General features: G+C 38.2%; 4 protein-coding genes and 1 long non-coding RNA gene across 6 annotated transcripts in view; 3 read left to right on the forward strand and 2 right to left on the reverse strand.

The window, feature by feature from the left end:
• Nucleotides 1-336: 336 nt before the first annotated feature.
• On the reverse strand, nucleotides 337-26,271 carry si:ch1073-358c10.1 (peptide methionine sulfoxide reductase MsrA). Of its 2 annotated transcripts, none has more exons than XM_043263171.1 (6): nucleotides 26,028-26,271; nucleotides 18,705-18,773; nucleotides 17,017-17,136; nucleotides 15,651-15,755; nucleotides 6,467-6,573; nucleotides 337-694 (listed from the first exon to the last, which is right to left on the reverse strand). In XM_043263171.1, exons 1-6 carry the CDS (start codon nucleotides 26,254-26,256, stop codon nucleotides 521-523), a joined length of 804 nt encoding a protein of 267 aa, XP_043119106.1. In that variant the 5' UTR covers nucleotides 26,257-26,271; the 3' UTR covers nucleotides 337-520. The 2 variants fall into 2 exon arrangements, with proteins under 2 accessions (XP_043119106.1, XP_043119107.1); XM_043263172.1 differs by lacking the exon at nucleotides 337-694 and adding an exon at nucleotides 3,691-5,575 and having other exon boundaries at nucleotides 26,028-26,239.
• A 9,476-nt stretch (nucleotides 26,272-35,747) lies between these two features.
• Nucleotides 35,748-40,834, forward strand: LOC122361750. The gene is made up of 2 exons (XR_006253019.1): nucleotides 35,748-37,050; nucleotides 39,681-40,834. It is a non-coding gene; the product is annotated as an uncharacterized LOC122361750 (long non-coding RNA).
• A 1,369-nt stretch (nucleotides 40,835-42,203) lies between these two features.
• ythdf2 (YTH N(6)-methyladenosine RNA binding protein 2) lies at nucleotides 42,204-52,729 on the reverse strand. Its single transcript, XM_043262687.1, has 6 exons — nucleotides 52,524-52,729; nucleotides 52,334-52,358; nucleotides 50,731-50,810; nucleotides 47,849-49,471; nucleotides 45,326-45,388; nucleotides 42,204-43,495 (listed from the first exon to the last, which is right to left on the reverse strand). Exons 1-6 carry the CDS (start codon nucleotides 52,548-52,550, stop codon nucleotides 43,472-43,474), a joined length of 1,842 nt encoding a protein of 613 aa, XP_043118622.1. The 5' UTR covers nucleotides 52,551-52,729; the 3' UTR covers nucleotides 42,204-43,471.
• A 6,975-nt stretch (nucleotides 52,730-59,704) lies between these two features.
• On the forward strand, nucleotides 59,705-66,781 carry vgll2b (vestigial-like family member 2b). The gene is made up of 4 exons (XM_043262156.1): nucleotides 59,705-60,015; nucleotides 60,962-61,289; nucleotides 64,396-64,815; nucleotides 65,927-66,781. Exons 1-4 carry the CDS (start codon nucleotides 59,929-59,931, stop codon nucleotides 65,968-65,970), a joined length of 879 nt encoding a protein of 292 aa, XP_043118091.1. The 5' UTR covers nucleotides 59,705-59,928; the 3' UTR covers nucleotides 65,971-66,781.
• A 2,822-nt stretch (nucleotides 66,782-69,603) lies between these two features.
• ctsl.1 (cathepsin L.1) overlaps nucleotides 69,604-72,089 on the forward strand; it is a 7,142-nt gene continuing 4,656 nt past the window's right edge. The window contains exons 1-8 of the mRNA XM_043263226.1: nucleotides 69,604-69,759; nucleotides 69,922-70,022; nucleotides 70,453-70,595; nucleotides 70,689-70,886; nucleotides 71,002-71,193; nucleotides 71,291-71,456; nucleotides 71,566-71,671; nucleotides 71,759-71,856. Coding sequence (XP_043119161.1) covers nucleotides 69,923-70,022; nucleotides 70,453-70,595; nucleotides 70,689-70,886; nucleotides 71,002-71,193; nucleotides 71,291-71,456; nucleotides 71,566-71,671; nucleotides 71,759-71,856 — 1,003 coding nt within the window. The 5' untranslated portion in view covers nucleotides 69,604-69,759; nucleotide 69,922. The remainder of the gene's footprint in view (nucleotides 69,760-69,921; nucleotides 70,023-70,452; nucleotides 70,596-70,688; nucleotides 70,887-71,001; nucleotides 71,194-71,290; nucleotides 71,457-71,565; nucleotides 71,672-71,758; nucleotides 71,857-72,089) is intronic.

A 72,089-nucleotide genomic window follows, 5' to 3' on the forward strand; every position in this document is an offset into this window, starting at 1 on the left:
TCAAGCTAAACTATGTTGCCTAGCCGAAAAAATACTACCTGAAATAAGAACAGTTCAAGTTAAATAAGTTAAAGTTTTTTTAGTTGTAAATTAGTGCTGTTAAACTAATAATCTAAAATAAGTTTGTTTACATGTGCATAGTATATATTTATTATGTATTTAATAAAACACACACACATGCATGTATATATTTAAGAAAAATATGTTGATTTTATATATATATATAATTATAAATTAGATGAATATAAATACATGCAAACATTTTCTAAATATGTACATTCATGTGTATTTATACAATAAATATACACAGTACACACATATAACAAAACTTCTAGATGCGATTAACTGTCTTTATTCATTTGACAAAACTAAATTTAAAGAAATAAAAACTGCTTTACTGTGGAATTCATTTTAGTTCATGCAGAAGAATATTAGAAAGACATAAATCAGTGATCACATAATACTCATTTTTGGGTGAAGTACTCCTTTATAGTAGCAGGCAATGTCCGTGCGCCTTGGGTCAGAGTTCATCTTTCTCCTCTCCAACAGAGCATGTGACACCGGTGCCCTTTAACCCACAGTATCCTTTAGGCACTTTGTGCAGGTATTGCTGGTGATAGTCTTCAGCGTAGTAAAATTCAGTGTGCTCTCGGATCTCGGTGGTGATCTCACCCAGGCCTTTCTTAGTCAGAGCCTATCAGAAAAACAAAACGGAAACGGACTCAGAGAAAGAGATGGCAAATGACAGCACATTGTGATATGAAGAGGATAAATGTGATCACCGTCTAGGGAGAAGCAACTCATTTTGAACTGAAACTCTTTCTTGTGCATGTGATGTTAAAGCCAGACAGAGCGCCCAAAACTGTTTCAAAGGGACACGAATGAAGTTCTGTCTCCCCCTAGGGGCCGCATCCGTAAACTCCAGCAGAAAAGACTTTAGATGCTACTATTACGAACAGAGAGAACAAAACACCTTTGAACATCAATCGCAGTATTTCTAAAAGCTCGCATGTAGACCCGAGGGAGGTGTCTCTGCAACAGAAGGAAAGAAAGGAGAGCATTTATGCGTAGCCTCTGAGCAATCGCAACTGTCCTTTTTGAAACGCATGTAGTTTCAGGTCTCGGCCACTAGGTGGTGACAGAAGTCTGCTTCAGCCGCGTGTGATTTCACGTCTAACAAAAGAGGCTGCTCGCGCATCACAGCACCAGGAGATGCATGCATGCAGCATGGACAGCAGAAAAAACAGATACCTATACAACAACAACATGAAGCCAACGTTTCGCATTTGTTTTTGTTTTTTTGTTATGCCCCTGTTATCAGTATATTTAAAAAGCAAAAAAGACGAGAATTACCTTATAGGGTTATTACATGGTTAAACAATCTACACTGAACAGGAAGACGAACACACAAAGAACATTTAGCCAGGTGTGCATAAAAAGAGAACCTGATAAGCAGAGCATACAAAAACAAACAACAATGCAAATTATGATTACATTATACATATTATATTATACGCATTATAATACATTATTACATTATATAATTTTGTAATAAGCACACAAATAGTTACTATTACAAAATATTATAAATAAGACTCTGAAACCTTTTTACATTAAAAATCTATATATACATATAAAGAGATTTTTTTCAGAGCACGTAGGTTTTCTTAAACGCAAATAAAAACAACCCTTTAATTTTCTTTTCTAATTTTAAATGTTCATTGTTTTTGCCATGTCTGTATTGGAAGGTCAAGCGCAAGTCTAAACTATTGGCTTGAAGGGGTGAGCAGAAATGAAACTCCATATAGCTGAGCCATGTTTGTCATCCTTTAAACTTGTTTTAAATAGTGTGCATTAAAAGGGGAGGAAGTACGATTTTGTGAAAAATTTTGATGTGTGTGTGGAGAAAGCTGGAGCTGTCAAAGCTCAGTGGTCTGTGTCTTTCTGGTGGAGGAGAACATTTCTGTGGACAGTCAAGCAAAGAGAGACAGAAAGAGAGAGAGAGACAGAGAAACAAGGCAAAGAGAGAGAGATATTACATAAGCATTTGCATATCTGAATATGCTTCATGTGACTCTGATGACTCAACTAATGTCACTAAGTGTTCCTGCATCTGCAAAGACACACACACACACACACACACACACACACACACACACACACGTATGTTATCATTAGTCTAACCATATTGTTGTATGTTGTGATACAAGAATTCCTTTTTCTATCAGATGTAATTCCATTTATATTTCCCTGTAAGCACACTCACCTTATATATTAGACTATTTATACACACACTGTGTACATTTTAACTGCAACAGCTTGGCCTACTTTTAACATAACAGCATAAATAATAAATATTAATGCAGTTCTTTCTATGAACTAAAAAGCAATACTTCAAAATACCTAAAACGGTGATACAGTTTTAGCTTAGCTACAGCATCAAAATCTCAACTAAAAGCTACAGCATCTTCCACATATTAGAAGCTGTATAGTTCTGCTGCACCAACAGAAAAGCATGTGTAGGTGTGTGTGTGTGTATATATATATATATATATATATATATATATATATATATATATATGTGTGTGTGTGTGTGTGTGTGTGTGTGTGAGTGAGTGTGTGCGAGATTGACTTTAGTCCAAACATACAAGAAGGCGGCATAAAAAATAAGGTGCATACGCCAAGGCTGATCTTTGCACGTTCTGTGCATTTATTGCTCATTTCCACACATACTTAGTTTGCATGTAAGCACAAGTGTACGTGCATAAGATATAGTCAGGAATCCATTTTGTCATCCTTGGCTGTTCCTGCATTTTGTGAGAGGGAATAAGGCAGCAGAGGGTCATGTGACCTGTGAGAGGAGACAGATCAAAGTGTGAGAGCATGAGCGTCTATGTGTGTGAGATTACATGACGTGGAACAGAGAGAGACTTCGTTTTCAGACGGAGCGCTTTTGGAAACCGGAGCTATAGGCAACATTCGCAAATAACATTTTGCATTGAGGCCCGTTAATGATTAGATGGTCATGATGAGAATCAGCTAACATGCTTAAAATGATCAAAATCCACATTCTCTTCTGTGGCTCTACAGCACATTGGGTTTCTGTTTTCCTTTTATTAGTCTGTCAAACGCAATTATAAAAACTACCACAAAATGACATCTCAGAATGATACAGGATATTAGCAGATTTTAGCAGAATGAAATTAGAAACTATTAGAAAATCTATTAGAACTATTAGAAGAAGATAACATTACAATAAGTCATTTTAAAACAAGACTTGTGAATACTACATCTAAATAGTCTATTCTCTTTTAAATACTGCTTTTCATGTAAATTTGTTACATTTTACAAAATGTCGTAGATATTGGAAATAATATAGAAGCATTTAATTGAACACAAGATGAAAAATATAAAAACGTCAACACATTTTGACATTCACATCACATTTGTGTATTAACTTTTTCTAAAAAAAAAAAAAAAAGTAATCTCTCAACATTATTTAATCTGGGTCACGAAGAGATGAATCTCAACCTCCCAAAACATAACCACAAAAAATGAATAAATAAAATTTTGATGTCTGCAGCATAACACAGTAGATAAACAAAGAAAATTCATAAACTTCCATTCAAATCCCCAAAATAACTCCTGGGAGAAAGTGCTTCACTGCAGCAGAATTGTACCTCTACTCTATCTTCCTGCGCCTCGCTCCCTTTCACTACTGAATAAAAACTCTTTGATGTTCTGCAAATTCCTACATTTTATTACAGCACCCCTCCCCTCCTCAGCCACAGCGCTTAAAAGAGCGTTTCTTCCTCTCCCACTCCCGCGTTTCCTTCTCCCTGACTGCCCTCACTGATGGCAGAGTTTTGGGAGACTCTGTTGGAGTGCAACTCTCAGTGGGTGCTAATAATTCATTTCCCGTCTGCGTGTGATGTCGGTGTCTGATTCATCACCTGAATTTGACCCGATGGAAGTGTCCTCAAAAAGGCCTCATCAATCTCTTCGCGCTCATCACGTTTGTCTTTCATTTCAGTGTCCCTCTTCAAATTCTCACTCTCCGCTGCCAGACAATCAGCTGTGCTTTTCCCTAGTATGACACGCATCCGCTCCTCTGTATTTTAACAAGACTCCGGACTAACATGTCTAATCTCATCACGCCTGCTTATGTAACCAAGCCGTTCTTCGAAACCACTTCAGATTCGCTCTGCCCTCAGAGAGGCTATGAAGGCTATGAAGTCTGGGAGATGTGATGGCCTTTTAATAAACATATTTCAAATAGATTTCATGCGATCGGGAGCAATTCGTACTATGTAAAAAAAAAACCCCATAAAAACACTCCAGATAAAATTTATGCTAACCCTTTACAATTAGGCTCATTAGATAACATGGATTAGTTAACTAAAAATGCACAATACAGCATTTATTAAACTAATTTCAGCATTTACTAATGATTTATTAAATATTAGAATTTGTGCTTGCTAACATCAGTTAATGCACTGCGAGCTATCATGAAATAACAACGAATGATTGTATTTTTATTAACTAACACTGACAAAGATTAATACAATAATAAATGTATTGTTCATTGTTTGTTTGTGTTTGTGTTAGTAACAAATGGCACCTTATTGTTACCAAATCACCAGTATTAGTTCTCAAATCAATAAATCAATCATTTAAAGCAGTAAGAATGGATTAAATTGATCTTAAGTGACAGTAAATACATTCATAATGTTACAAAAGATTTCTATTTTGAATAACCACAGTTGTTTTGAACTTTCTATTCATTGAGGAAATCAGCAGCACAGGTCCATATAAAAATTCAATATAATTGAAATAATTAGATTGGTTATTTAACCACCAGAATGATTACATGCGACACTGAAGGCTGCTGAAAATTCAGCTTTGCTATCACAGGCATGCGTTCCATTATAATTTATTAATTTATATTTATTAATTTTTATTTTGCTGTTCATACTGAATGCTGATTTTTTTTAAATCAAATACATGGATCAACTTTTATTTATTTTAAAAATGTGATTTCTTTTATTTTATATAAAATGTATTAATTTTTTTTCCTTAATAGTGCTCCCGGCCCAGTTTAACCCCTGCTGACATGCAGTCTGTGGGGTGCAACCCCTTCTGCCTCACTATATCTGTGTGTGTAGATTTCAGCTCGTGGGGTCATTGGGGCCATCAACAGCACGTCCGTTTCGGTCCCCTGATCTGATTGCGTCCCTTTAACCACAGCTGCCTCCCGCAAGCTTGACCTTTCACCTTAATGCGCACAAGGCCAAGGCCAATAGGGGTCACCTAACCTCCCTGCCCACGCCTCATTCACCTCACTCCCAAATCACATCTGAGCCCTAGAAGCAAGACCGATGACATGAAGAGCAAAGGGTTACCGCAGTCATGGTTACCCAAGCTTCTGCATCTCACAAAACAAAGCATCATCACGCTAGTTTGACAGTCCAGCCATCCAGATGAGCTGCGTTCATGAGCATCCACAAGCGCATCTCTCTGACAAGTGTGGGCGGTCAGCGTTGACAGTGGACAGTAATAACGGAAAAGAGAGCTTCTGGAAATGGGATGGGGCAAAAAGAAAATCAGTGGATTGCAACCATGGTTACATTTTCTGAACTAAATGGAATTACTCATTTATGTTCATTACTGCTCAAAATGTTGGGGTCTGTATGTTTGTTGAAAGAACTTCACAAAGGCTGCATTTATTTGATCGAAAATACAATAAAAATACTTCAGTGCGTTGGTACAATCTGTATTGTTAAAAGCCCTATATAAATAAAGTGATTGACTGTAAAACAACTATTTAAAATGTTTATTTTAGTAGATTTAGTTTATTCAAGTGATGGCAAAGCTGAATTATCAGGAGGTATTACTTCAGTCTTCAGACATCATTCTAACATGTAGATTGTGTGCTTAATATCATCAGTGCTAAAAACTGTACTGAAAATAGCGTTTTTTCAAAAATAGAAAGATTATAAATGTCTTTACTATAACTTTTGATCAGTTTAACGCAATCTAGATAAATATACATATTAATTTTAATTTACTGGCCCTAAACTTTTGAATTGCAGTGTATCCTTATTTCCCTCTAACACATTTGACTTACATATACATATATACATATATATACATATATACATATATATACACACACACACACACACATATATATACATATATACATATATACACACACACACACACACATATATATATATATATATATATATATATATATATATATATATATATATATATATATATATATATATATATATATATATATATATATATATATATATATATATATAGCCTAAAAATACAAAAACGCCTTGTAAACGAATTATTTTGAACTAAAAACACTAAAGTATATATATATTTCCTCATTTAGATTAGCTAAATAACATTTTATCAATCATAAGTAATATGTGTTTAGATACTGTACCTCCTGGTACTTTTGCCTGCTTCTCATGGCCAGCTCTTGCTGTTCTGGGCTGTAGGTGTAGATGGCAGAACGATACTGTGTGCCATGATCATTCCCTTGTGCCATTCCTAAAAAACACACAGACATATATAAAAATGCATTAGAGTCCTTTAAAAAAACTCACACCCCAGAAATTTGCAGCCCTGTCACTGTATACATCAATCTTTTTAATGATGTTTCTATTATTAGCGAGCAACATCCCATTCTGTTCTGATATTGCTGCAAAAATGGATAGAAAATATAAACAAAATGGCAGTCTTTAAATAATTTGCTCCTTGTTAACATATGGAGGCATGTTTTCCAGTGTTCCCTTGTTATTTTCCTCCACAGTGAATTTACTGTCTCTCTTCTATCTGTCTGCAGGACTGGATGTCGGCCATCTTGCCATGAGCTCTCCACCGCGCAGTGCCTTCTGTAGCCCTCTCTTCAAAGGCCAAAATACTGCATTCTGATTGGCTGATCCTACAAAGTGCCAAAGAGACAGTCACTGACCTTCCCTGTGACCCTGAGGCCTGAGTGTCATCACAGCCACCAAACACATCACACAGCCAAGTTATACTGGAAAATGTTTCTAGAAAGAAATTTGGATTTGGACACTTAACGGTTGCCACCGCACAGGCAGAATACCAAACATTTACTATCTGCAAGCACACGATGCAGGAACTTTTTTTTACACTAGTGGATCAAAGTCAGTTAACACAGCTATACTATTAACTAACTATAGACATGACCTACCTACGTTCAGCAATCAGTGTCCATATATTTTTAGTTTACATTTTAAAAAAGTATATATTATTATTCAAAAATGTGGAATTTGTAAATTATTTTAATTATTTTGAAATTTATTATAGACACAGCAAAAATATTAATATTGTGAATTTGAATACATGTGATGACAAAGCTGAATTTCCAATGTCGTATTACTCCTGAGAAAATGCTGATTTGGTGCTCAATAAACATTTCTTAATATTATGGATGTTAAAACTACTGTGCTGCTTACTATTTTTGTAAAAAAAACTAAAAAAAAAAACATGACACGTTTTGATTCTTTAACGAATAAATAGAAAGTTGAACATTTATATGACACTGAAATTATTTAAAACATTATGGATGCATTTACTGACACCTCTGATGAAATTATTTGCTGAATAATATTTATATAATTTATATAATTACAACTAATGCATTTAGTTTCTGTAAGCTAATATATTTAAAACAAAACAAAAAGTACTATTTGTTTAAAAAACAATCAAACAAAAAAATTGAAAAATGATAACCTTCTTAGTTAAGATATTTTATTACATTTAGTAATGCCATTAAGACATATTCGGATGTGGATTAAGTGGCCAAATACTTTTTAGGGTAACTGTATATCAAAACTCTTAAAATCTATCAGGTCTCATATGAGTAAAAAAAAAAAAAAAAAAAAAAAAAAAAAAAACGATGAGCACTCAGTGTACTCCACCCGAGATAGAGGAGCACTTCTTTTTTCAGCCTCCATCACGGTTCTTAGTTATTATTGATGATCCTCCCTGTTCGAGCTGAATAATACACAGAATCGCTCCTCTCAACACACAAACGGCGCACATGAAGCGAGAGTGGAGAACGCTGCAGATGTGTCGTCAGCACACAAACAGGGCGAGAGCACAGAGCCGGGCAGAAGCTGACTCCAGAAATGTCACACACAGTCTCTCTCTCACTCTCTCTCTCTCTCTCCATAACATGGCTCTCCCGCAGGAAACTATTTCTGTTAATGCAGAGGTCAAGAAGAGTCACTCTTTGCTTTAGATGGAGGGAAGAAAGGAAAGATTTACTATGTCTATCTGTGAGTGAATAAGCTGTACACGTACGTGAAAGCACACACACAGCATCATCCAGACAGATACCAATCCTATAAGGCTGCTTTGACCGATCCAGAAATTTCAAATATCAGCACTTATGTGGCTTTCATGGTGGGTTGAGGAAGGAGGAGGAAAAAAAAAAAAAAAAAAAAAGACTGGAAGGGTGAATGAAATGGATAAGATGAAAATCACATTTATTAGTGTTCAGGTTTTTACTTTTTTACTCAACCTTACTTTCTACTTTGTAGAACACAAATAAATTGATGAAAGGTCACCAAAACTGTGTTGTTATAAATAATAAAATCCTTAAATACAAAATCTGTCACTTTTTATGTTCAATACTGGCTAATACTGCATATCTAATCAATCTTTGTTGTCTTGTAAAGGCATTTTTTAAAACACTATAATTTAATAGCAAATATAAATATAACCGTCAGCAAATCTTTAAAACAGCATCAACTTTTTTATACCAAATATTATTTTGTTAGATTTTTGATTACTTTAAGCATGTAAAATGGTGGATTTAACTTATTATTTTAACATTTTAATATTGGCCATTCAGCAGTTACCATCAGTACATGAATCAAACTTATTGGTGCTCTTTTTTTTTTTGAGTTGTATCCAACCTGTGGTTTCTACAAACTATCGTATAGAAAATATTTTACAACAATTCTTGTAAAAGAAAAAAAGTATACAACATTCACAGAAAAAAAAAAAAAAAAAAAAAAAAGAGACATACCTTTTCAAAAGGTACACATTTATATCCAAAAGGTGCATATTCGTACCTTAAAGATATATTTGTAACTAAAAGGTACAAAAAAAAAAAATAGCTGGTACTGCCCTGGTGACAGCTTTTTTCCCTGCAGAGTGAACAAAACAGGTTTGAAACAACATGAGAGTGAGGAAATCATGACGTTTATTTTAAGGTAAAATATCCCTTTAAATTTAAATAAATAAGATAAAACAGAGCTCTCTCAGTGTATTTCAAAAGCTACATTTTCATGTGACACACTGATTTCATGTGACACTCCAATTCTTAGCCTGTTTGGTTTATTGCTTTGCTCACAAACTCCGTGGCTTGCGCTTCTGTGACTGTAGTTCCTCTCAGTGTCAGTGGACAAAAACAACTTCTAAACACTGAAGAGGCTAAAATGTATGCCGACAAGAAGACACACAAATTGACTTGCCTGTAAGGTATTTGTATTTGATAAAGGAAGTTCAGCTATTGTTTTGGGGTCTAAGTTGATGGAGTGTGTCCACCTTTTATGTTTGTGAAGGTGCACGTGCGATGCTTTAGTGAGCTTGTGTATGTTTGTGAATTTGAGTGTGTATGATGCAGGGAGTGTACGTGTGTGAGGGGTTGTTCAGAGCACTGTTGTGTGTGCCCTGTGGGTACGGTGAAGCAGTGTGCGTGCGAGAGCAGCCAACTAAGAGGAATGGTGCAGAGCTGGGTCTATTTTTACACCTCTTATGTAACACACATACACACACACAAGCTCACAACCTCATTCTTTTGCGCGCGCACGCACACACAAATTCTTACACTCACCTTACAAATAAAAACAATGTTTAAATTTGCTGTAAATGTAATATGGTTTGTATACGTGTGTTTATTTTTAGTATGTATCAGCTAGCATTTCACGGATGGAAAAGGATAATTTAACAGTTTTATACTATGAATAGTGCTTGTTCACTCTCATTTTTCTCGCAGAAGAGACATAATATAAATGACTGTAAAACTAGATCACTAATCTGTGTACACGATCATAAATCGTTGCTCTTGGTATTCAGGCCTGATGGCAACAATTTTTAAAACAAAACTAGTGTTGAAACCATGGCACAATGGGTAATGCAAATGCTTATGACAGTAAGAGACATTGTGCGGGCAAGGATGCGGATTTGAATCCAGATCTCAGTCCTGTTCTCCCTCCATACATTTTCTGTCCCGCCATTCATTGTACTATAACTTTAAAGCATACAGATTATATTTAAGATGGCACATCGATGGTACATCTTTGTAGCTTATTAACCCTTAAAGGGTTCATACGAATGTAATGATATATTTTAATATCTGTTAGTACCTTTTGAAGAGGAACCTGTACTTTTTATGAAAAATACAGTAATATTACAATGGTTATATTTTAAAAATGAATGCAATTTAAAATAAGTTTTCTATTTCTAGTTATATATTTAAAGACGTAATTTATTCCTTTGATGGCAAAGCTGAATTTTAAGCAGCCATTACTCCAGTCTTCAGTGTCACACGATCATTCAGACGTCATTCTAATATGCTGATTTGATGGTAAATTTATTATCATCAATACTGGAAGCTCTTGCGCTGCATAATATTTTGCACATTTTGTTCAGTATTCTCTGATGAACAGATTCCTTCTGATCAGTGTATTAAATCCTTGCTGAATAAACGTTTTTTTTTATTTCAAAATAAAAAAATAAAATTTAAAAAAGAGAAATAAATGACAAAGCTCTGGCTTTAAGTTTTTAGTATACGTAAAATAAAAAATAATGGCCTGGTTACAGACAGAGCTTAGACTAAGCCAGGATTAGTCCATAGTTCAATTAGGACATTTAAGTAATTTTTATAAACATACTTACAGAAAAACAACTGAGGTGCATCGAGATAAAACAAAGGCATTTAAAATCAGTTTAAAGATCAGTCAACGCAAGTTTATTTCAGTTTAAATAAAGACTTCCATTTTAATCTAGGACTACGCTTAAGCATCATCTGTAAAACAAGGGTTAAAATACAGAGTGCACCTTCAACAAAGCATTTAAATTCGTGCTTTGCTGGAAAAATAAGCTCAGTTTCTTTATTTCCTCAACAAACCAAATGTTTTTCACCAGCATATCCACCCCCTTTTCATCAAAAAGAAGCATTTCTTTAACCGTTTCGCATCTAGTCTCCATAAATGACCTCTGTCGGCCCCTCCCCCTACAGCTGATTGACAAACTGTAATGAGCCCCCCTCATTCGAGAGGGACAGGGGTCAAGGTCACCCCCCGAGAGGCACGTGCCCATTGCAGACTGAACCCCAAAAAGACAAGGGGGGGATCTTAATTTAGAAGCAGCCTTTTCTTTTTGTCCCATTTGGTGGCTTGTGCACAAAATGGTGTTCGTGAACCCAATAACCTTTGTTTTTCAACGACAAATCAAGAGTGTTGCCGAGCAATTATGGAGATCCCCCAAACAGTTTGGGTACTTAATTAGCTTGTGCATCGATGTTTAGCTTTTCAAGGCCGAATATACACAGCAAAGGTGTCAGTCAAACCGAAAGCAGGTGGAAAACTGGATTTAACGTTTACGGGCCTAGGAGATTCAGGATCAACCGCTACGTTTGAAATACTCGACGAGCGTCTGCGTCAGCCATCTTGTCTCTCCCCCATGAAGCCTGCGTTAATGCATCTCTCTGACGCAGCAGCTACATAAATACTGCAAATCAAGAAAAAAACATGACACGATAAAAGATGAAAGTGGCAAGACAGAAAAATGAGGACAAAGGAGGAGAGAAACCCGCCCTCTTGCCTTTCATTGTTAGTGGAACGAGGGAGCGCGGGATGGCGGAACGAAGAAAGTGACTAAGAGATAAAAGCGGAGGGTAAGAATGAGGAGTCACTGCGGAAATGCTGATGGGATGATGGTGAGGGGGAGCGAGGGATGAAGGAGAGAAGGAGCCAGGGATGGGGGAGGAGAGGAGAGGAGAACAGAGAAGATAAGATGTTGTTATCCTGTAGACAGACTGAGAGCCCTGGGGTCCGCTGGGAATGGGGAGGGAAGGAGGGGGGTCTTTCTTAAACAAGGAAGTAACAAACTGCTGAGGCGATCAAGCGTACGTGTGCGCGTTTTTCTCGTGTGTGTGCCCTGCTCTGCACTTCTCCACTCTACGGTTTGCCACAGGCGATAGAATTGTTACACTAGCTTCAGTCATTTCCTGTTCGTCAAATCCATCCAGGAACCCAATTTTCTCCACTCGTCTCTCACCACCCTCGGCTTCCTGTACTATCTTTGTCAGCACAGCCAAAGATGAAGCATGACGGCAAGAAATACACCCTATATTTTTAGAAAACGAGCGTAGGGTATAGGGAAGCTACAGCACGTTTGCAATACCATGACCTGAAGACTCTGCCAGAGCAAGTGTTGCTGGGTATGAGACGGGGGTACGAAGAATAGCGTGCTGGGAGCGTTTGATTGGCTGTGGATGTTGCTATCCCAACCGTGATTGGACGATTCGGAAATCATGCTGCTGAAAGCAGAACCCTTTGAACTGTGAGACAGCAGCTGAATACACAGGTCTCTGTGCACGACGGAAACAAGTGTGCACGTATGTAGCCTATGGAGCCTTACACACTTGCGGTTTCATACTGTACTTACCCGTGATTCAAAGCAATGACGAACACACACGTGCACAGACTCAAAGCTGATTCGGCGTGAGCGTTCGGGTACGGACAAATGGAGTGTGCGTTAAACATGCATGGATGAACAGCCTACAGAGACGTTCCCGATTCTCGGTAGCCAATCGCAGCGCAGCGGCCTGCGCCAAAAAACACAATCTGACGCTTCTGTCACGCACATGGGCCATGCTCTTCCTCATGCTTCTCTACCCAAACTCCTGCAGGGTCATGAAACACAACCTAAAAATGCCAAACGGGACAAAGAGGAACAAGTTTTGCTTTAGTAAATGCTGAAATGTTGCTTAAATCTTACTTAATGTACATTTAAAATATCAGTACAGGTGAGAAAGCTTCATACATTCAGAACAAATGTACGTGTGTGAGATGGGGCCCACTTAGGATATATGGGGGAATTTCAAAAGTGTGAATTTTTTTTTTAGTGGAATCAAATCCTAAAAAGTCTTTTCAATTTTTTTTATTATTTTAGTCATGACAAGCTCAAATATTATAATATATAAAATATTTTATTGGGTAAATGTTGCTCCCACATCAGAACTGATACTTTTCAAAGAACCACCGTTTCAACAACACATTTACAGACAATTACAGTCAGACTTCAGATTGTCTGTTCTGATCATTAAGTCTGTTCTGGCTCTCTTATCATACATTATTTGTTTATATTTTTTAGCATGTATGTTTGTTTCTCAGTGATAATTTATTATAATATAAAATTCTTGCTTGCAATCTATACTCTATGTGTAAAACACTTTTTTTAAATTAAGTGTCAGTTAAAAAATACCTCAGCTTTTAAAAACGTGTCTAGAGACCGCTGCTTTGTGTTCCATTGTATTGCACCCTGTCTACCCGTTTTCTAACGCAAGAATAAATCTTATGCAAACACCCCCTAAGAAACACATCAGATCAGGTTGGGTAGACATCATCCTAAGTCAGTCTAATTATACAAAACATAAAATGTTTACCTAAAAGATTCACAGTATCATTATTTATTTGATCCAAATCCATATTTTGTATTCTGTGAAACACAAAAGAAAATATTTTGACAAAATGACAGTCAATATTGTTTGAACTCCCCAACATCCTTCAAAATATCTTCTTTTGTGTTCTGCAGAGTAAATGATGACAGACTTTATGATCAGCTAGTCAATCAGTTGTTTAGACAACCCACAGACAAGTCAATTTTCAAAATATATATCTGCACATACCTTACATTCTTATAGGTAAAAGAAAACCAAGCAAGTTAAATGTTTAATCACATTTGAAGGCCATTTATGACAACTAACCCTGGCTCCTATGAGTAATTTTCTGCTCTTTACTTTCTGGGGCATTCTGGCTGACAGGGTGATGGTGTCCCGGGCGACTTTTTAAAGTTCAGACACCTCCAGAACATGATGTGAATTAGAGAGCTGGGACAGAACCAAACACGCAGGTTAATCATGTCAGCTCAAACCAATGATTTGAAAGATTCAAAGAAAACCACTCTGCAATCCTTAAACCATGCTCTGAATCAGGTTTTAGGGGCGTGTTGTCAACTGGCAGATATACAGACATGCATTACTGATCCCCAAAGGGAATTTGCACACATTCCAAGAGGAAAACATACGAACAAGATTACTGAACGAACCATAGACGTCATATAAAGTATTAAAGCAGAGACTGTAGTACCACAGTCCAGCTGACGAAGGAGAGCTGAAGAGTTTTGTTTGTGCGCTTCAGGTCCTCAGGGTCAGGCTTTATGAATGTTTCAGAGGAGTGTCTCTTCCTCTCTTCTCTCTCTGTTTCAGGGTGACTGAACACAGAGAGCCAAACAACAGCTTCATGCTGTAGCCACACTGTTACATCAGACCGATATACAGACAGACGGATGGACTGAAGACAGTCAGAATGATGAACAGAGACAGACAGACAGACAGGCAGACAGACAGACAGACAGAAGGATAGATAGACAGATAGACATAGATAGACAGATAGATAGATAGATAGATAGATAGATAGATAGATAGATAGATAGATAGATAGATAGATAGATAGATAGATAGATGAACGGAGACAGAAGGATACATAGATAGAATGGTAGATAGATAGCTAGATAGATGAACAGAGACAGATAGAAAAATTACAGAAACAGAAGGATAGACAGAAGGACAGATAGACAGATAGATAGATAGCTAGATAGATAGACAGATAAATAGATAGCTAGATAGATAGACAGATGGACAGAAACAGAAGGATAGATAGATAGACAGATAGACAGACAGACAGACAGACAGATGAACAGAGAGAGATGGGCAGTTGGAATGACAAAATAAAAACAGATAATACAGATAAACACAGATAAACAGCAAATAACAAGCAGAAGAATAGTAATACTGACTAGACAGACTGACTAACTGATAGACAGTTGGAATGAGAGACAGACAGACATATTAAATTTTTCTGTCATTTTTCTTCTGAGTTTCTTATGCTTAGTGCTGGAGACAGCAAGGTTGATTTATTCTCAGATGAGGACCTGGAGGACAGCACCAATGGCAAATATCAGCTGTGTGTTCAGTATTGGTTCTGTTTCTAGTGGACTGGAGGAATAGGTGACGCTTACACTAATGCACACACATACGCGATGTCTCTTTTTCTCTCATGGCTGAATTGGTCTCAGACACATTAACATAGCCTGTCTGAGGCTGTTCCAATTCCCGCGAGATCATCCTGACCATCCAGCACACACACACGCACAGGGCAGCGTGAACACACAGATGCAGCCGTGTTCTAACCTCATGAGGCTGTTTGCTTTTGGGCCATTGCATCTCGCACCCAGGGGTCTTTCTATGGACATCTGTGTGAGTGCATGTGTGTAGATGTGAGGAAATAGGTGTGTTTGTTTACCTTGAGTAGGGTCATGGCTTTCCCAGAAGACTTTGAGAAGTTTCTCTAAGCTGATGTCCTTAGGAGAGAAGACCACTCGCACTACTTCCGTGTGTCCTGTTAAACCTAGAGAGAACAGCATAAAATTGTTCAAAATATGTAAATATAGTTAAACAACAACAACAACAACAATAATAATAATAATAATTAGTATTATATATATGACTAATTTCATAAATATAGCAATATCAAAAAAATGCTGTTCCTTTAAACATTCTATTCATGAAAGAATACAAAAAAATGCTTTTTGATTTCTGAAGGATTGTATCACACTGAAGATTTGTTGTTGCTTTCACATGAATAAAGTACATTTTAAAATATAAATCACAATTTTTTTAATTATAATAGTATTTTACAGCATTACTGTTTTACTGTATTTTTGATCAACTAAATGCAAGTCTTCAAGAATGACTCCTTACAACAAATTAAAAACCTACTAATTGTAGTTGAAGTGTATGTGTTTGTCTGTTTGACGTGGTTGAAGATGAAGATAAATTGAACTTTATGAGATGCATCCTGGGATGTTAGAACTTATACAGGAGTAGAGCCCACAAAGGCCTAAACATGTGAAATGGTTTTATAAAGAAATTCTGGAACAATTTCAGTCACAAAACACAGGCACAATTTAAAATTATATACAAAACTACCTTTAAGCATAAACTTTAAGATGGTTGTCAGATCATAAGAACCATTCAGTCAAATCTGTCCAAACTTTTAACTGGTTCTCAAATACGAAATCTTTCGTCTCTAAAATTGTATCTGCATATGCGTTTGCTACTCTTACAAATAACAAAGCCTGTCTAGATATTAACCCCAACACCCTATGCAATTCTGACAGCCGCAAGTCTTCTCCACACTACACACTTAAAAGAGCCTCTGTGTTTGTGTGTTTGGAGAGAGCAAACCCTCTGCAGAGCTGCAGTCAGAACCTTCTCACTGGGACCAGTTCAGAAACTGCAACATCACAGCTGCATCCCTCCCTCCATCTCATCTCTTCTGAACTGTCTGGCTACAAGTAGGTCATACAGAGGAAGGGGGAAGGGCTGCGGATCTGGGAGAGAGCAGTGCACTCTGGGTAGTTCACTGCAGATGAAGGGAATGTTTTGGTGAAGGCTGCAGCGAAGCACTAATCTGGGTAACAGTGAAGCTGCTCTAGTGTTTGTGACTTGTGACGGTTGGGAAAAGTGCCATCGGATACCTCTTTGATATGGGAGGTGAACAAGGATGTAGCGGCGAAAAGGAAGTGGGGAAAATTTGGGCATTTGTCTACATGCATGCATACCTGGTATTTTGCTGCATTGGCTGTGTTTGTGTTGCTGGGACTAACCTGAACACACTTCATGGTAGGCAGGGTTAGGTGAGAAGCCCCCAGCATAGCCCACTTGTGTAGAAAACACACCAGAAATCTTCCAAAAGCGCCTCTCTGCTCCCCAAAAACAGCCCATTCCTGAACAGAGAGATAAATCAATCGACACAGACAGAAATTTTAACAGAATTTCCTTTTTGCTTCTTCCATAAAGCCCTTCCTAACTATGTCAGCCTGATTAATGTATTTTTACATATTACAAAAATTAAATTTAGACACTGTTGATACTTTGTGACCCTCTCGATACAAAATCTCTAAGCAAATCTACACAAAACAAGACATACCCATAATTTGAAAAGTAATCAATATAAATAATATATTTGCAATCTCATTATTTTTTAATTTCATCTAACTGCATACAGTATCCATCTAGATATTTTTTGTGCATGTTAGTCTACTACATATCAATCTCAACTGGAATCAACAGTAAGCTCTTGATGCTTTGTGTGAAACGGCCTTCATGTTTGGGATCTTTTGAGAAATTTGTGGCCTGCGTGGAGCAAAAAAGTTAGAAAGTTTGTTTTGAAAGAAAAAAACAACCTTGTATTCAAGCAAGGATACATTAACAAAAAATTCATGTCAAATAAATGTTAAACTTTCCATCTGAAAGAATTCTGAAAAAATATGTAGCATGGTTTACACAAAACACAACTGATATAACACAAAATTTTTATTAAGATATGTTTCCTTAAACACCAAAACCATTTAAAAATATCACTATTTTAATTGATTTTTGATCAAATGCATCCTTGGTGAGCAATTTCAGTTAGGCTACTAGGTAGTTGTCTAGACAGCTCACTAGGTCTTGGAACAGAACTACTATTTAGACTGGATAACAATATTCAGATTTTAACACAATTAAGACAGTACTCTGATTAACATGAATTAAGATTAAGATAATTAACTGATTAATTATTTTTGATTACCCTTCTTCAGTCATACTCTAAGTAAACACTAATCAATTAAGAATGGAATTTTCCTATTTTAGTCACATTATTGAAGTGCAGTAGACATGTACACACCTTAATCATATTATTCAACTGTATTTTGCAACAGTATACACACACACACACACACACACACACACAGTGGTCAACTATTTGGCAGAAAAACTAAAGATCATGGCTTCAACAATGCCATTGATTGTTTGCATGTATAACATAATAAATAATTGGCTGCATTTGAAGCTTTTGTAAAATTAAAAATGAAACCAAAACCGGACATGGCACCATAAGGAAGTGGAAAAAGGTCGATATGTTGGAATGTGAAATTCTGCAGGGGTTGTCTGAAAGCATTGCGTGGGGACATAATGACATGTGCCATTAATCGATCTATGTACTATAACATGTAAAATAAGAAACTGAAAGGAATATTATAAAAACATAATTGTAGTTTTGTCTTATTCTGAATAAGGTAAGTAATTAGATTACTAATGTCCATGTACACACAGTCATTGACTGATTCATTTAAATTACTTTTTAGACATTTTTATTGGCACTCAAAAACAAGAAGTCAAGAGATGGAGAAATAGATGGGAACAGGCTGGACTCCAACCCAGGTCTCCCATGGGCCACCACAAGTGGTACTTTAGGAAGCAATAGGTTATTTGTACTTAAGGAAGTGCAGAATACAATCTTCTTCAAACTCACCAAACATGATCATCTCCATGCCATCAGGAAATGGCTCCACTGTGGGGTTCCCATTTGTGGCGTGCTTTGCTGCAGAAACAGAGAAAGATAGCAGTATAAATGTTCCGTAATAATGAGGTGCACGTATGCACGAGGTGGCGCTGTTCCAGATGGTGGGACTGTCAGACTTGGTTCTGTGGCAAGGATTACTGCAGATTTGCCTGGTCTGCTCAGGCTAAGCTGAATCAGTGCTGCTGTTTCTGCAGTGGGAGACACTTAGCAGATTACACTGCTGAACCTCCCCCCACCCAACACACACACACACACACACACACACACACACCTCTAAACCATCCAGAGAAGGTCACAAACCATGAGTGACGCGAATGCATCGGAAGGAGACAACATCAGTTCTTTCAAAGCCCTGTGGAACAACCTGCAGTGGATTAGGCCACAAGGGCGAAAAAGGATGGACAAACAAAATGTTTCCCGAGTTGGATGGATGAGGCCAACTGTGCCATACTGGAATTAGAGCAGTAAAGAGGAAGAGAAAAGGGGCACAGATGTGGGAAGGATTAGAGCTAAGAAGACTGAAGTGATTTACCACCTAAATCTCCAGGCAGCAAAGGATAGTGGTTTACACACAGTGCACTAATATTAGCATATGGATGAAGAAATGTGTCATGGCCCCACAAACAAATACACACAATAGTGCATTTAGGGCAATCTGCACCCCATTCACCCTTTAATCTCCCTAAAGTTTAAACTATATACGATAAAGACCTTAATACTGAAAATCTGTCCATTACCAATTGCAAAAGCTTGGTCTGAAAGTTAGCATAGCGTAGCAAAGTATTAAACTTTGGCATGTAACATATCCCGCACTTCTTGTGCTTTAATCATGCATGATACTGTGCCTGAAATCTTAGGAGTGGTGTGCTATTACTTTTTAAGCCATCAGCAATTCGATTTTTTCTTGACAGACATAAATGGACTCACACTGAAAGAGGGGCTTGAAACATATCTAGAAACTACAATATAATAGAGACTTGGAGATGGGCGCTTTTGACTTAGGATAGTAATTAAAAAGCAATAGTGATAGCCTTTTGCAAGCAAAGGCATGTCTCATTTTGTTCAGAATACATTGAATCTATGGATATAAAAATTCTAACTAGTTGGCTGGTTGTCTAAATCACTAGTCGACTAAATGGAGTTTCTGAATAATTTGGCAGGCTTTGTATTCATATGACCCCAATCAAATTTTTTATTCATAGGTTTTTGCATTCAAAAACAGCTACATATCATACAATGGAAAGTAGCAAAATGAATCATTTTAAATTAAAAAATATATTTAAAGACAGGCCCTGTTTACATATGGCATTAAGGTGACCGATCACAAGTAGATGATGCTAAATTCAAGTGTAAAAGGCATCAAAAATGTATTGTGGTGGATGAAAATGCATTCAACCGGATTGTTTTTCTAGTTTAGATGCTCATGTGGTCAAACAAGCTGGAACAGCCACAAAAGACTTAATCAGCTGCAAAACACAGACTGCTTTTTAAAATGCTTCATTCCCCAATCACTTGTAATCACATAACTTGTGTTTGTTTAGTCAACAGTATTTGTGACATAGAGTGAAGAAATAAGAGGGAAATCTCAAGGAAAACCAAACAGCACTGGTCACAGGAAGAGCATTTGGAACTCTTAAAAACAGTTTAAGCTTCGGCTGACCACTTGTGATTGGATCACTGAAATCACATCTTAATACCAGGTGAAAACAAGGCCACTGTCTTAAAAATGCAACACTTATGACAAGACGCTCAAGTAAAAAAAGCACAGTTAGGTGTGACGCAATAGACAAAGACGTATTGCGGTTTGTTACAGCAGTGCTTTAAAGGAACTTTAAAGTAGCAAAAACTCCCAGAGAGGCTTTTATCGTTCAGATATTGTTCTAACTAAAATAAAATAAACCCCTACATACACCAATCTCACTAGCCAGATGTCAGGCAACTAGTTGGCTCACAGAATTGTATTATTCACACATAGGCACTGTGAAGAGTATGCAGGTCAGATTGAAAGCGCGAAAAGCATTTGGTCGAAATTTTAACCTGTTTTGCACATTAAGCACATTTAACAACAAGAACGTTGCTTAACATACAAGGAAATGAGATGACAAGCAAACAACTGAGAGACAAAGACAAGGAGGCAGACAAAAGCCTTGCTACTAAATCAAGATAAAAAGAGCAGCTTGTTTTGTCACCTTGACAAGCAAAGCTTTCTTTATTCTTGTCGGGGTGACGACTTGTGCATCACACACACATACACACCTTTGCAGTCACATTTGCCAAATCTCACAATGTTCGAACGGACCACCTGGCACTGACCTGCCAGCCAAGCATACAATTATGCCATTTCTAATTTCTGCGAGGGAGGATCTGAAAGGAAAAGGGGGGGAAAAACACATTTTCCAAATAAAGAAGGTGAGAAATGGAGGACAAATGAATATTCGGAGTGAGTGATGAAGACAGGAATGGGCAGAGGAATAAAAGAGAGGGACGCGCAACAGATTAGAGAAGCGGAAATGTGGATCGGCACGTTTTTTTGTCTTTCATTCCTTCGTGCCTTTTGGCAGCAGATGAACACACAGCCGCTACATCCAGTGAAGAGTGAAAAAATAACGTAACAAACAAACTGGAATAAAGTGAACCTGGCCAAGAACACGCCAACACAACCAACATCCACAAAAGCTCTGGCACCACAAACCTAGTGTTTTCTCTCTCTCTACCACTCTCCAACCTCCTCCCTTCACCTTCCCATAATGCCTTTCTCTCTCTCTCTCCCTGTTCTATCTATCTCTCTCTCACACACTCACACACCAACCACAGCAGTGGGTATTTCTCCCGAGGAGCTCTGGCATGGGTCCAGGAGGTGCCAGTCTGCCTCCTTTAACAGTGCCCTGTGACTGTGCCAAAAGACGCCTTCGCCAATACCACAACACCTTACCAACCGCTCCGCCGAAAAAAGGACAGTGAAGACAAAAGGGAAAAAAGAGGAAAAAAGAAAGTGAGGCAAAGGAAGGCGGGTGAGCTTGACAAAGGAACCAGAAGAGGACTTTTTATGGAGCGGCGAGATTGGTAAAAGGACTTTTCTTCTCCAAAACTTTGGCATAAATGGACCTAATTGGGGGGTGAATTGTGTTCCGGCAAACAGAAGAAAAAGCAGTAGCCTTGATAAATATCAGAAAACGCGCAGAATCGCAACACTACTCCTCAGGGTATTGCATGTTTTCTCTGCAAATTTAATTGGAAGTATGCTCGTCCATTATCATGGCACTGGAATGAGCCTTTACAATCCTCAACACAACAACTTTAACCTGGCGTTAACCTGGACTATTTCAGCACGCTTTTCTGTTGTCAATGTTGCCAACACTTTTAAGACTTGAGGATTACACAACTGTAAAATGTACCCTCTATAATATGAGTATATAAATCAATTGTGATAGGTTGGATGCATATCACTGGTGTTGGGTTCAGACAACTTCAGACAATACAGAATAGTTTGGAACCAATTGAAAATCATTTCACTACTTGTAATCCAATTATAAACACACCTAGCAGGGTGAAATATGGATTCACTTGATTCCATAACCAACTAACCATATTGTCTTGAAGGTAAAATGTGTATCTTGCTTCAAGCGGGACGATAAAAACAAATCTACTGTGGAAAAAAGGTCTATACTACATGGAGGCCTACCTGCTGTGTTTATGACTCTGAACACGAAGGAAAAATCAAAGCAATCTCAGTATGAAAGTGTCTTAAACCAACCAGTTTTCACGTTCTTGTTAAACATTGCACATTCAAGGCCGTTTCTGTTGGACTGCACCAACACCACCTCATACTGGGTCAACTTGAATCAGCTGAGACACTGGAGTCACCGACAAGTTCAAGTGCCTGTATGTCCCCTGGAGGCGACTGCTGATGCATTCATACCATACTTTCTATTCAAACCTGTATCCAAGCAACCATTTCCGGTTGCTATGGTGAAGGCTGGCCCCCCTCATTGCTACAGTTTGCAAGATAGTGCACGTAATCTGTGGAACACCTCCAGCATTCTGATGCCCGACACAAAACATAAGCTAACACAGTTACAAAACATACATACACATACAACAAAAAAATTGTTTTCAGGCCCTAAGCAAAGAAATATCAACTTTACGAATGATTTTATGATGAAAAAGACGGGTTTTACACAACAGTTGTATAAAATGTTCAAAGGCGCAATGATTAACATGGCTTTGCTCAGATTGAAGACACAAACGAGTGCATAATATAGATTTGTCTTAAAAAAAAAAAAAAAAAAAACCCAGAAAGCTCATGGCTAGTAGTTTGAAATCTCAGCTACTAACTCAAAGGTTACGGTTTCAATCTCAGGAAGGGAAAGCTCAGGATCTGGAGAGCTACTTTGATTACAGTTTTACTCGTGCCCTTGAGCAAAGCTCTTAACTACAACCTGTTCAAGGCAGGCTGAGCCTCCTATTTGTGTATTCCATGTAGCTTTGGATAAAAAGCATCTGCTAAATACTTCTGTGCGGGGGGTGATGGAAAACCAATAGCAGTCACCAACTCACTTTTTTTCAAAACTTTTTCTTCTTCAAGGTCAGATGAAATTGCTCTTTAAATGGCAATGAGGTAGAATGTGCATCATTTCGGAGGATATGCACACAGTGAAAGAATACTTTCCCCAAATAAGGATTTAAATGACAAGTAATGCTAATCACAAGTCTGACAAGCCTGAACATAACTAAAATTACCCAAATTATTAATTAATTTAAATTTATTTTAAAGTTATTACAATAGGGCTGGAGGTGAAATGCAATTTTCGTAGATAAACCAATAAAAAAGTTTTTTTTTTTTTAATTTTATGTGACAAAAGTGGAATAAAACAGCACTACTCATTTGAACTGTACCACATGGATCATTTATCCACTTGGGTCAAAGTTCGTAACTCTTGTGCAAGCTTACTAGGATGGATGTGTTTACTTATGAGTCTCGGTCACATGAACACTAAACAGTGCAGTGAGATGCAATGTGAAGTGCATGAGTTCGGTAAACAATACAAATGACAAGTTTAAATCCAAATGAAACAGCACTGACAAACAGCAGAAACATGGTGTACAATGATATGGTCAAAAGACTTTTCAATCTACAAATACCCATCATTTTCCATGAATTTACTGTAGTAACACTATAGTATTTGGGCAGAAATTTGGGATATTCATATCAAATTATATTATGTTATCAATGTAGACATGTATTAAATGTATTAAAGCAGTAATGGAATATAATTATTGTTTTACGTGATTAAGCTATAGCAACTGTGACCAAAGGTTTTAAACAGTCAGATTCATTACATTAAAAAATTCAGTTTGTTACCATTTTTACAGACGTCACTACTACCGTCAACTCAAGCTACTGTCAAATTTGTAGAAGAGAAAAAAAAATGGTTCATACTGCAGCCTGCAATGCAAACTGTCACCCAAACAAAAAGCTGTTTCATGATTTGAAAATATGATATATTGCAACTAGGAAAAGATTTTTCTACCAAGATATTTATTTTGTTAAAGAAAAAATGGTGGGCAAAGTGTAAACAAACAAAACCACAATTAACTATCTGGTTTCTAAAACTTTCCTTTAGAAGTCTGCCTTTAAACTAGAAAGAAAGAAAGATTTTGAATTTATTGTGATAATTATAAGTAATATCAGATGTGAAAAAAAATATATTGTGAATTTTTTTTTTTGGCCATATTGGCCAGCCATAATCACAATAATAAACATCTATCTAGCTATCCTGAAGCTGCTCTGCTCTCATAGTAAAATGCAAAAAAAGGAAAAGTAGAAATAAAGTTTTTAATAAGATCTGCATGCGACCGCTGTGCACAGAACATCAACATCTAATGAAATGCATATTTGGATACATCGCATTTAAACAGACTGTTAATAAAGACATTTAAATAAAGAGGCGTGACTTTGGCGATGACATCAGTACATTTTCTCAGGCAGTTCTGGGCCGAAATTGTGCCAGCATGGCAACAGCAGGTAAGGTTTGATCATCCTCCCCAAAACCCTGTTCCACCCCCCATGGATGCAGAGGCCCGGAAGCTTCCGCCATGCCGTGACAGCGAGCTGCTTCGACAGAAGGGCCGGGAATGCATGACGGGGGCGGAGCTTTCATGCGCATAATGCACAGATGGGCCCCTGGACACTGCTAGGGCACTAGAACTCCCAGGATGCACCAGGCCAGCAAAACTGTCATGGTTATATCTGAAGGCACAGAATCACCTGGTTGTTTGCTGGTGATTTACATACATTTATTTATTTATTTATTTAAAGTAGGGAACACCACAACCATTTTGGAAGGGCAGGGTGATAGCAGCCAACTGGGCCTAGTTTTACTCTAAAAAGAAAAGAACTCAGTCCTGCCAAGTAAGCCAAGGACTGATGCATTTTTTATGATCCTTTTCGTCTAACCATAGCAGACATGTAAAAGAAGTGAATGTGGGCTTCGCTAGTACACTAAATGTTCTAGTCCTGAATGCTTGTCCTCATCAGAGCATCCCAGGCTAATGATAGAAACATTTTACATCACTGAGAATCACTCTGACCACCCAAAACCATTTCAGTCTTTTTTATGTCCCCGACTTATCATTATTATGGCATTTATAATGTCATTTATGAGAGAAGTTTGCTAGAATATAACACTTTAGAGAAGACTATTATGATGCTCCCTTTTTTACACAGTCATTGTAAGTCTGTAATGTTATTATTATTTCAAATACAAAAACAACTCACAAGAGTTGCGAAATTAATACTGTTGTAGTCCAAATAAATAACATATACCTAGATTCTACTTTCAAGCAATATTTAATACTAATACATATCTAATACTAATCCAAGTTTTGACAATTATTGGAGGTTTACTAGGCTTTTAAGCCGTTAAGTCCAAAAGCCTGTTCTGTTATGACAAGAAAGTTTCAAAGTCCAAAACACACTGAATTGTAGAAATTATCAAATAAATTAGCCTTTACAAAACCACAGAGCTTTGAAGCTTCTTACATCGTATAAATTAGGTTTATTCAATCACTATGATGCAAAAGTGCCATTTTGCCGGTATTCCGGTATCCATGTTTTTTGTTTGAATGCGGAAGTTGTCGTCTACATAACCGTCCCGATTTCCCGGATGTAATGTGGCATGCGAGAGTTTATTCTATGAGAAACGCACTAGTGTCAAATCAAGCTGCTTTAACTTCAGTGTCCCTTGACACTTTACGAGAGACAGACTTTACCTGCCACGACCATTTTCTCCTCCCTGCCCTTCAGAGAGCGCTCTTTGGTGGGCAAAAAGCTCTTGTTTGCCATACTGAGCTGAGCGACGGTCACGCGCAGACCGAGCTGCAGGACGATGGGAATGAGGATGACGACGGCCGCGTGCGCTCCCGCTTGCAGAAATAAACATGTCCGCGCGAGCGCCATGGCGCTGGAGGAGGAGTGAGGGGACGGCCTCGCCCACCTCATGAATATTCATCAAGTGCTGGGGGACTTCGCCAGATGAATATTAACTAGCCAGAGGTTAATGTGACTTTGCCACAAAAGCCTCCCGTGCGGTATGTGCGGGTAAGAAATTAAATTAAAATAAATATCCACATTAAGATAGCAGTTCGGCATGCAAATGAGCTTCCAGCACCCCCGTCACTACAGCAAAACTGAGCATCTGTGTACTGTCGTAGAGGAGCGCGGCTGCATACATTAAAATTAGCATCTGGAATCCATTCATCATGATTATTGCTATTTCTGTGCATGTAAATACTTGCATTATTTCCTCCCGATGGCGGTGGCTTTATTCAGTGACAAGTGTCAAAATAAAAGGCACTGCCACTAAACCCAGTCAAAAAGATGCGCTGCCTTCCTTAAACGCCGAATTCCTCATTTAATTTAAGATAGCGCCGTGAAAATAGCAGACATTTCGTCAGTTCAGGACATCATCTAACATTAAATTCACTGTATATGTAGGCATGTACTGATGCTGCGCTTCACACTTCAAGTCGAATCTATTCGCTGCACTGAAATATTAAACAAGGTTAACGCAGACCACCAGCGATCCACAGAATCCTATAAACTTTACTTTAGGTTTCTCAGCGAGTGTGGCTTTCTTTTGTGTGTTTGGATTTTCAGATATTCCTAGACAGCTCACTGTTCATTTCAACCATAGCGCAAGGTAGATAGATACATATATTGTGTAAGCATTGCATCATAAAAAAAGAGAGGAATTATTAATGTTTTTAAAAGCAAAAAGACAAAAAAGCTGACTTTCTTTTGTTGTAATTTGTTTTTTTCACTTTTAAAATTGCAGCCTCTTATCTGAGAGACGGAGTAGGTTTGGTGTCACCTGTAGAGGTGTTAAGGGCAGAAAGAGAGGCTTTGAAATTGCTTTGCAAATGAGATATAATTACCAAATGCATGCTGACTAGAGCAGCAGTGCTAAAATAAAAACAAAACCTGAGGAGCAAATCACTGGTTCATGGAAGCTGTGAGATGCCGTGAAACATCTCTCTCTCTCTCTCTCTCTCTCTCTCTCTCTCTCTCTCTCTCTCTCTCTCTATATCTATATATATATATATATATATATATATATATATATATATATATATATATATATATATATAAAACATTTACAATTCACCCCAAAATCACGTTAGCCTGAATCTTGTCTGTACGCAAAAATCAAGCACTGTCTACTACAATACAAATATGATGTTGGATTTTGAGAGGACAACAGGGAAATTACTTTTTTACTGGAAGAAACGTTTTTTATGGATTATGGGCTATTTTAATGATGAATTTGTTTCTTATTAACATGCAGCTTTAGGAGTTGTGTGAAATACTTTTGGTGTTTTATTAGATGTTCAGACTCATTCTGATGGCACCCATTCACTGCAGTGAATCCAATGTGATGTAATTTCTTTAAATCTGTTCCATTTTGACTTTTGAAATCTGAGTACATTTCTGGCAAATGTTAATTTTTATTATACCTTTAATATATGCAATAAATTGTGATTCATTTGAATAATTAACTGGCATAACATGTAATTAATTACATTAAAATGTTTAATTAAATGACAGTTTTAATTTAACTCACAGTTAAACCACGAAAAAAGCACAAAAAAAAAATCAGTTCATCTCTGTCCCTGACATGATAGGAGGCAAATATGGACTGTAATAATGATACGCAACAGTCTGAAGGTTTCCATAATCACTAGAGGAATTTTAGGTGCAGTATATTTTCAAAATAGATTGCATTAAACTTCTGCATTCAATCAAGACATGTCTCTTTCTGTGGTTTTGTATTCGCGATTCTTATCTTGAGGTCTATGAACTCCGAGTGGGTGGTGGGATGCTGAACTGGTGTTTCTGTAAATGGCAACAAAACTGTTGTTTGATGGCTCATGGATTGTAGCAAAAACAACAACAAAAAAAAACGAAACGAGACGAGGTTTCTCAAAAGGAACGAAGGGGGTACATTTGCAGCTATATTTGTTCTCCTTGTTACCGTTAAAGGGCCATTAACACTAATCGTTTACATTTATGCTCTTGGCAGATGCTGCTCATACCAGCCAGAGCTTCAGCTCACAGTCAGGAAAGCTATGGATTGTGTTAATGACAGATTACTGTAGGTTGAGAACAAGAAAGAGAAGGTGAAATAGGTATGTATTTAAAGGTGAGTGCGTGTGATAAATGGATTCACAGCATGAGATTAATTAAAGCCATTTCTGAAGGGATTGGCCTAGTGTTTCTGGAGCCGGGTTTGACGGTCAGTTTTAAACATTGATTTGTTTTGTGAAGGCATCCAGGCTACGGTTGAAAGTGTTGTTGAAGCTTTGACTGCTTACGGCATACACACATTTCTTTCTGATTAACATGAGAAAGAAAAGAGGCAGTCGACTGTTGGGTGTTTTAGCATAATTGTGGCTTTGCTGGTCTCACTCGAGTGAGATGCTTAATTAAAATAATAAATCACACTTCTGCGTCACCACTAAAGAAATCCTTTTTTCCGTTCCCTCCTCACTCACTCAGAAATGTATCATCAGTGTGTCTGTGAAGGTCACACTGCAACCGCCGTGCCCAATCCAGGGCCACATCCACCCAATCCCACTTCAGGATTAGCTGGTGAACTCGTTAACTGGTTAGCAGATATCATCCTCCCCTCCCCCTACACCCTTGCTGTTTTTACTCCGGAGCTGCCTTGAGTAAGACACTCTTACCCCACATGGGATGGTCAGATTAGAGCTTCTCCATAATCCTGTATGCAGAGACGACAGAGACGTGTCAATCTCTGCATCTCTGGGTATGTTTCTTTCTCTGTGTAAGATTGCGGCGCTCAAATGTGATCCATGAAGTAGACACGAGGTTTTCGGCCGTAATAAGTCATATTCCAAACTGCATGGTGTGAATATTCAGTCTGAAGGCACCTCAAAATAAGAAACAAGTGTGTACTGACTTATCAGTTTATAGAACATAATTTAGTTTGACAAGGTTGCATTAAATTAATCGAGAATGATAGCAATGATTTTTGAGGTTTTTGTAAATTGAAATTTTTAAATGTTATATTTTTAAAGAATCCTGAAAAAAATATGTGATAATGTGATAATGTCATGAAATGTTTTTTTAACAGCAAATCATAATAGAATGAAATTCAGCTTTGCCATCACAGAAGAAATTACATTACATTAAGATAATATATTACAGTTTATATCTACAAAAGTTTTATATATATATATATATATATATATATATATATATATATATATATATATATATATATATATATATATATATATTAATCACATCTACAATAAAACTATTTGTTTATGTATGTATATACTGTGTATATTATGTATATTTAAATACACACACATACATTATATATTTTACAAATTGTTCATATATTTATATTCATATAATTGATTTTTATATATATATATATATATATATATATATATATATATATATATATATATATATATATATATACACACACACACATACAGTACAACTTTTATTCTGGATGTAATCCATTACAATAAATCATTTGACAGCATTAATATTAGAATATAATCATATTTAGTAGTTTTCTGAATAGAAATATATTAAGTAATCATATCTGAAATCCAGAGGTTTTTTTTTTTTTAAACATGCTTCTTTCCCATATTGCACACTGTAAAATGACCACAAGAATGTAAATACATGTCTATAACCTTGTGGGCTTTCCCGATCCCATCCCCCCCCCCTCTCTCTCCCACTTTGCTGTCTGTCAGCTCTGGACTGTTATATCATAATAAAGGCAAAATGCCAAAAATGTATCTGTACAATCTAAATATATATATGCACACATAATCATATACTTCCTCAGTCACCTGGAATAACAATTATACATTTGAATCCACCCTTTAGTCTCATTCCAGTGGACATCATTATATTGTAGGGAAAACCATGCACACCTCCGCACTCTCCCTCTTCTCTTGTCTTCCTGGCCACCTGTCTTTCCTCGCACCCCCTCCAATTTCTCGTCCCGTTGGAGCTCCTCTCTCACCTGAAGCCTTGTTTGGCATCCTGTGCTGGGATTACGTTTAATCTGGACACGTGCCACTGGCCTCCCCCTCCCCCCTCCCCTCATAGTCATCCTTTTCCTCCCTGCTCTTGTGCAAAAATCTGTGGCTGCAGGCTTTTAATGTCTCCTACAGGGCTTTCACTGTGAACAAGATTTACAATGAAAAAATGGGAGGTATTGCGAGAAAGCCATGAAATGCATAAAACAATATATATAAAATAATACAGTGCACAATAGCATTTGAAGTTTTTATATGATTAATTGTGCTACATCAAGCACTACATACACATGCGTGTATAAAGGAGATTCTGTGTAATGTTTTTAAAATCTCTTATGCTTACAACGCTGCATTTTATTTAAATCAAAAGTACAGTCAAATTATTTTAAAAATATTGTAAAAATAACTGATTTAATATATATTAAAATAAAATGTATTCCTGTGATGACAAAGCTAAATTAAGCCATTAGTCCAGACCTCAGTGTCACATGATCCTTATATGCTGACGCTCAAAACATTTATTATATCATTAGTTGTGCGGCTTAATTTTATTTGTGAAAACAGTGAAACTCGTTTAATAAATTTTAAAATGTGTTTATTTTATAATTAGAATTTTCAAAATGTAATATAAATATTATAATGTGTATTAATAATATTAATAAATACGAAATAAATATTCCTTTTTATAAATGCAGTGTATTCATAAAAAGTCAAAATAAAATAAAATCCATCCCTCAATCTCACAAACCAGTTGCATTTGATTGTTTGAAACTATCATATAAAAGCACAGAAACAAGGATTCATGCACAGACCATTCCAGTGAAAAGTATTTTTTAAAGATTCACAACTAGGATAAAATATTACTAGTCTGGGGTAAAAACAGGAATAATAACATCTTGAATTTAGTTAATGAAATTAGATATTTTTATTGATATTTAAGGCAGTAAACATGGCTGCATCTCTACTGATAGATTTACAGTAAATATATATTTTGTTTCCACATACTAAAGAAATCAGAATAAAAAGAAAGAGAACAGAATTTAACTAATGAATTGCTGTTATGTGTATCCTGTCACCAGTCTTTCAGGGTCAATCTCACCGACTGCCTGTCATTTACTGCAGAGCACACACACACTTACGCCACTGCATTAATTAATGATGCACGTTTATTCCAATTGATGCACCTTTGAGTCAAAATTTGTAAAGATGACCGTGGCCCACTGCTCATTTAAATAAAACCTAAATTAACTCCACTCAAAAGTCTGACAGCATGCATCTGCCCTTACAGAAAAGTGCTGTGATTAAATATTACCGATGTTTACCTATTAATCCTTATAAACGGAGTTTGTTTGTATGTGTGACCTACTGCCTGAGCGTAGCTGATTATTAAAAATTACCATTCGTCTCTCTGCTTAAATAGGCCGCAAAATTGATTTGCCTTCCTGTTGCCGCCTCTGACAGTCTCACTGACATGTTCTTATTATCAGCAGTACGAGCATTATCACATACATTAATCAGAAAAGAATTCAGCCGTCGACGGCGTACTTTAATTACAAATCACGCACTTATCCGACGACGCACCACAAAAAAGCAGAAGATTAAAATAATTGTGATTGCAAAAATCCTGTTTATAGTTGGTCATGAGGCAACGCTGACCTTGAAAGACTGTCTTAACATAATCAGACATACTGACGTTACATATAGAAGGCAGAAAAAGCTCCAGTTCTCTGTGCGTTTATTATTAATGTGGGGGATTTTATACTGCCAGCAGTATTTTTCCGTAACCAAATGCACAGATGAAATGCCTCTGAACCTCAGAGCAAAGACAGATGCATAATTTTGCGAAGCACATGCGCACGCTAAAGTGGTGCGAAACGAAGAAGTGGGTCATGGAGTGATTTGTTTTAGAGAGGGGGTGGAAACTGGGTCACTGGATGCAGAGGCGGCGAGAGGGGGGTTGCTTTTGGGAGCTTCTGTGTGCTGTTGCTGGGCTGACTATTGGGGCGTACTGACAAAAAAGGGAGGGAGAGAGAAACAGAGATAGAAAGAGAAGTTCCCATCCTTTTTTTTGGAATTAGTCATGTTGTAGGGTCTATGAGCATCATTATTTCAAGAAGCATCCGAAGACGCCAGGTCCAATTCCAAATGCAGTATTTTAGAGCTTCGACTACAAAGAGAACAAATAATCATCTGAGGTATGAAAGAAATGGGAAATGGGACACCAATAGATGTCATTTAAAAAAAAACATAAAACAATTCTGCATTACTACTTAATCAGCAAACCCCAAACCCCTGCTGCCCTTTCTATCAGAGTGATGCGGTCAGAGCTAATGAAATTGCCACTAATATTAAGGGCACTGGAGGACACCAGTGACCCAGGGGGGGAGCAGGGCATCGATCCATCCACAATGAAGCGCTCATGACCGAGAGCTTATGCTTTCAGCTGTACACTGGAGACTGTACTGCGCACTGCCATAACTAGCATCACATCCTCCACTGTATTCTAGTATGAGCTGCTAAATACATGTATGACAAATTAAAGCTGCAGTGCTGTCCCCTTTTCACCCATCGGGATAATATTTTACAGATATGATTAGAGGAAACAACTGAGCATTATCTGACTGTGATATACTAGCTGTTCTATTAAAGGCACAGTACACCCCAAAATAAAAAAATGTGACCATCCTGTTAGTGCAAAAATGTATGACTTTTTTCTTCTGAGGAACATAAAGAAAGATAATTTTAAAAAAAATTCCTTAAAAAACCACCTAATATATATATATATATATATATATATATATATATATATATATATATATATATATATATATATATAAAATCTTGGTTTGGAACAATGTGAAGGTGCACAAAAAAAACATTTGCAATTTCCTTTAAAACATTCTCTTTTATGCTCCACAGAAGAACTATCCCATTAAATAGTTGAAAAACAGCCGCAACATTCTTTAAAATACCTTCTTTTGTGGTTTGCAGAAGAACAATCATCATACATGTTTGGAACAATATGGAGCTGAATAAATGCCATCATTTTATTTTTAGGTCATCTATCCCATTAAATTGTTGTCTATGTGTTAATTTAACAACAAACTGTACTTACTGTTGCAGATATTTTAAAAGATGTCTTTGCAACATTCTTTAAAATATCTCTTTTTGTGTTCCAAAGATGGCAGACGGGTTTGGAAAAACACAAGGGAGAATAAACTAACTAGAATAAATAGATTTTCATTTTCAGGTGAAGTATCCCTTTAATGTGTTGATTTAACAACAACTTGTTTTTTGCATTTGCCCGTGCATTTCATGCGTTTATATATATGTATGCATGCATGTTAGTGTAGCGGCGAACACAATAGCACATGCAGCCGGATTTACCAAACGACCTACCAAGCATCCTGCACAGACACACACGCATCAGTGCTTGCTCAAATACACATCTGTGCATAGCCCATAGGCAAACACACACTCCTGAGACACAAATATAATGGCCAACTCAGCATTATACCCATATACCTTTAAAAGCAGGAAGACACAAAAGCACAAAAAAAAAAAACGAAGAAACACAACACAGAATCTCAACGTGCAACTGTGTACCGCTCTTCTTTTTCTTACTTGCACGCTGTAGCTTGCATTAGTTTAAAATAATGATCCTTTACCCTTAAATACTGCAGGTTTAGGTTTTAAACTCATTTAGCTTTAGTCTTTGTAATCTTATAAATGTCCCATTTCGGCTCGTCAGTGAGGACGTTTTAGCGACCCATCTGTTATGTGACCTCTTTAAAATGATGCAGCGCAAAGACCGACTGCTTCAACAGAACATCTGGTTGCTTTGTTTTTGTTTATTTATTTTTTGATGGAAATTTTAATCTTATGCTGACATACAAGATATGAACTCTGGGATTTAAAAAAAAAAAAGAGAAAAATCTTAAAAAATTAAAAATGTAGTCTGAAATTGTTCCTTTTTACATATAGGACAGGAAAAAATATAATATTGTGAAAATATTTAAAAATAAATATTTTTAAATTTGATGAATTCCGTTCGGGAACAACGGTAGTGTTTAACTACTTAAAATTGAAACAAAACACGATGAATGTTCAGTCACTTTTAAAGAAACACCCACACTGGTGTATTTAAATAAAGCACAAAAGCATGCAACCGCACAGACACAACGCACAAAGAATACAGAATATGCCAACACACACACACACACACACGCACACACAAGGAGCAGGTCCTGGGATGCTCGTCATTTGTAATGAGGCGATAATCCAGCTCAAACGCTCCTATTTGCTAATCTGTCAGATTACAGATTAAAGTGCACTCAGAGGACGCTATTGCTAGGAGGAATGCAGGCTATGCTAGTGCTGACACACACACACACACACACACACTGGCCCTAATCTCTTCCATTTACATACACTTCATTTTTGTTTGATTTGCCCAGGGCGTACACACACACATAAAATGCAAAAATATACAATAATGATCTCATGCAGGATACACACATTGACAAAGACATAAATAGAGCAAGGAGACATTTTCAGTGTGCTACACACAAACGCACAGTTTTGAAGAGCTGCCGATGTTTACGCGACCACAATAATCCCCTTTACGTTTTAGCTCCATTAAAAAAAAATGTGGTGGTATATATACATATATATTATCACAACCATGCATACTTTGCATAAAATTTATTAATGATATTTTCTTAAAGAACAGAATGTTCGTGCAGTCCTCCGCAGCAGAAAATGCTGAAGCATAGAATTGATTTAAATGTCAGATATAGTTCAAACGCTGTTCAAAATCCAAGACTAAACAGTATTGATCTCTTCTGTACAGCTAGTTCACTGGGGTTTCACGCTTTGAAACGCTTCCAGATTTAACACCATCAAGTGTGATGCGGACGAACGAAGAAAAACCGATTTAAAATGAAAATTTCTTTTGCATTTGAAGCTCCCGTCCCGCTGATTCGCAGTGATATTGCGCATTAGAGAAGTAGCGACTCGTGTTATATCATGCATGATGTATCGTCTCAGCGTGTGCGTGCGTGTCAGGGAAGCATATTGGGTTGCCTCCCCACGGCCCCCCTTTTGCAATCAGCTGATCACCCTGAAAAGATGGAGTGGTTGAGGGTCAAAGGTCAACTGTGTCACCCCACCACCCCCTAGCAGTCAGTATGTATTACCATACATTAACCCTCAACGTCTGGATGCGTGCTCAGCTGCATTCGGTTTACGAGTGCGTGTTTACCTTATTTGCAAATATAGCGGCCATTTCTATGATATCAGTGTATTTCTAAGTAAACGTGATGCTGCACACTTTCTTCCTGCATTTTGGTGTGCAATTTAATGTGTGTGTGTGTGTATACATGTTGGTCAGAGAGGGTCTCCCCTCCCCTGCTCAGTCAACCCCCTGCGTGTGTAATCCCTGCCAGCTGTCCCCACAATCTAATCTCTCTACCACGATCAGCTGGGACGTTACACGCACGTGTGTGTGTGTGTGTGAGCGCGTATGTATGTGCCCAGGGAGGTGGGGGTGGTGTCAAACGGAGAGCATAAATTGTAGCCCGAGCGTGTGCGCAGCGCAGTGTGTGTGTGTCCGTGTGTGTGAACCGCTCATCCCTTGCATACCTGCTCTTTCCCTCTTCCTCTGGATATGTATACATATATGATGTGCTTATATATGTATATGCGCATTCTCAGCTTTTCGTTTTGTTGTTTTTTTAAAAACATTTTTTTAGTGACGCGCACTGCTGGATTTTCTCAGGCTGATTTTCTCACGGGGGGAGAACACTCCTCTTTTTTTTGTTGTTGTTGTTGTTTTGGTTTTTAAGCGACTGCGGCATCCCAGCACCTGATTTTCCCTTCCTGCATGCGTGAAAACCTTCCTACCTGCCTACCTCTCCCCTAAACCCCCTCCACCCCACCCCCAAAACATCTACCCTTGCAATCCCGCTCTCCAGCCCCCAGGAAGAGGAGCCTCAGCCGGGGCAGAGAGCTTCGGCAGGACACCCCCTGTTCACCCTTGGATGGAGAATAGCGAGAACTGACGGAACTAAGAAAACGGGAAAAAAAACGGGATATACGCTTCTGTTTTCTCCACTAGAGCGAGAATGCGAGGAAAAAGAATGAAGCTAAAGATAATTTGCTGCTCAGTGTCAGTAGTTTTGAAGAAACAGACCGTGCTTCTGGGTAATTGTTGTATGTGATCTGATGCTTGTGGCTGTAACTGATGTGTTTTGGAATATTATTATTATTATTATTATTATTTGCCTAAATACGTGTACATGTTCTCTGTAACATATGCATTTATTTCAAATGTCACCGTCCGCTTCAACTCATTTTATGTGATGTGATTTTAACCGTACTTGTTTTTACTTGCCGTATAGGTGCGCGTATGCTGAGAGAGAGTGAGAGAAATAAAAGACAGAGAGAGAGGTGGGGGGAGAGAGGCAGAGAACAGACTGTCATAGGGAAGCGCTAGCTTTACATTGTGATGCTGGCAGCCGTCTCATCATGGCGGTGGACGTGCTGAATGGACGAGGGGGAGAGCAGTGCATAGCTTTGCATCTTCGCACATCCCTCACGCACAGCTTTGCTGGTCCTCTTTGTTTGGCTGAGAGAGGGAAAAGGTCTGCTGGAATGAAACAGAAGGCAGGTGCCAGGGCTTCTTGCAGAATGGGTACAACAAAAGGTAGATCCTCTTTATCTCTCTGTCTCCTCTCTCTCTCTCTCTCTCTCTCTCTCTTTCGTAATTTCTCAGGACATGTATTCGGTACAGAGTACAGCTAGAATCGTGGAGGTCTGAATGTTTTCGAAGGTTTTTTTTTTTGTGTGTATAAGTGTGTAAAATATGACCATGACAAACACTGTGTTGCATTGTCATGTATGTTTTGTCCTTAGCACACGTCTAGGCCGATCGAAGAAGGGAATTATACGATTTAAATCCCGCAGGCACAGGGAGAATCCTCGGAAAGATGCGCGATAGTGCGTTTGTAAGTGTCCGTGAGAGAGTGTGTGTGTGTGTGTGTGTGTGATTGTGCAAGATTAGGACTTCTTGTTTGGACTGCACTAACACCAGCGAAGCCCAGATCAGATGCAGAAGGAGGAGGACAGGTGAGAAGGAAGGGATTTTAGATGAGTACGGAAACGTGGTATTGTGCTGAAGGACAAGAACAGGATGTGCAGACTGCATAGAGACCAAATACAGAACCGGCAGAGAAGCTGAAGCGCACGATTGAAGCGTTAGCCGTGAGAACAGACCAGACTGCAGGGATGAAGAGGAACGGAGAGTTCGTAGGAAAATGCAAAGTGGACGACATTCCGGAAACTTGGGTTTTTGCTCTTTGTGTTCACAGTGGACCTTGATTTAATTTCAATACAATTAAGGCACGCGGTGAATGCCAAGAGAGAAGCCACCAGCAGCACTCACCTGAGCGACCGATCGACGGGACAAAGTCATGTTTAGCGCGGTCACTATGGTTTCATACTAGACATCATATGTGCACAATAAAATAATACACCGCACCATCACACTGCCAACCCCTATCTGATATCATGCAACCAGCTAATCCCTTTATACATGGCAAACACTTAAGTAGACCATCGAATATTCATCACATTAAACAAAAACACACGAACACCGGCCTAATATGCATATAATGATTTACGAAAAGCATGGCTGTATCTCTCCCAAACCATGAGATTATATTTACTGGCAATACTCTGCAAAAAGCTTGAAGGCGAAAAATGCAAAGGTTGCGTTATGACCTACATTTCACAACACAAGCCATCATTACAAGCAATGGAGTGTAATATGCAAACGCAGTGTAGTGAGTATAGGATTAAGGGCTTTAAATATCGCCCATATATTTTTTTTAATACTATAATATTTCACAATTCTGTCATTACTGACAACATCGCCCAAATCTGTGACGCAGTGAATTTAGAGTAAGATCAGGGGCAGGTTGCAACAAACCACTTAAGCTAAGAAAATCTTCATTAGGGTATTATTAAGGTTTTTTTTTTTTTTTTTTTTTTTTTTTTTTTTACAAACAGCTACTGCCCATTTTAAACAGAAGAGCACAAACACATAAGGCCCAAAGTCATGCTTCTGCCATTCAAATCATGTTCCTTCAAACTGGCAGCAATAAATCACCTATCTGCTCTAGGCACGTGCCGCAGATGTTTAGAGGGTCAAAGTTTACGTATTTATTTATGACTAATGATGAATTTTACTCACAAAAGAAAGGCAAACAGGGTCTGGGATGAGGCGCTGCCCCTCAGGCTAGATTTCCGTCGACGGAACACATAACTGTGAAGACAATAAAAGCAAATATTAATCACTCTGACAGTCATTCAGGCTGCATACGACGCTGCTGGTGTCACACTTTAAGGTTATGTACATTTAAAGTGAGTATTTTTGGTCGTGAAATGTACAAACCTTTGAGGCGTATTTATTTTTTTTCCACACTTTTCCACACGTGTCCTTTTATGATGACTTCAAACCGAGAACGTCTAGGAGAACACTGCCGGTTTTGCACAACATCCTAGCATTTTTGAATGATTAAAAAGTATTTTAAAAACGCAGTGTGATTGAGAGGAACGTTACTTTGGTTACGTCGAGGTTACGTGTTACACTCTTGCATTGCAAACTCCCATAACGATCACGAATAAGTCAAATAAATTAGACGTAAAGTCCTTTTATTTTGTGTCAAAGAATAATGCATTATTATAAAACGAGAAGCATTTGAATTAAAACATTTCAAGAATAAACATACAATTTGAGTGTATTTAATATTTTGTCTCTGGAAAACCATTAACAAATAACGTGAATTTATTATTTTTTTTTTCATTTTGTGTACTGTGCTAAATGTAGGCTTATACTATTTGAAAACATGACAAATATACGTAGGTTTTAGGAAATGGAAATCATCTTCACATTATTGCAATTAATGAATGCTTTGAATAAAATTCATTCCTATGAATAGTTTGTTATAGAAATAAATATACAAATAGCCAGTGCCTATAAACAAATGGATCGTTTGAATCTAGATAATTAGGTAGCATTAAATGCGCAAGATTTTGCATAAGCACGCTATATAAGAAATCTGACTAAATTCGGATGAAAAAAAAATAATTCTTGCTATTTTTCTGATTTACTTTTTAACTTGTGTTAAACGCATCTCATGCCATTCAAAGTGCATTTAAACGGAACCTTTCGTATTTTCGTTCGACCTCCATATATACATATTCGTTTGAAATAAATCGGTCCCTCGGTGTGGTACAGAAATGATTTTATTATGTAAATTGCATCTTTTGCAGACATGGCCAGGCGTTACTAATGGCAAAAATACACGCGCGCGCTCTTGATAATGCGCTGAACGCACGCGGCTGCTCGACTGTCAACACGCTGATAAACGGAGCCCTTCACCCCGCGCACAATCCGGACAGCAACGGCAGCGGGATAAAAAGCGATAATACTGTCTGGGGTACAAGAAGAACCTAAATCGGAAATTCACAACATCTATTGCTCTTAAACCCGAGACTGATTGAGTTCAGGCCTGCGTCTCTTTGTTATTCAGCTGCAGCCCTGTATCAGCGGTCACAAGGATATGATCTAAAAGCCTGAAAATCGCTGCAGACTTTCCTGTGGCCTGCACTGTTAGGGCGACTGATATAAAAGGAGGCAAGATAAACCTCTATATTAGGCTTCTTCATGCTTCAAGATTTTTTTCCAAGCAAATTCGTGAGAGGCACCCTTCGGTTTTAAGAGCAAAAAAGTAAATCATAACGTAAACGTCAGCAGGCATGTGCACTATTTGGTGTGCTCTATTTTGAGAGGAGAATGACACATGGACAGACTAGACTGCATCTGTCTTAAACACACACCGCATCAACGGTCTCAGAGACACGTGCCGTTCCCCTCCCCACCTTGTCTGGGGATCCCGAGAGGTTTTGGGGTCCCTGGGGAGAGAGAGGCCGAGGTCAGAGAAGGGCCCCTGAGGCGGCATGATATAGACAGACGGGAGGTTGAGCCATGTGCTGCATCTTATTTCCCCCTAATACGTAGAAGAAAAAAACCCACCCCCAATATTAACAATACACACACGCACATAGACGGGTTAATATCTCTCATGCTCTAAAACACAAGACCAATACATGCACACTATATGGCCATACACACATGAAGCAAGAATTGATTCAGGATCATATAAGGCATCTTGTAAACACTTGGTCTTAGCACTTAAGGAGGCAGTGCTCTGCTGCATTGCCATCAATTAAAAGGTTTAATTGATTGATGGCTGTGACCTCACTGACACACTGGCCCTTGACAAATTACCCAAGCTTAAAACCGTTGGATTGTAAAATGTAAAATCGCATATACACAGCGTGAAATGCCTGTTCATTTTACCTCATAAAATGTGGAAGGTTTAATGTCGTGCACACTGAAATAAACAAGGGTGGTCTCAAAATCTTCTCTGTGTGAGCCATGTTTGACTTTTTTATTAGTGTGTGTGTGTGTGTGTATTCTTTGCTGTAATCAAATAATAATAATAATAAAAAAAAAAAACAAATATTTTATCTCATTCTTTACCGCATTCTGTAAGATTAAACCCACACATCTAAGCAAGTGAATATATTCACTCAGTTGTTTTAAAGGAGGATTTTTAAAAGGTACTGTTCAGCCAAAATTCTTCATGCGTTCCCTCGTACCATTCCAAAACTTCCTTTCTTCTGTGGAACAATAATAATAAAGTGTAGGACATCTCTCTCTCTCATATATAGATACTCTATATTATACACACATGTTTTACAGATGAGAGATCATTATACAGTTTGGAAGGACATGGAAAACCATTTTTTTTTTTTTTTTTTTGAGTGAGTGAGCTAAGCCTTTAGAGTCACAGCCATATTTTTTTGTGAAAAATATATATATATATATATATATATATATATATAGTCCCAAATTAACGTAATAAGTACACCGTTTTAAAAGTCAAATTAAAACATTCGGTGTCATAAACTTGAGTCTTTTCTTTCCGGTGAGGCAAACGGATCGTTTACATCGGTTTTGGGAAACGGAAAAGTTAAGTTTTAACGCCCCCTATTGAACAAACACGTTCATGTCCACAAAACGCCGCCATTTTAGGATTAAAACCGTCCTTCTGTCGAGTATCGAAGGCATTCCAATGTGATTTTGTGAATTTAGCAACTGATAAATGCAACTGATAAAAAAAAAAAAAAAAAAAAACAAACCCATTTTCAAAAGGAAGTACAGGAATTTGTTGATTTCCTAACACCCACACAAGCATCGTTTACACACGCCTGAAGACAAACCCTTGCATCCACAGTGAGGATCGATGCAGAAACAGCGCCACCTGGGAGGCCGATTAAGAAAGTACTTAAAAGCCAGGAAGCAAATGAACATCACAGATGAAAAATTACACATTTCTAATTTGATAGTTTTAAATAACGAAAACGTTTAATGTAAGACCACTGTGACTAAGCGTATGCAGAGAACCAGAAAACACATTTGCGCTTCAACTCCATGGGCCAGAGCATTTTTTCCTTTGACCTGGCTCAAACATCAAGTTTTACGGGGTAATTAAGGATTTAATTGAAATAAGAGAAGCATGAGTGAAACGAGTACTAACCCAACTGTTGATTGACCATTAATGTGGGCTTACACTCAGATGGCTTCCTCACAAGAAAGGCATATTGTGTTTGCACAAATAAACACAGGGCCATGGATACAGGTGAAACAAACCCTCAAAGTACCACAACGGACCAAATTGTTGGTCGCACCGTGAATTCACTTCTTCAGAAAGCAAACACACTTGAAGCTTTGTGCAGCATCTTTATTCTGACACTGCCAAATGCCAGCAGTTTTGCAGGAGTCGTTTTAATGCACCGACATGAACAAAGTAGAAGGGGTGAAGTGTGCAGGCAGCTAGTGTAGGAGAAAAGTGTGGGTGCTGGGTGGAGGGGACCAGGCAGTTTGGGACACAGGTTAGTGCATGACGAAGTATTTAGTCAAACAAGGGGAAAATGCAACACACAAGTTCTGCCGAGTATACCACATTTATTTTTAATGAACTGATTATGAGAAAGAGAGGGTGCGAGGCCCACCTCAATGCAGACTTAAGAAACGGAAGAGAAAGACGAGAACGAAAAAAATAAATGACGGGAGGAGAGCAGCCCATAGCAACAATTTTTCTTTAACTTGCAGAAGAAAAAGAAGGAAATGGAAAATAAGCTGACAACTCTCAAACACAGCCCCCTTTTGTACACTATAAAACTGATCCAATGAGCAAAAGCCCTAACTCAAATCGGCTTCTCCGTTTACCGTCCCCTGCCAAACACCCTCTATTACCAACACAATTAAAAAAAAAAAACAAAACAAACAGAAAAAAAACTCAGGACATTCCTGAACATTCATTAGATTTTTTTTTTTGAATTACACTTTTTTTTTTTCTTTTCCATTTTTAATCTTGGTTGAAACTTGGTAATCTTTTTTTTTTCCTCCCTCAGAAGGTACTGACTAGTGGCCAATTAACCAACAATGGAACATCCACTGAGAAGGCGACGATCGTTGCACGTCCTGACTGGATGGTTTCAGCTCCAATATAGAGTAGGGGGGGGGGGACTGCCTATACAGGATCCGGGGCACTAGAACCCAATGATTTAAAAGAGGAGGAAAAAAATAATTCAATATTGTAGTAAGAGAGAAGCAAAGCCATGTGCTTGGACTGTAAAAACAAAATGTTCTTTTTCTAAAAAAGAAAGAAAAAAAAATTTGGAGAAAAAGAGGCAGCCGAACAAAAAAACGGGACCCCAAAAAAAGAAAAGTGAGAAGTACTGGGTTCACTATTAGAATCCTATAGAATTAAGTTGTAGTCCTATGAATAATCGTGTCATTTCTTTTACTACAAGTTCGAAGTAAGTCTTTTAGGTCAACAGAAATCAAAGAAGAGTCTTCATTTAGTTTCTTTTTTTTCCTCTTTTTGAATCCTTGGTTAAATCTTTCCCCAAAATAATTTCTGAAAATATCTGGTTGTAAGATTGGGGAGAGAAAATAGGGCCTGTCAGTCTTTTGCCCAAAGCAGTGCTTGTTACTTCACACGTCCTTGGCGATCCTGGAAAAGAGAATAAATACAACTGTAAACAATGCATGCTTTAAGAAGATGTAAAATTCTGTAAAGACCGGCTCTTTATTTTAAAGACATTTCTTGGATATAAAAATAACACATAAATATATAAAGCTGTCAATGGTTTAAAATATTTATGATTAAATATAATAAAGTTAACTAACGATTAAACTCAATTAAAAAAAAAAAAAAAAAAAAAAAAAAAAACATTATCCATGCTAAAATGTACCTTTAATAATTTAACTTTTTAACACTAATTGACGTGGGCATGGACAGATATGGATGCTTATACCTTTATTATTAGTAAAACCATAGTTAACAGGGCATAAAGACTAGACATGTTTTATAGATGAACAAGAACTTGTTCATGTCTATAACACACTGGGGGTTGGGGGATAAATAAATCATTCATGTGTATGTTTGATAGATGATTTCATGCTGTACTGATTATATAGATTTGGCAAATTCTGGAAAAAAAAAAGAAAAGAACAAGAGATGTGCGCAGCAAGAAAGAGACAAAGAGGGGCTAAAACTAAAGATTGGTTTCTAGGTGCTCTTTGGAGAAAAAAAAAAAAAAGTTCCTAGGGAGTGTGAAAAGTCGCTATGGCTGGGTACACAAAGAACTTTTTAATCTTGAAAGATTTTCAAAATATAAGAGACTCTTTTGGATGTCTGGTGTGGCGCAATGTGACAAAGACAGCACACCACACACCAAACTTTCAAGTCCCGACTGCGAACACAGAAAATCTAAAACTCTCTCGATAATCAAAAAAAAAAAAAAAAAAAAAAAAAAAAAAAAAAAAAAAAAAAAAGTTTTACAGGACACACTGTTACCACAAATCGACAAGCTGACCCCCGCCATTTCAGCTGTCCCAACCCTTTTGTGCGGCACCGTGACTGCGTTTGTTATTATTCTTTGGTCTTATGTCAGCTCGGTTTTCTGTTCAGATAGTTTTGTTTCACGTGACAATCTCCAGATCATCTGCGCATTTGTCCTCGAGTCCTACCCTAGACATCAGGACTGGGGCATCTCTGAAGTTCTTGAAGTCTCTCTTTTTCACCCAACATACCACAGGAGGAAAAATAAATGAATAAATTATAATTTTTAAAACTACCAAGGCAATCGGGACATTACCCAAGACTGCCAAAAGGGGAGACATTGGCTCAAAATTAGCCCGATTATCTTGTGGTGTGTACCCAGCCTAACTTGGCAACACTGACAGCATCTCCATCCATTTCTCAAACCACTGGGTAGGCCACGAGTCAAATAGAAAATGTGGGATGCGTTAATTGCGCGATAAATTTAAGTGTCATGATTAGTTTGGAGTTTTGATCTCCATTCATATACAGCATGTCTGCGTTAAAGAATTTTTCTATTTATTTATTTTTTTTTAAATAATGTGTAGCTATGATGGCAAAGCTGTATTTACGGCAGAAGAAACTAACTTTTAAATATATAAACAAAACTGCTGTTTAATATCTCTGAGAAATGCATTTTAGTCAGGATTCTTTTTACGGTTTTTCAAAGCAGTAATTACTTTAAAATAAGTGAAATAAAACACCATCCATTACGCCACACCTTTGTAAGGAATTTTTTTTAACGCTGTTAAATGATTTAATGTTTTAAGAACACTGTTTAATAAAGTCTACTGAGAAGTGTCCTGTCCAACTTAACGTGCTTTAACATGCCTAATGACTGGGCCTGCTGAAACTAACACAAATTAAACCCCATTGTTTACAAGCTGACAGACACTAATGTACAAGCATGCTGATAGATAGGTGTTGAGAAACAAATACTGAATCTGCAAGATGCATCACCTGCATTCTGTAGTGGCTCCGACTGGAGTTACTGGAGTATGGGTCACTCCCCTGAACCTCCACCTGCCCAAGAGAGAAATATCGTTTTAAAAATAAAATCCTCTTGAAATATCAAACATTAAATGGTAAAACAAATTATATATAATAACAATATTTGTTTATTAATAAGTAATGAATTTAAGAGGAGCAAAACCAGAAAATCCAAATATCAATATCCACTACAAAAATTATTTTTTTCTTGCCTGGAAACCATAGAAATGCCCAAGTTCTCTTTTCTGTTCTCTAGTCATACTACAACTAGTTGTTCATCTTAAATCAAAATTGCACATTACATCCACTCCAAGATTGACTGGAGACCGAAGGGTTAAACAAGCCTGCATTCAATGTAGGGACACGAGAGGAAACCAGTGCCAGAAGTTGTCAGGAAGGAGGCCAGTAAAAGTAAACAAAGATGTAACTGAACAATTTCACTTCAAGGTGTTCTTTTTATGAAGTATTATTTCAGTAAACAATACTTAACAATAAAGCAATTACATCTTATTTCAAACAAAAGAACTGTCCTGCTAAAAACATTCAGTGAGCTAAGCGGGTGATGTCAGCCCACGTATGCAGAAAGGACTGTAATATGAACTATTCTGGAGCTTTACAGTCATAATTCACGTTGTCCACATAACCACGGTAAAGAAATGAATTCTCTAAAAATACCTCTCTTCTGCTACAACAGCACCACACAATACACATGGCAGAAAAACCATTAGTGTCGACACCATACAAAGCAGAACAGTGGATATCTGGGCTGTGCTTTCATTTGATTCAACAGATAATTATGTGCTGTCAGGGAACTCTGCAAACACTGCTCACCACACTCAACAAGTACACTTTATATGCTTATTGAGCATTGTACACCATGTGACCCCAAACCAAAAATACACACAGTAAACTATATAAGACACAGCAAAAAACAGACAGCATTTAAAAAAAAAAAAAAAAAAAAAAAAAAAAAAAAAAAAAAAGCAGAAAAAAAAAATTCCTTAAGCATGCTCCCTTTGTGTAGCATTTAAAATCTTTTCACACTATTTGGCTTGTGGGAAAAACTAAACAAAAAAACCCCACAACATCTAGTACGCAGATGTTTGGTCAAATCTGAAATATGGACATGCAACATCAAAATGTCACTCAAGTAACTTGAAAATTGTAGTGAAACAGTAAAAACACACCTGTGATACAAGTTTTCAAGGTGGTTTTAACCCTATGTATGCCATTTGACAATAACTAAAACAGGTTAAATGGAATCAAATTCGTAGATGTTATAGTACTAATTAATAAAACAACTTGGCTGAAAGAGAAAAATTATATTACATTTTTAAAGCCCATTACTGTCGTCACAGCCTAAACTAAAAGAGATAGTTTAAAAAATATAATAATTTACTCATGTCATTTAAAACCTGTGTGGCTTTCTTCCACAGAATGTATTTACTAAAAATAAAGCAAAACTTTCAATAGTAATTCAGATTGGATTTGGAATGACAGCTGAATAAATGATCAATTTAAAGTGCTCCTATTATAGATTTTTGAAAATGTCCTTTCATGCAATGACATATCTGTGAATGAAGTGAATGAAAAAGTTTTAAATCTGAAAGTACAATGTGTATAACATTGTCATTATGAAAACAAAGTTGACTGTGAATCATTTACATCAAATCATTTTTAAAGCCAATGTCAAGCAGTCTAATGTTGATGTCAACAAGGAAAATCCTTCATTTTTCATCAGCCTGAATGAAACTCAAATTCATTCTTCACAACTAGGTGCCCTTTTGGTAAAAACAGTGGTTTTCTTGGTAAAACTGTACACAAAGCAGTACTGCCCTCACAAACTGCTTTATCAGATATTATAGGCATGATGAAATTAAAATTAGGCAAATCGGCCAATCACCTCAGAATAGCATCACGCAAAGGAGTGGTTTGGAAAAAATAATCATTCAGTAAATCTTTTGGGAGTAGTTGAGCAAAAAGAAAAAATAAATGCATATTATAAGAGAATGAAAGTGTTGTTTGACCTTGCATGCATGGCAACCTGTTGTTGGGGACACCCAAAACAAAACATGAACCTTTAATAACCCAAAATAGGGGCACTTTTATTTTTAATGTGAACTACCCTTTTAAGTGGACTCTGCAAATTGGGAGAGCAACTTGTGTTTTATGTATACTACCATATCTGCATTTTCAGTACCTGTAGCAATAAAATGCAACATTTATGGTTGCTTTTGCACAAACAGCATTGTTTTTATTCAACATATCCTTATGTAAATGGTATGCGACAGAGAAAACAATCTTACTAGGCTCTTGAATTGGATACTCAAAGTAAACAATTCCAAAAGCATAAATAAATTCATATCAACAGGACAAAATATTGAACAAAAATGGTCCTGATATTTCAAAACTGACATCAGCAAAAGAACTCTTTTTGAAAACAAAAAAAACAAAGCTTTATATTCCTGATGGAGCAACGCCATGGTAGATTACCTTTTTTACACTCTCCTCCTCTTCCTGACGTTTCTCGTAGTGTGAAAAGTCGTCAAAAATGGAGGTGGTGTGCTTGTAACTTGCAATGATCTTCAAAACCTGACGCGCCTTGTCCAGAGGAACCTCCTGTGTGTCTCGGGAGTTGGTCACCGGCTTATTCTCGTTGTTTTCCAGACGAATGTGCCTCAGTTGGCTGTTGGGAACGTCCTTCACAAAGATCCAGCGCACATCGAAACGGCCCTTCCACTTGTCCTGGGACCACACGCCCGCACAAGTGTTGTAGTCCACGGGCGAGCGCATCTCTGCAACGCCGCAGAAGTGCCCACTGCCATTCACGCTGAAGAGCAAGTAGAGTGGCCCTTTGTTGGCCAGCGATCGGTAAGCAGCGTCCAGACGCTTATTGCCATGTTCTGTGCTGCACCAGATATTGTACTTAATGGAGCGATGGATGTCGTCCTCAGAGTAGCTCTTGATGATGAAGACGCGACCGTGCTTAGGGTTCCAGTCAAAGTCCTTGGGATTGTAGTTGTTTACCATGCGCAATTTCTCCAGGACTGGGTGGGGCTCTGATGGCACAGCAACACCACCCATTCCTGAATTTGGAGGGGATTGGCCAGGTCCACCCGCTGCGTCTCCAAAGCCATTGGCACGGTTACGCGGGGGCACCCAGCGGGTCGGCTGGGAGGGTTGGGGAGCAGGAGGGCCTTGGGAGAGTGGAGGTGGGACAGCACCAGGCTGTCCACCAGGAGGAAGAGGGTGCTGGCCAAGTTGACCGGTGGGAGGCACTAGCTGTCCGTTGCTGAGGGGCAGCTGCGGCACCCCACCAGCAGTAGCACCTGGTTGAGGAGACGACTGATTGGGCGGCTGTCCATTAGTGGGCAGGGAGGTCTGCTGTGGGGCTGCTGGTTTAGGCATAGTCCCCTTGTTGTCCCAAGTCCCAATATCCATGTTATGTTTGATGGGAGGCGGCGGAAGATTCGACCCGCCAAGTCCCCCCTTGGTTTTCAGCTTAGGCTGTGGCTTGGCTGGCTTGCTGGCAATGTCCGCCCAAGAAGCAGTTTTTGCAGGAGCCATGGAGGTGGGGGCCATGGTGGGAGCTGCAGAAACCTGACTCAAAGGCCCTCCAGGGAGTCCAGAACCAACAACTTTGGGTGCCATGTCCCCAGCCGCAATCTTAAGCCCCGCCATGCCCTGATCCAAGCTATTCATTCCCACGGCCTTGTTGAGCGGTTCGTTGGCTGCAAAGGGAGACTGTCCATCAATCATAGCACCTCCTAGCGTGCTAGGAGCATAGGCGTAACTGCTGCTGTAACCTGAGCTCTGTGTGGACTGTCCCTGAGAGCTGCTGTTGCCCCAGGCAGGGAAGTCAATCCCACTGGGGAAGAAGTTGAAGCCATGCTGTCCCAGGAAAGGGTTGCTCCCAAGTGCCCCGGACTGCCCGAACATGGCATCTGGGAGAAAGTGGTGTTCCCCATTGCTAAGCTGTCCATAAGAGGCCAGGTAAGGCATTGGAGGGTCACCGCCTGTAGACCATGCCGCTTCGTTCAGCGAATAGGTAAAGCCAATCGAGGGGCTGTAGTAACTGGGCATGTAGGAGTCGGACATGGCCGTATAGGCATTGCTCTGCAAAAACAAGAACAACATATAAGTCTTCCTATTGAGCGCAGTGAGTTTGCACAGGCAGATAAAAGCAAGTAAACGAGTAAAACAACTAAAAAGGTAAATATGTGTGGGGGGTAAAATATTAACTTTGAGCTCAACATTATTGCAAAGGCAACACCAAAATTCCACTAGCTAATACAGTATAAATGCTAAATGCAAAATATATTTATATATATTTTATAGCATAAGTGCTCTGTTTGAACTTAATGTAAAGAGAACCTGAAAAATGTCATTTTCAACAAGAAATCTCATGCACAATAATCAGCATATTAAAAAGATTTCTAAACAACCATGTAACAATGAAGATTGGACTAAGTGCTCTTGAAAATTCAGTACTGCCTTCAAAGTAATAAATTACAATTTAAAAATGCAAAATACAAAAAAATATCCCTTTTAAATCCTTGGGCTCTCAAAGTGAGCTGAGGCCAGTAGACATTTATTGTTCAGCCCTGCTGCCCACCATAACCTCAAAAGCGCACTGAAACTTTGTACTAAAAGACCTTCTTTGACATGCTGAGTACTGGGAAGAGAGCTTTGAGAAGATCATTTGGGACTGGTCATGGACCTGCCCCCCCTCCAGGCACACAGCCTGCTCATATTTTCAACACCAGCAATCAGCTTTGTGAGGGCAACAGTGGCACAGATTCCCCACAAAAGAGCCCAGCATTCCTTTGACAGGGTGAATACTAGACCCTTTATTCATCTGTGTCCCATTTTCCTCACAAGACATCCTTTGCCAGAACATCCGTTATTTTGGCATATATTAGAGCTAGGACAGACAAATTGGAGAATTTTTTTATTTGAATAATATCATTATAAAATGTCTGCGCAGGAGCACAAACATAATTATTGCTAATTATTTAATTCCTTAATCACTTTATCACTTCCTGGTGAACAGCTGCGCTGCATTTTGCACAATTTCCTATGACTCATCAACATTCAATACAATTTAGACAGCAACTAAATATCTGCCAGTGTCATATTTCAATACGTATGATGGATGACTTAATGTAGTCCACACACCTCTTTAAACAACTCTCATACAGTCTTTGGATGCAGCGTAGAGTGCCATAGTGACACAACTAATAAGAAAACAAAGCCTAGAGACCAGGATGCAATTACGGACCATAATGAATCCTCAAGAGAATAGGCAACAGAAACAATTGCCCTGCTCTTTGTCTCTATGGGTTCCTTTTGTTCAGCTCTGAAACAAGACCTACCTGTCTAGGCTGAGCGTTCAGGTAAGGCTCGAACTCATCATCGTTCAAAGTATCCTTTTGGGTAACAGCTCCGTTTTGCACTGAAAAGCAAAAGACAAGACAATTTAAACAACATACTCAAAAATTTTTTCTTTTTACAGCCGTGTGTGACATCAGGCCAAAGCTGAAAGTTTTACCTGGGAATTTTTTTAACTTATGGGTGCTTCCCAGGACACAAAACTAAAAGTAATAGAGCTCATGTTCCCCAGGAAAGTTTGCATTTACAAATTGGGAAGTCATAATTAAGTCGTCGAAAAATTCAAATTTTTTTTTTTTACAAAATGATAAAAAAAGGGTATGCATTTGCATTTTCCCCTTCAATTATAAAATGTGCTATAAGCTGAAATTCTTGTCTTAACAGCATGATACAAATACAAAAAAAAATAATTACATTAAATTTAGCAACAGTTACAGAAAATGTCCCCACTGTCTAACCACGATTCCTTACTGACAGTAGCTGAAACTTGGTTCGCAGAAAACCCCGTTTCCCCACTCAATTATGACTTCTGTCATTCACACGCTTGTAACTTACATACTTTTTAACACACCTTCTGATCAATGCACCTGCTGCTGAAACCAACATCTGGATGAAACATGGACTGTCAAGATATTTACAGCTCGACTCAAACAGAAAGTACCTCATTTTAAACAGAAAATACACTGACAATTTCCAGTCAGAAACACTAAACAAAGACAAACCCTCTTAAAAAAAAAAAGTATCAGAAAGATACTTATTTTACTGAAGTGTCAGGTGTTCAGTTATCACAAGCCTAATTTATTTGAACATCAGAAATCAGCCAGTGATCTGATCTCCATACTAGTTAATTCCCTGTCAGCCCAACAATGCAGTCTAAAAGGTTTATTACACAATATAGTGTCATTTATTCAGCTCAACGTGGGTTTCATTATTTGCCCATCTTTTCGGCCACTACGTGTCTGGCATAGTATTTCTATTTCATAATCTACGCAAAACAATACAAGTAACGCACTTATAAATTAAAAGGGGACTCAAATAAAAGACCAGAAGCTCTCACATCACATCCACGTGGTCATACGCACCGATTCAACAAGCAAGTGGATTGTGAAACGTAAGATACAGAGTGTGGTGCTGAAAATCCCCTCAACAGGTTTTGGCAGCATGCTCAAACCCCTGCCTCCCGACCACCGACAGAAACGACGACTCCGAGTACACGAGAGACATCCACGGCACCAAATTCAAAGAAAACACCCAAAAACAACATTCACGCAGAGCGCGTGTGGGTGTTCAGGTGCTCGAGCGAGTGTCACGCGTTTAGCCGTGCTTGGCCTCACTAACTGTGCTAGGCGGCTAACTAGCGTGGGCTCCAAACACAAGCTCCCTTCACAAACGCGAGAAACTAAAACCTACGAGACTCTCTACTGTAAGACCCATTTTCCTTCGAATTCCACGCGGGGCGGTTTTGAGCGGGTCCGGGCGGTTGAATTAACACCGGAATCGGTACGAAGACTCGGCCCGCTAACAGCAGCAGCACCAGGACGGCACTCTCAATACAGCACAAAAATGACACGGCGGCACTTCACCTACCTTTGTTTGCTTGGCCTTTCGGTCTCTGGATTGGGTCCAGGTGATTCATGAAGGAGTGAGTTTGGAGAGGAAAGAGGGAGAATAAATGAAGGTTTATATGAAGCTCAGGCCTGAACTCGCGCTGCGAGAGAGAAAAAAAACCCGCCTCGACGCCACTTCTGCTCAATGTTCACAAAGTGCCTCTGTTTACCTGCTCCAGAAGGCTGCTGGCTGACATTTCTCTCTCCCCGGAGCCTGTGTGTTAGACTGCGCGTTTGTTTGCGGGTTAAAGTCAACGGGAAATGTGTGTGTTTTAGAGTCTTTGCGCCCGTCTCTCTCTCTCTATCTCTCTCTCTCGCTACAGCTGCAGATCAGACACACAATGGCGGGCTGCAGTTCCTCCACACTTCAACATGGCCGAGCGGCCGCCGCGCGTTTATCCGCGGAGCTACAGCGCCGCCCCACGGCTGGGAGGAGGAGGAGGCGGCTCTGCGTGAAGCACGGACGTAAACATTTACACATTTGTTTGGAAGCGCTCTTTCTTTACTGTGTTGTTACGCATAAAACGAGTCATACAATGCATTTTTATATTTAGAACATTAATATATAACATTTCTTTTTACAGCTTATAAACACGGTTTAGGTTTAGCCTCACAGCTGTGATATGCGTAAAACAAAGCCATTCATTCGATCTATAAACATATCATATATAGATTATATAGTTATATATGATATTTAAATACTCATATAAAAAGCTCCTATTTTCTAATTCCACTGATAGTTGTTGTTGCCAGTTGTAGGAAAAACAACTGCTAACAATTATCTGGATGGATTGGGTAGATTTGATTAATTCTGTGCTATTAGCTTGATTACTATTATTTATTTATTTATTTTTAATCAGGCTGAAAATGCAACGCTTGATATGTGACACCCATCTCTTCCATGCAATGATATGTTTAAAACGAGTTTAAATTGTATTTTTGTGCTGTATTTTATGAAAGCCGGAGTAGAAATAATATCTGCACTGTCACTGATCCGCCACTAGATGTCCTCATTATTATGCAGCTAATTATATAGTTACGTTACGTTACGTGCTTAATTTTTTGTCTTTTCAAGAGCGACGTACTTATTTAAATTCGGACACAAAAAAGGCATTATTTGTAAGTGTTTTTTTTTTTTGCTAATAGTTAATCAAACGTCGTATCTGTTAATAGGTATTATTTAATAGACCTGAGATTAACTTTAAAAAAAAAATGAACAGCTGTGTTTTATTAACATTAACAAGATTAACAGCCTGTATACTGTTCGTTGGTGCATTAACTGCATAGTTAACAGTTGTGTTAGGTCTAATTTAATTAATAACAGTAGCCTAATTTATGAGACCTTATTGTGAAATCATGCTAAATATACCACTAATAATAATGAACATATGCACAAGGCAGACCACTCAGTGAGTGATCTCTCTTTCACACATACACAAATGAACCGGCTACAACCTCCAAAGAGTGACATGAATGAACAACCAATTAAGATGGTGTCTTTACCATTTACTGAATGTGTATTGATCCAATTTGTGAGTCTCAGACTGTGTCAAAACAACTCATTAGTAGCTCTATCTCACCTCGTAATTTATTAAGAGATGTAAGACCTGTGCTCTATAACCTTTCAAGCTCCGGCCCTGGCCTGTGATTTGCTCTTAAAGCCCAGTGTCAGATCTTTTAAGATTACTCTGATGGAGAAAGGGCTTGCGGACTAATGAATTCCTAATAGAGTAAGCAATTAGCTCTCTGGTTCATCTTTGTTTTAATATGGCATTTGATGTCTGTACTTTGAATGTTGCAGTTCGATGTGTTGCTTCCAAATGAGTTATGGCTAAATTGTTTTACCATTTACTTTTAGAACTGTAGAAAATGAGAAATGGCTGTGTCAGCAGTTTTGTTATAGATAGTTCACATATATTGTGCAAACAAGGAAATTTCTCAGGTTTTCTGTAGCCTGGGTCCTAACTGAAACTAAGTAATCAAGGGGAAAAAAAGAAGCAATTGTTGGTTTCACAACATAGACATTCTTGTCACATTTGTGGTTCCTGTAGCAATGTTCTGACAATTTTTCAGTAAGACTTGCCCTTCCTTATTAAATGCACGCACTTACCATTTGATAACATAATTAATAATTCCATGCAATTAACCCTAAACCAAATCCTGATCCTAACCCTATAGTAAGTAATTAATATTACTCAGTACTTAAATTTATAATTACACCATGTCAAGGGACTTTGGCCATTGGCTAAATTCAGTGCATGCATAAAATGTAAGCATTTATGTTAAAATTGTACATGGTCCCTTTTTAAATAAATTAGAATAATAATAATAACAAGGACACTAATGCATCATGTTACAGATGTTTGTGAATCATGTTACAGATGTTTCAGGGGCATGCTTTCAAACTCTCGTGATGAAGAAAACGGCTTTTTCCGTTTACCTAATTTCAACGAAAGGACCAAAAATTTATGCTGACAAGGTAAAAGTTCCAAGTTGTCACATGGCTTTGATGTCATAACAGCTCTGCCTCTCATTGCTGCAAGTGACAGGTCAATGACAGGTGAATTTTATATTTGAAATGGATGGCACTGATCTGATTGCACAGGGATTGCACAGGGGTGACGTTAATGTCCTATCGGTTCCAGGGTCCTGTGAGAAAGAAGAGATGGAAAATGATTGGATAAAGTATTTGGTTCGAGTTGTGCAGTTGTTAGGGCAATGACCTTTTTAGCACAGGGACGGGGTTTATTTTACAGAGTCAACAATTACGGACACATGACACTAAAGTCAATTGTGTATTCTTACATTTTACATAGGTTTCAATCAGACTCTCTCTGATTGGCTAGTTGTTGTAACTGAGGGCAGATCTGCCAGTTTACTGGCCAATAAAAATAGCTGTGAACTCTATGATGTCATCACTGAATAAATCACACAGCATGGCACAACAACGAAGTATTCCCTCAGTTCAGAGCAGTATGGCAGCAGCACATTCATGTGGAACCACTAAAACCGAATTCCCTAAATAGACTAAATAATGCATTTTTATGTCGAACTGATCCAATTCCACGTGACAGTCTGACCGCGGATTGCTTTAGAAATATAAAAGAGATATTTAAAAAAAGAAACGAAAGTGTTTGGGGTAAATTCAGGGAATATTGTCCCTGCTGGGAAGCACGGCCACAATGAAGCATTGGAGAGGCTTGAAATTTCTGACGGAAATGCCCTATAACATGATTTGCGAGTCTGATCGTCTTATACTGTGCAGAATGAACTCATCTACGTTCCTGCATTCAGGGGCACCAACACCATCTGACTCGAGCGGAGTAAATTATCGCTGTTGGAGCATGTGACACAAAAGCTTTGTAACTCATCTCCCCTTCAGTCGGTTCAGTTCCTCTCTCTCTCACGCTGTTTCTTTTTTCTTTCTTTCTCTGGGGGCAGTAGTGCCCTCCTGTGCTTGTGGGACAGGAATGTTCAACAGCAGGGTGACAATCTCCTGCTAGCCCTTTACAAACACACACACACACGCATGCACACACACACACACACACACACACCGAGGATGACATCAGCTGCTTGTCTACATCGGTGGGACACTCCAGGCTGCCAAAGGGGGAATGTAGCACCCGTCAGTTACTTCAGTCATGCTGCTTGTTCACGTACTATCCATACTGAACGGGTTAGCTTTTAATAAACAGGCCCAAGGAGAAAGTATCCCTGTTTGATGGAGATGAAGGCTTCTGAGAGAGAGAGAGAAAGAGAGAGGGGGGAGAATGGAATGCTGAAATAAAATATGGTTTTACAAACTATGCTGGTCTTTCAAAAACAAAGGCATGGCCTTGCGTAAGGAGTCATACTGAACCCCAAATGTGTCTAATTGAAATTGTGATTAGATGTGCCAAGGGGAAAATAGAACATACTGTAATTGGACATGCAGGGACGATCTGGTTTGGTCTGAAAGCAGATTGTTAAGCTTGAAATAATCTTAGATGACGATCAAGCATCTTCTGTTCTTGCTAGCTCGTGTAACACAGTTAAGAGTTTTGGGGCTAAAGTTAAACCAACATTCTAGAGCCCTGATCATAGTGTAGAATCAGACTGCTTGTGGCCTTTGTTGTGGTAACAGACAGCGCACACATGTGTGTGTGTGTGTGTGTGTGTGTGTGTGTGTGTGTGTGTGTGTGTGTGTGTGTGTGTGTGCGTGCTTAAGCAGCAACTGTACGCCACACATGGAGCAATAGCTGAAGAAGACAAACAACACTATAACCTCCAGCCCTGACCCCATTGGTGATGAGCCAGACCAGGTCCTAAAATCAGACTGTTGTTTCAGGGTCCTCACAGGAACTGACCCACTATGTACATGGGTGAGTGTGCAAGTGGTTAGGAGCCTTTTTTTAATTTAATTTTAGAATTATTATTATTTTTATGCTTGCGATACAATGCTCCCTACATCACAGATATATGTCAGTCAGGATAATTATAGTTAACTAAATCTAAAAGCATTCAAGAAAATGTGTTACTTTACAAAGTAAATGTAAATAATAATAATAATAATAATTTTAAATTTCAGCAACATTTTTATTAAACCGAAACTTTATATAGACATTTAATGATAATAAAAGACAACAAAAATAGCTAATTTGGCTAATTTTAAAATAACAGTATCTAAAAAAAACCTCTTGTGCAAATGATAAGATGTGTAACATTATTTTTTTAAACACAACATCAAGATTTTAAAGTTAAAATATATATTAAAAATATGTAAAGAGCATATTTAAAATGTTTATTTTTAATATTTTTGTAAGTATTAAAATTTTTTTTAATATATTTTTTTAAGAATCGCATGTTACACTGTATTATGTTGTGTATTTAGTTATTTCATAATTACTAAAACAAGCTTAAATGCTGCAGAACACAGATCTATCCTGCAGTGTGTTACATGGCATTTTAACCCCTGTGATCACCTGACTGAGTTTTCAGTTCAGTTTTATGACTGAGAGATTTGGTGTAGCATGAAGGGTCTAAACCAAACAATGATGTAATCAGCATTTATTTTCTGCCCGTTCACAAATACAGACACACACAAACACACAGTCTTGGGAAGAGGGGCCTGGACAGTGAATGAAACAGGAATAAAGAGAAATGGAGCTTGAAGGAGAGTGGAGGGAAGGAGGGGGCCGTCTGTCTTTCTCCTCTGTTCCCTAGTTTGGTCACTCAGAGCTCTACCTCAGGGGTCATACGCTGGGGCTCAGAGATTGTGATACAGACTGGGCTAGACATCACACGCATACGCATATAGTCATACAACCTGTTTTCTTAGTAATGACAAATGACTTACTGTTCCAAAAAGGAAGGAGAGAGTGATACGTGTTGCTGGGAAGACTCCGAAAGAAAAAAGAGAGCGAGAGAGAGAGAGCAATCGGTCATGGCCATTAATATAAATGGTTCCTCCTACATGTGGTCATCGTGCAGAGTCTGTTTTAAACTCTGTGCTGCGTGTCGTCAGGAGCAGCTGCCCGTCACGCTGAAGCTCTCAACCCCTTTCCCTGTGGCATTGCATCATTCCCCCTGTATCCCAAAAAAAACACATCTATGCGAATAAAGTTACACTGTGCGCTTTATCCAAGACGGACATTAGATGGGCAACAGCATAACAGATAACAAGTCTTTTAAATGCGTGTAAAATGAGAGGTTAATGGCCCCAGACCTCCTGACCTCCGGCAGGGAATAGTTAAGCATGTACTCATGACAGCAGTGCCGAGCTTCATCCAACTTTGTCTCAAGTGTCCGTGTCTCTCATTCCCGCAAATGTACTCCATAATTGTGGGACTATATTGGCTGTGTTAAAACAAATCATTACATAGCATTTGCATGACGTTGCATTAAGATCTGAAAGGTATTTTTTATGTTTTAGTACTGATAAGACACAGTGAAAATCCTGTGCTTGTATACATAGGAACTGCTTGAATTATTTTAGTAGTAATAGTGGTAACACTTTACAATAAGGTTCATTAGAACAGCATTTATTAATCTTAGTTAATGTTAATTTCAGCATTTTCTAATGCATTATAAAAATCATGTTGTACTTGTTAAAAATAATTAATGCACTGTGAACTAACATGAATGAATAATAAACAACTGCATTTTTATTAAAATGAACATATATACTGTATATGTATTGTAAAGTGTCACCAAAAAAAAAAAAAAAAAAAAAAATATATATATATATATATATATATATATATATATATATATATATATATATATATATATATCTCCTTTTTATTGAAACTTTTTTATATGAATGGCATATTTGTTTTGTTTTAAGTTCAATGAAAAATAATGTTACACCATGTGTATTATTTAAAGGCCCTGATATTTCTGAGGGACCAGTTGGTCTGAAACCAATTATATTAGACTGAGAGTTTATTGGTCAATTGAAGCTGACATAGAGTTCTGGCACACATCTCCTCGGTCGACCCTGAGCAAACACTTCAGAGACATTCCTCTCTGTTTAACACCGCTGGATGAAATTCTGCAAATATTCCACATGATTCTCTTAACGTTCTAGAATGTCTGTCAGAAAACCCCTGGCACTCAAGGTCCAATGTGAACATATTAATATCTGGGAGAATATCTGACACATTCAACAGAGCACGATCTAGAGGAGGTTCCTTCTTGAAGAGAGCATTAACAGTTTTGATTCAGAATATTAATGTAAACTAGCGGGACAGAGACAACATTAGTAGGTGTGTGTTTGACTGACCTCGTGTTTGTTTAAGTGAAGGTGATAATGTGAGCTAGATTTGAGAGGAATCTCTTTGCTCAAGTGCTGGTATGGATTGGGTGTCCAGACTATACCTCACACCCCTGTGCCACCCTGAGAATTAACCAATGTTCTTTAGAACAACTTAACTGTAGTTTAATAATAAAGCTGTTATCATTTTTTCATTTTTGTAGCCTTTTGGTATTTTGTTTATGTGTAATATGCATTTTTTTAAATTAATTTGTTTCTAAATATAATCTAAATAACATAATTTTATAGCTTTATAGCTGATGTATGCTACTATAAAATACTTAAAATGTAAACTGATTTAGTTACAACCAACAATGCCTATAGACATGTTCAAATTGTGCAAAATATTAATATTGCATATATATTTTCCAAAAAGTGGTTCATCATGTAGTCTAACTGCTTCAGGCGTCAGTCATTACAGATGAATGCAGTCTGTCAATCAAACCAGTAGCCCAAACCCCATGCGCCGCTCTGCATTGTGTGTGGATCACGCAGTTTCGAGGGTGGTCGGGGGTCTTGGTGTGGGGTGGGAGGGGTCGACGTGTGAAGCTCTGTCTTGGGCGCATTCTGTGGTATAAACCAAACCACAGTCCCCGCGAGCGCAGCTGTCAGGTGTGCGTCACCGTGGACCACCGATCAGTCACCGCGCGCTCTGCTTACCGACACCGAGATGTTGCACTGTCCCACTTGACTTTTCTCATCCGTTTCTCTGCTTCTGCACGTGAAACAGAGCGCGACAGTTCCGCTGCCTGCGAGCCGAGAGGAGCGAGCGGGTTATCATGAGTTGTCTGGATGTTATGTACCCGGCTTATGGTCATTACGCACCGTACGCGCACAAAGCTTCAGCGTTCATCAGCACTTTACCGGTAAGCAGGTTTGCACTTAATGCATAGCTTTGGGCAACGTATACTTAAACTTATATTTAAGTAAAAAACGCAAGTGTGCATTTTTACACTTTTTAATCCTAATTTTATGATTGTGTTTGTTATCTGTGCGGGGTAGTGGGGCAAGTTGTCACTTTCCAGTAAATATCACATTTCAGCACAAGTTTTTAGCCATTAAAGTAGTCAAACATTTCCAGTATTGTACAGAAATACAGTTAAAAAAAGATGCAGTCACATTACATGATGTAAGCTGCCTAAGTGGAAACTGACATTTAACAGTATACAAGGACTTTTCAGCTACATTTAAACAGTAAAAAATGGGGAATACAAGAAATGGCGAACATAGGTACTAAAATATCAAATATTTGTGGTCAACAAATGTTGTGAATAAAAAGTGCATAAATAAACATGAAAAACATTCACAATACAGGTGTTAACTTATCTTGATCTGACTGTCCTGAGAACACTTTTCAGTCTTTCAATTAAAATTTAGACAATTATATTTCAAGTCATTATATAGTTCTCTTTACTCTGAATGTATACAAGTATGATTAAAATTTTCCAAACAAATATAAAACATTTTTTTGGAATAAACTGAAATGCAAATTTAATTTAGCTAAGAATAAGATGTTTGAAACAACAAAAAAGCTGCTAGAGAAAACAAACGTTGGTGTAACTGGATTTTTTTGCACACAGCAGATAGTTACTGAGATTATGACAACTAGCCCTGGTCTTTTTTGGTTATATATATTTTATATATGACCACAACTGTTGTATACGCCTATATACATTCATAATTGCATTCCTATCACGCACACACACACACACACACACAAGCATACATAAACACTGACACAGTCAGACACACACACACCCACGCACACACAAACAGAATGTAATCCAATGTTTTACTACTTCTTTTTCTTAGGCACCCTTTGGTCTGAGAAGCCCCTCGTCTCGCTGTAGGGATCCGATGGATAGCGTGGCAGCCCCGTGCTGCTCGGAGGGTGTCCCGGTTTCTGCCGGAAGCTCCAGCTCAGGGGGTCCGTCCCCATCACCATATCCTTCAACCGGACAAGTAGAGGAGGCTACGAAGGGCAAAGAGGTCAGGGAAGCAGAATACTTGAGCTCCCGATGTGTCCTCTTCACCTACTACCAAGGGGACATTAGCAGCGTGGTGGACGAACACTTCTCCAGAGCTCTCAGCACCTACATGGAGGCCGAGGGCAAAAAGAGGCACAGTGATCCCAGCACAGGTAAGATTGCAGCAAAAGCGCCCATTAGTTTGAATGGAGACTGATACAAGATGCGGACAAAGAAAAGGAATTTCAAATCACTGCCAATCATTTGCATTCACAAATTTAAGCTAAGCGATCTGAGCTGTGTTCAAATAAGATGCACTGATATCAAATCAAATCGATTTGACTTTATATAATTCTTTGAATCTTCCTGTTGGAACAATGTCAGTAAGAAATTAAAGAATTATAATTTTTTTTAAAGGGAAAATTTACCTAAAAATCATTTAACCATATAGTTATATATCCTTAGACGTTTCAAACCAGACTTACTTCTGCACACGTAAAAATTCCATTATAAACTTTTAACATCTACCTTTCCAAAAAGTTATTTATAATGGATAAAAAGGTTTGGATTAATAAATATTAAGTATTCTGTAAGAGAAAATTTCTTGTTTTTTTTTTGTTTAAGTTCTGTGGGGATTCGATACGGTCCTTCTGTTGAATCAATATGAAAACCACCTTTTAGAATAAAAAATTTGAGGAATGCGAAAGAAGATATTTTGAGGAACATTTAAGATGTTTGTATATACAAAAATCTGAAACAACAAAAAAATACCCTAAAATAGTAACATCTACAAGAATTAACTAACATCTACTTATTAAAGTAGAAAACATAATTTAACATCACTGAACCAATCTATATGCATCAGTTTATACCAACAATACTCATTTTTATGGAAATAACTCTTTAGGGTAAAAACTGTAGGATGTCACTTTTCACAGTGAAAGTCAATAAGGCCCAGAATAATCAAACTACAAGACAGTTTTCAAATCTTAAACAGTCTTTAAAATAGCTTTATTTGTGATCTGCGGAAGACAGAAAATCATGTGAACTCGCAACATAATGAAAGTGAATAAATGATTACCAAAATTTCCCTTTGGTGAGAACTATCCCTTTAAGGAGTGAGCAAAAAATTTTGCACAGTTGCACAGTCACAAATAGTCACAAATGTCTTTCAGTTTCGGGCCCTTTTGTGCCGCCAGCTGAGATGGCGTGAGTAGTCTGTTGAATACCAACTCGCACAAGTGTCTGCTATGCAAGGTGGTGCTTAATTTGTGCGTGTTTACCTTAATGAACCTTTGGTATATTCCCTCCCTCTCTCCCTCCCTCCTCCTGACATCTTCATCTGGCCTCTCAGACGCTGCCTGCCTCCCAACAGATACTATGTTTATACGTGGCGGTAAGCGCAGTGGCTCGAGCTCATATCGCGTTCAAACGGCTCACAATACCGAGCGTCAGATTTATGAGGAGCTCGCCCACCCCTCCTCTGATCACGACTACATCACCGGTGTCTTTTTTCAGAGGAATTCTAAATATAAAAGTAATGGCTAAAAACATACTTCACCCCTCCCTCCGCATTCTATGAGGGGTTATGGGGGGCGAGAGGGTTAGTAAAAACAACAGGTGGGGGCACGAGCAGAGACAGGGGTCTGCAGGTCTGTGGAGGTGCTGGGGGGCTGATATGACAGAAGGAGAAGACCACCTCCAGGTTTAACTCCGTGCCTTATATAGACCTTTATGGCATGTAGAAGTCGGTGGCTTTTTCTTGTCTTTCTTCTGCTCTTTTGTTGTTGTCAATGTCTTGACCTCCTCGTCTTTTGTATCTCTTTGATGGGTTTTCTTACTCCTTTTTAGCCCTCCCTCTCTCCCTCTCTCTCTTTCCGTCTCTCATCTCTCTCATGTGGCCGTGTGTATTTCTGTGATGTGTGCTAAGCTCTTTAGAAGCAAATGGAACACCATATGATTCAGCCAGAAAGACATCTGCGGGCGTGGGGCTGGAAATCATGTGAAATCATGTGACAAGCCTGACCTGAAAGTCCAAGGTGCAACGGCCTTATATGTGGACAAATGAGACACAGAGAAATGCCATCTCAGCTAGACCTCTAATAATATGATAACTAATCGACACCGGCGTGCACATTATAGGGGGGTTTGAGGGGGTCGGATCCCTCTGATTAAAGCTTGAACACTCAGTTTCAGTGTTTCAGCAGTGTTCAGACAACATTTCATTAACCACAAACCTGAGATTACAAGTTAGTCAGAGCACACTGAAGAGAGATGCTCGTGAATAGGGGTCATATTCTCCTCAGGAGGTCACCATAGCAACAGTAGCAGTGACGGAATTAAACTTTTCATTAAGGGCCGATATATTGATTTCTGGTGCTTTTTTTCAACCTTTATAAGGTCATTACTAAAAAAAATATTGATATTTTTGATCACTTGATTGATTTCGGTGATTTTATTAGCAAACCAGAACAAAAACAAAAGCAAAAGAAATACTAAAAGATTAATGAATTTGTTTTTATTGAATATGCATTCAAGTTTGTTCAAATTGGCTTTATATTGAATGAGTCATTGAATCAATAGTTCACTCAACCTGAACGAGACACCATGCTGTGTTTCTCTGAAAGGTTCTGTAATCATGGCGCGCCGTTCCAGGCTCACAAACGGAAAGACAAATGGAACCGGAACACAACCAGACGCTTATTCTGCCCCTTTTTACAAATATGAAATATAAGTCTTAGGTGTCCCTGGAATGTGTCTGTGAAGTTTCACCTCAAAATACCACACAGATCATTTATTATTTAGTTTTGAAATACCTATTTTAAGTGTAAGCAGAAGCATGCTGTTTTTGTGCATGTCTTGTTAAATGCAAATGAGCTGCTCCTCCTTCCGCCTGTGCCTTTAGCTTACACCCCAAATACTCTGCCAGAATAATCTTTTTGGTTTTGATTATCATGTCTGAAATCATGCATTTTAAATCATATATCCTCCACTTTGAAAGCAGACTCGCAGTGGCTGTAACACAGCATGTGAATAACGCTACCAAACTAAGTTCTCTTTAATGTCTTATTACGCTTAAGCTGTCAACTACATACAAGTTAATGTTAAAAAGACACAAGTACAAAAACATTCAGTTATGCCTGTGAAGGTAAACAATTGGGAAATGATCTCGCTCACTTGCAAATCTGCCAATATTTTTCAATCTAAAAAGAAAATACATAAAAAAAAAATCCAGAGTTTTTTCTCTTTGTCATTCTCGTTCTTTTCTCACCTCTTTAGATGCTTCATCCTCAAGCAGTCGGCGCAGTTTTCCTCCATCTTTCTGGGACAGTAATTACCCCTCTCCGCCCAGCCGACCCCACTGTGATCCCACAGGTGCTCCCACCTATGCTATGGACCCCTATGCCCAGGCCCTGCACCCGGGTCTGCCTCACTCACACGCTCATCCGCACCCATCAGAGTCCTGGAGCTACTCTCAGAGCCAGCCCTATCCCCCCCCACGGCCGTTACACGAACTGTACTCCCCTCCTGGGCTGGATGCCCACTACGGACCCCTACTGATGCCTGCTGTCCGGCCGCCTCATCTCCCTACGCTGCCCGGGCATTATGAAGTGGGAAAGCTGGAACCCACACCAACATGGCCAGGGCTGCTTCCGCCTGGGGAAGTGGCACAGAGTCTGGCTCTTAACATGGAAACAGGTATGGTGATCTAATGCAGGGAAATAAAATGCAAGTACTGAGGTTACTGTAATGAATCTTTTTAAATTTTTTTATATTTAATGAAGGTAACGTTAGCCTATGAATATAGGTAACACTTTATTTTATGGTTTCACCTATTAGTTGCTTATTAGCATGCATATTACTAGAATATTAGCAATTTGTTAGTGCTATTAAGCACATATTAATTCCTTATTCTACATCCCCAATCCTACCCAAGTGCTGCCTATTCTAAGGTGTTACCGATATGTCTATAAATATCCTCTGAATATGTATCAGTAACAAAAAGATAAAAGAGAAGAATTTTATGTATATGTCCCTGAAGAGTGCACATCTTAAAATGATTATGTCAGCGATTCATATTAATTCATAGAACACTTTTAAAGAGAGGAAATTATAGGATTGTTGCATAACCTGGCTACACAATATCAAAAATATTTATATTAAAAAACATTCAGCATTTCAAACCACATTTTATGCATAAAGGGGACGAAAACCACATTTGTAGACTGATCCAAAGAATTTCTACAATCTCAGAGATGTGTCTTATGATTAATCATTTAAATATGTTCTAACCTGTGACACAAAAATATTAAATAATACAAAAATGATACGTCAAAATATAAAAACATTAAATATCTAATAATGCACAAAAAAATTGGTTTTTTTTTGTAGCTCTAGCATTTTAGTCATTTTTCTGGCAACATAAACAATATGATTTTTAAAAACGTAACATTGTGAAAACGTTATCAGTAATTTGCTTGTAAACTTTCAGTTTTGTAAAATGAAGCCATTTAGTGTCTGTCATTTAATGAAGCTTTAATGTCTGCCACAGAACTTAATTTTCCGAGCGGAGAGTTTACCAGCAAATTACCGATCAAGTTCGGCGCAATGTTCTGCTTACCAAAGTGCATAAATTATGTTTAAAGCAAATGAGCCACACACCCTCCAGGTTAATGGCAGGAAATGGATTGTTTGGCCTCAGTTGTTGGTGCTTATTATATAGAGAGTTTGCAGCCACCATGGAGATTGTGTGTGTGAATGATTCCTCCTTGTGTTCAGCCATTGTGTTCATGTCTGCTTTGCACCGCAGGTCTCCAGCACCACAAGAAAGGGAAGGAGCTCTACTGGTTTTAATGAGAAGCCCTTCATCGACCATCCAATTAAAGCCTGCAGTTTGGCCCATTGTAACCGAACTGTTGTTTCTTTAGCCCCCACGCACAGCGGCTCTCTTCAGCAGCTCTGCACACGCTCTGAACACGCTCCAGGACTATTTGTGTGCACCATGGAGATATGAACATAGGGTGAGGACAGAACCCCTAGGGGAGGCAGACGATGTGGTCTTTCTGTTTTTCTCTTTTTGATCTTTTTTAAACTAATTTATTGTGGTGTAAAAATCCAGCTTGCCCTCTACGGTTCTCTGTTCGGACGTTGAGACGTAAGAAACAATGCATGGTGCAGTATATACAGAATGACACATTTTCTAAAAAAAAGAAACTGGCTGTTTATATTGATTAAATAAGGATGGCAGCAATGTGTTTGTATTGTTTCGTTGCATTATTATTCTTCCCATGTACAGTATTTTTATTTATAAATGCATTAGTATTTATGTGTTTCAATTAAAATACACTGTCGGCCAGTGCTGTTGGGTTTTTTTTTTTTTTTTTGTAAACGTGCCAAGAATTTGAAAGAATTAAAAAAATGAATACACCATACCGTATCAGAAAAGAGTGGAAAAAATGATGTGATTTTTCAGGTTAATGAACCACTGTAGAGAATTGAAAAGGTTCCATGAATGTTATTATAAGAGGAAAGTCATTTTTGGTGTATTTTTTATGTGTGAGTCTACTTTATTAAATTAAAAATTAACGAATGAGAGAATGTTCTGTTAAGACTATAATGTAAGAAATGATTTGTATTTCCATATTAAACATTCATTTAAAAAATGTTGCCTTGTTCTTGTCGTGAACGTTTACTCATTTCTCAAAGACGTCTTACTATACTTGCTAGATATTTCATAAATGGGTTGTACGGGTGTGAACCAAAGAAGCATTTCCAGTTAACATGTTAGTCAAAGAGAGGAAGGTCACTGACAGAAAGCCTTGATTTACTTTTTGGTCTTGCGTAATTATGTACTTGATGTAGCCCAGATTTGATAGTGTTTATGTTCTCCAGGAAGGAAAGATGTTCCAGGCTTATCACTGATGTTGTAGGTCGCAAAATCTCACTCTTGTCTGGTCATGAAATTATAAACGGGTGAATGGATAGTTGGTTCCTCTAGGACTCCCCTGCCAAAACTGTAAAAACATGACAGCCAGCTGGTACAAAATCTCTGACTGTCAACAGGGACTATTTATATTTATGTTTTAAGATAAATACAAAGTTGATTATGGATATATATATGTAATGAAACGCACGCCACGGAGTTCCTGAAATAAATAGGCCAGAACAAGAACAAGGCATTGAGTTATTCTGTTTCTCAACCATTACTGCACTTTTACAGAATAAGAAAGACATCGAGTCATTTCATGATCAGCTCAAGTGTGAACCATTATTCAAAAAGGACATGAAATGGTGCGTGACCTTAAAGGTTTTGTCAGGTGTTTCACATTTACATGAACAGAAACGACATCTGCTGGTTATATATAGTAATTGTTTGTTGGTGTAAAAAGAAAATATTCAGATTTGCATGTATATAAAGTAAAAAAAAAATACAACTGGTGTACTAATCAAAAATATGCAAAAACACCCCTATTTGTACATCACTAGCAAAGTATTCTTTATGTTGGTTGAGAAACAGTCTCTGAAAAACATTCAAATCTGGCAAAATCACATGCTTGTGCAGTTGCATTATTGTTATACGGCAGTCATGTGTTAGATGATAAAAAGTGAAAATATTTTTGAGGAGAGATATTGTCTGGTCTTCTGTCTGTGCAAGTTTTTAAGACACAGATACAGTCAGTCACTTGACACCAGCTATAAAAATTGTATAATTCAAACATGTGATCAGAAATACAGCAAGCAAGTGCTTTTTGTCATCCGGTGGCCTAAATGTACCTAGCGTGGCTAAGATCAGTCATTTTTTTATTTGGATTTTACATCAAGTGGTGGTCGTACAATAACACAATTGTACAAAAATAAACAGAAATCAAACAGTGAAGTATTATTAGCATTAACGTTATTACGATCAGCAACATCATTATGGTACTATATAAAAAAATGTAACGACACAAACTATGCAGTCAGTTTAATCTCAGGATTTGAAAATCAGCATGATTTCTGAAGATTCGAGTAGTCTGCTAAGAGGCCTGCTAAGAATATAGCTTTGTCAAAATATTTAACAGAACACAATTCTTTTCAATATGGTAATTGTTGCTTTTACTGCATTTTGATCAAATAATAGTCTCGGTCAATGAGCATTAGGCTTTATTATAATGCTAGACAATAATGCAGAGGAAAACATGTTTGTGCATAAAATGTACACTAAGCACTAAGACATGAGAACAGCTATACATTTGAAACCACCACAAAACACGTGCAAAACAACCCAAAACAAGATGAGCTCTGTACTTTTGTCCTCTTCAACACAAAGAAGCCCAGTCATCCTATAGAGAACTGCAGCATGTTACCCTAAAACCACATCTGCCGTGTTCTTCAAATGTGAGGAACTCTGCAGTGCCATGTCACTTGATTTTTTTTACCTCTATCATGACAGTGCAAAAACAGCTCAGAGAGACACACATAAATGATCTTTACGGTGGCCTTGAGTCCATAGTTCACAGGATTCATTATCATCTGAGAGATTGTCGGAAAGATATTATGGGACAGTGTGAAGGGAAAATGAGACTTTTAAAAACAAGGGCGGGAGATACAGAATATGTTAATGAGGCAAAATCTTTGCGAGAACGAGGTAAACAGGATGTCTGGGGTTGGGTAAAACATTTAGAAGAAATCGAGACAAGCAATTCAGAAAAATCTGAATCATCATACTCAAACAGTATTTCACATCAACAGGAAATCAAATGTTATATTATTCACAGTGCTTACAAGTAGTGAGAATGACAAATAATTATCACAGTGTAGTAAAAGACATGTGATTTTATATATGAGAATGTGATGACAGGGAAGTAGGTGATCTTTGCCTGGAGCTTTTAAAAAAAGAATTTTGATTAACCTATGCTTTGTGTTCTTGTGTTAATATGAACATTGTCTATACTGCAGGCCTATACATCGACAGCCATGCAACATTTCCTGTAATCAACAGCACTCAGTCACATATTCTATGTATCTATGTATATGACAGATGTTTGTTGTCATATACAGGGTGCACAAACCCACAGCAGCCTACACAAATATATATATGTTTTTTGTTATAAAGAATGTTTGCTTTCTTCAGATTAGGTCAAAATGTTTCCTCATAGGCTATATAGCTAAGTCACACAAACACATTACATAGACACACACAGGCATACTGGTTCTGAAAGAATGTGTCACATGCAGTTACTGGAAGTGCCGGAAAATTTGCAACTCCATCAAAACATTTATGACTGACGTTTTGCAGTGTTGTCATTGGTATGACCGCTGACCTTTCCATTGAATAACTTAATTAAAAACACAATTTACATACTGCTAAGACACAATCAGGCAAACACACTGTGAAGAAGATGAAAGAAAGAAGAAAAGAATCTCCGGTTGATGTTTACAGGAAACTGAATTCCACACAGCGTGTTCCCCAGCATTACTAGCCACACACAATTGCTGTTACGTATTTCCCTTTTTTTTCTTTTGCACTCAGCATCAGTAGTTCTTTTATGAGTTTATGACAGGCACCTGATTAGAGACAATAAAAACTCCTATATAAACACAGACCTTCGTTCTGGTAAACACTGACAGGCCGGGTGACGAACATTAAGGAAACCACCACAAGTAAGTATTCAGGTTAAACCACATAAAAAAAAAAATACAGTTTTATGGAAAAAGTGGGGGAGTATTACAGAAGAAATGAAACAGTGAAGTCAGACACCTCAATTCTGTGACAATCTAGTGCTTATTTTGTTCAACCTCACACTCGTGTCTTTCTCTGTACAGGATGAGGGTTTTGGTCATTGCTGCTGCTTTTCTGGCTGTTGCCAGCGCTGCCAGTCTTTCTCTGGAGGACTTGGAGTTTCACGCATGGAAAATGAAATTTGGTAAGAGAGTCTGCTTCTCTAGTTTTATATATATCTTCTTTAAAATCTTGATGAAAGAGAGCCATCAGGTTCTCTTTATACTGACTGAATGAACAAACTAGTCAAAACAGACAGTGAAGCCATTCAGACAATTAACAAAGACAGAAGAGTTTAGATGAATCTCACTTAAGGTTTTTATACTAGGAGAAATGACTTAACTCAAAATTTGACACAGAGTAACTTTCTAGGGTTACAGATATAACGGTAGTTCAACTGGTTGCTATGCAATGTGAAAAAATGTTAAAGAAATTCATAAGACGCTTGAAATTTTGAAATTGATGTTAAATAAAGACAATTTTTTTGTTGAATTATTTCAATTTATTCCATTTTTAAACTATATGAACTGTTTAAATGACAAAGCGTCATCATCAGTTGTGCTTGTGTGTTTCAGGTAAGATCTACCGTTCTGTGGAGGAAGAGTCTCAGCGTAAGCAGACCTGGATGTCCAATCGCAAACTGGTTTTGGTCCACAACATGATGGCAGATCAGGGCATCAAATCCTACAGGCTTGGCATGACATACTTTGCTGACATGGTAAAAATGAAAACACACACACACACACACACACACACACAATATTTAAAAATGTACCTTACACATCCTCATATCCGCTTCATCCTCTCTCAGAGCAACGAGGAATACAGGCAGGTGGTGTTCCGTGGATGCCTGGGCTCCATGAATAACACTAAGGCCCGTGGTGGTGCTACCTTCTTCCGGCTGAAGGATGCTGTTGTGCTGCCCAGTTCTGTGGACTGGAGGGACAAGGGCTATGTGACTGATGTTAAAGACCAGAAAGATTGTGGATCATGCTGGGCTTTCAGTACAGTAAGACCCACATTTTTGCCTTTACAAACAAATCTCATACTGAAAATCTTTATAGAGCCCATAGCTCAACCTTTTTAACCGTTTTGTGTTTATTCATCCCTCTTTTGTCTTTCAGACTGGTTCCCTGGAGGGTCAGACATTCAAGAAGACAGGAAAACTGGTGTCTCTGAGTGAGCAGCAGCTGGTGGACTGCTCTGGTTCTTTTGGGAACATGGGCTGTGGTGGAGGACTAATGGACCAGGCCTTCCAGTACATTAAAGCCAACGGGGGTCTGGATACAGAGGAGTCCTACCCATATGAGGCCATTGTGAGTTTGATTTGTTAGATTCTGACTTTATTGCTTTAGCTTTTTTGGTTTTTAATAATATTTAATCATTGTTGCTCATAATTTTTTCTCTATGCAGGACGATACGTGCCGCTTTAACCCGAGCACTGTGGGAGCCACCTGCACAGGATATGTTGATATCACCAGTGGGGATGAAAGTGCACTACAGGAGGCTGTTGCCACAATCGGCCCTGTATCTGTCGCCATCGACGCTGGACACAGCAGCTTTCAGCTCTATGAATCCGGTAATTGTAGCTCTTGTTTTTTAAGGGCTAGGTTTTTACATGTCACATTTCGTTATCTATTATTTATGCAAGAAATTTGTTGTCTTATTTGGTCGATTTTCTTTGCTAGGTGTCTACAATGAGCCTGATTGCAGCAGCTCTGACTTAGATCATGGTGTCTTGGCTGTTGGATACGGAAGTTCAAGTGGAGAGGACTATTGGATCGTCAAGAACAGGTTAAGAAAAAAGCCCAAGCTGATGAAACAAAAACAGTATGCTGCTGAACAATGAGAAAAACTACAACTAACCTGCTGTGATTTTAGCTGGGGTCTTGACTGGGGTAACAAGGGCTACATCCTGATGTCCAGGAACAAGAACAACCAGTGTGGCATCGCTACTGCATCCAGTTACCCTCTGGTTTAAAGAGTGAGTTCATTACTAATAATTTAACGGCTTTAGTCAGTTCACAGAATTGGAGCAGGTTCATTTACCTATTAACAACAGCCTTATATAAACAGTTAAATCATAGGTTTACATTTAATAAATACATTTTGCAGTTAAGAATAAAATTATTTTCTTATGTTCTGCAGGAAAGATGAACATGGACCTGTAACAGAAGGGCGAAAAGAAAATGTGGACCATTTGACTGATTTT

Source organism: Puntigrus tetrazona, chromosome 17 (genome assembly GCF_018831695.1).
Source record: "Puntigrus tetrazona isolate hp1 chromosome 17, ASM1883169v1, whole genome shotgun sequence".
Taxonomy (NCBI): domain Eukaryota; kingdom Metazoa; phylum Chordata; class Actinopteri; order Cypriniformes; family Cyprinidae; genus Puntigrus; species Puntigrus tetrazona.

What these genes read in the sequence shown, in the direction of transcription:
- si:ch1073-358c10.1 (XM_043263171.1), bottom strand. Translation starts at nt 26,256, where the DNA reads ATGAGGTGGGCGAGGCCGTCCCCTCACTCCTCCTCCAGCGCCATGGCG. An exon ending in GGAGAAAATGGTCGTGGCAG is followed by an intron (nt 18,774 to 26,027) that starts GTAAAGTCTGTC and finishes CTGTTTCTGCAG; the next exon opens with CAAAGCACGCCACAAATGGG. An exon ending in AAGCCATGACCCTACTCAAG is followed by an intron (nt 6,574 to 15,650) that starts GTAAACAAACAC and finishes TGTGTTTTTTAG; the next exon opens with GAATGGCACAAGGGAATGAT.
- ythdf2 (XM_043262687.1), bottom strand. Translation starts at nt 52,550, where the DNA reads ATGTCAGCCAGCAGCCTTCTGGAGCAG. An exon ending in GAAAGGCCAAGCAAACAAAG is followed by an intron (nt 50,811 to 52,333) that starts GTAGGTGAAGTG and finishes TTTGCTTTTCAG; the next exon opens with TGCAAAACGGAGCTGTTACC. An exon ending in GGAGCCACTACAGAATGCAG is followed by an intron (nt 43,496 to 45,325) that starts GTGATGCATCTT and finishes TCTCTTTTCCAG; the next exon opens with GATCGCCAAGGACGTGTGAA.
- vgll2b (XM_043262156.1), top strand. Translation starts at nt 59,929, where the DNA reads ATGAGTTGTCTGGATGTTATGTACCCGGCTTATGGTCATTACGCACCG. An exon ending in CGTTCATCAGCACTTTACCG is followed by an intron (nt 60,016 to 60,961) that starts GTAAGCAGGTTT and finishes TCTTTTTCTTAG; the next exon opens with GCACCCTTTGGTCTGAGAAG. An exon ending in GGCTCTTAACATGGAAACAG is followed by an intron (nt 64,816 to 65,926) that starts GTATGGTGATCT and finishes TTTGCACCGCAG; the next exon opens with GTCTCCAGCACCACAAGAAA.